At 44.6% G+C, this 72,089-nt stretch overlaps 1 long non-coding RNA gene across 1 annotated transcript; it reads right to left on the minus strand.

The window, feature by feature from the left end:
- Positions 1-21,797: 21,797 nt before the first annotated feature.
- On the minus strand, positions 21,798-57,329 carry LOC123368661. The gene is made up of 3 exons (XR_006578855.1): positions 57,205-57,329; positions 54,340-54,419; positions 21,798-21,903 (listed from the first exon to the last, which is right to left on the minus strand). It is a non-coding gene; the product is annotated as an uncharacterized LOC123368661 (long non-coding RNA).
- Positions 57,330-72,089: the final 14,760 nt, after the last annotated feature.

The following is a 72,089-nucleotide window of genomic DNA, read 5'->3' on the forward strand; positions in this document are numbered from 1 at the left end:
CACCATACCTGTAGGAAATGCTCCAACTGGAGGAGGAGGAGTTAAAAAGTAGTGGAACAGCTCATTTCGTGGCAGACTAGGGAAGAGAGCAGACCAGAGTGACCAGACGTCCCGATTTTATAGGGACAGTCCCGATTTTGGGGTCTTTTTCTTATATAGGCTCCTATTACTCCCTACCCCCATCCTGATTTTTCACGTTTGCTGTCTGGTCACCCTAGAGCAGACCTGTGACCTGCAGCTCCAGCAGAGGAGGGCAGAATTGCCCAAAGGTCCCTCCTTGAGAAAAGGGAGGACCTGCCATAGAGTCAGCCTGAGAGGGAAACGTTCCCCTCTCCCCCCATATGAACTCTAGACGTTGGTAATTCCCTTTATTTTTTGGTTTGGACTACCCCAGCAGGGGAAGGCCCTTGGACCGAACTGGCCAAACCATGGGAGGAAGCAGTTGCCCTGGAGGAAGAGAGCTACTATGTTGCATGCCGCCACCAGAAGGTGCCTTGTGGTGAGCAGGTATCCTTCACGCTGCCTTAACCCAGACGGTGGCCTAGGGACAATCACGGGGTGGGAGATAGGAAGTGGCCCTGCGAGGGCAGCCGCAGCTGTCAGAGCACTCATAGCCCTCAAAGGGCCCTGGATCAGAGACCGGTGGAATAAGAGGACCCAGGCTCCCATCCCAACAACCCCCCTACGGGTCACAGGTCTTAGCCCTGACCACTTGAGCAGGGGGTTGGACTAGATGACCTCCTGAGCTCTCTTCCAACCCTAATAGTCTATGATTCTAGGCAATACTACCGACCAAGCAACGCTGAGTGAGGACCGTCACAGGCTATGAATATCATCATCTATTTGTACACTAGTTGCACCTGTGCACGCCAATCAGTGAGAAGGCCCCTGTTGTATGAGGTACCGTACAAAGACATAACAAAAAGACAGCCCCTGCCCCTAGGAATTTACAATCTGTCTAAATACAAGGATCTGCCTATATGAATAGCCAATAATGAGCCAGTCACACAACAGTAGCAATGTCTTTCAATCCCTGTTGACCTGGGGGCAACTGGAGGTGAAAGGTGGAGGAGACCTCTGTGACACCGGCAGGGCAGGTAGGCCCAAGAAGGTGGGGTTCAGATGATTTGCATTTCCCTAGGTCCAAATATTCCTATGGACCAGACCTGAGGCATCTGGGGGCTGGGTTGTGGTGGGGAACCTTACACTGCCAGTTCTTATATTCAGCTTGTTCTGTGGCTAAACAGAGGGCTCTTCAGAACTGTCAGTCCTTTAACAAATGCAAAATTCTTTCTTGTATAAAGAAAAAAACAAACCAAAAATGAATGCTGAATGCTAATTAGGCTGCTGTTATGCAACTCATACATAAAAGCCAAGGCAGATGATACTACCAGCAAGGCAAGCAGCCAGCACACTGTTATTTTATATTACCTCAGAAGTGTATTGTGGGGAGAACAAGACTCACACAACTCTGTGGTTTTTCTTGCTTGGGTCAGCTTGACTTGCTTACAGTACATGTCATTTTCAGAGGAATAAATGTACATTTTGGGCAACACTGGGTCTGTCAAGTAAACTCTAATGGCTCCATTCTTTAGACAAGTTTACTCTTCTCACACATATGACACTGCTTGTACTGATAAGATGAAATGAGGGGAAGCGACATTGGGGGGAGTAGAGTCAGCACTTAACTAACAAAGATCTCCCTGTGCTAGTCATGTTTCTGTACCATGTTCATCTCTGAGTGACAGAGGGAGCTATGCGAAATTCAAGCCTTTAGTATTATGGAACTGCACATGCCCAGGTCTGCTGTCTTGTTTCAGGTGATTGCAGCGCCACCCTTTTGTGCGCAAACATTCAATGCACAATGCTATTGAAAAGCTCATTCTTGGATAGGATGCTGATCGGGATATATAACTACTCAGATACAGGGTTTTGCTACACAAGCTTCTAGCAGGATGGCTATTTGATCAGATAGGAGACAGCGCAGCAGAACTCAGCAATAGGCTGTTTATATTTGAACTGGGATGCTTTTCTCTAGAGAGCAAGGATAAGCTGGAGGTGCTGGATTGTGACTCAGGATACATGAGTTCAATTCCTGCCTATGCCAGAGACCTTGGGCCAATCAGTTAATTTCTGTGCCTCAGTTCCTTGCCTGTAAATGAGGACAGTACCTGCTTTTGGTCTGTCTTATCCGTAGGGCCCTACCAATTTCACGGCCGTGAAATAAGCCCTTCCCCGTAAATCTGATCTCGCTTTTACTGCTGGGAGTGCCCCAGTCACGAGGCTTCTAGCTGCAAGTCCCGGCTGGGCTGGGGAGGGAGAGGACTTGTCCTTCCTCTGCATGGCCGTTCTCGCTCTCGGATAGATCAGACCTACCTCAGAGTGCCTCCCCCTGCTGCAGGAAGCTCCAGCACCAGAGGTTCCTGCAGCTGGAGGAGACTTGTGGAGGTGGGTCCGATCTTCCCCTGCTCCTGGAAGTGCCCGAGCCACGGAGCTCCTAGCGGAGAGTCCCTGCTGGGCTGGAGAGGGACAGGACTTGTCCTTCCCTTACATGGCAGCTCTGGGGGGCAGGGGAGGAGGGAAGTGGGGAGATCAGATCCATTTCCGGGTACCTTTTGGATTGGGACCCCCACGGTTGCAACACCATGAAATTTCAGATGTAAACAGCTGAAAATGTGGAATTGACCAGTTTTTAAACCCTCTTGCCGTGAAATTGATCAAAATGGACCATGAATTTGGTAGGCTCCTACTTAACCACTTAGGTTGTAAACACTTTGTAGCAGGGCCTGTCTCTTACTATGTTGTTTGTACAGTACCTAGCACAACAGGAAACTGATTTGGCTAAGGCCTCTAGTTGCTATCATGGTACAAGTAACACTTTCACCAAGATAGCTTATATCAAATATTGCCTGTGTGAAGCTTTTGCCCTCCTGACAACAACAGTCATCACCTTGGATTGATTTCATTTAAAAAATGAGCACTGTTAGAGGGGTAAGTCAGCTCTTCATTTAAAATCTATTTCCTATTAATGATAAACACAACTTTTAGAGAATTGCAATATTTTCAAATGCATATAGGGCTGAGTTTTTGTTTTGGCTTTTCCCTGACATGTCGCTTTCATTGGAGCTAATAGACGGGGTAGTTCTTGTTTAGTGAAAATCTATTCCAATCTGTTGAGCTGATGCAAAATACTTTATGCCACTTTAAAGCAGGATGGATAAGTGCTGTATGGGGGAAACTATTGGCTGAGAATTGATTTGTCTCAGTCGGGCATCATGACCTGACCCATTGGTTTAGAGGACTGAACCAACTTCCATCCTGATAATTTTCTATATGTGAGATTAGTGCTTGGGAAAGGTGTCTGTCAGGCCTCTATTTATTTGTCTATCCATCCATAGGATAAATGTGCAGCATTAGCAGTGCAATATTTCTCCTCACTGGCTATACCGATGTGCCTCAATCCTGACGCTGAGGGGCCACCTCTAGGGGTCCATCACAGGGTGACAGGCCCCTTTAAGAGTGAGTGGGGTCTTGTCCACCTGTGACTTGTCAGCTGTCTCCTAATTGGGTTTTAAGAGAGAGCACCTGGGCCATATAAAAGGGAGAACCTGAGAACAAAGTGGGTCAGTCAGGAGATTAGCAGGTACTCAGGAGACTGGAGGAGGTTGCTGAGGAAAGATGCAGAGAGCAGAAAGCTCTCTGAAGGCCCTCCTGGGGAATAGGGAGAAATTGTCAGAAAGCCATTGGAGGGGCTGGCCTGCTGACCTTCCTGAGGCAGAGAACCATGGCTGGAGAGGGCTGAAGGCTAAGAGCAGCACATGTCTGTTGGCTCTTTGGGCCAGAGAGCTGATGCTAGAGAGCCACCTGAGGTCTGAAGGCTGGGGCTGAGGCATGGTGAGAAACACTGGGGCTGTACTTGGTGGACTTTTGGGACTTGAAGATTGACTGTGCTGAGGAATTCTGGATTATGGCCGTGGGACTTTCATTATGGTTTATGTGCACAGGGTTTTCTCAGGCTATAAATTTAACCCTGCAAGGGCAATATCTATACACTTGTTAAGACTTCGTGGAGTCTTTCTGGGAATTGCTGAAGGGGAAATTGAGGCAGGCACATCTGTCATGCTGTGGCCTGCTGCAGGAGGGTCCTTCGGGTGGGGGCAGTCTTCTCACAGGTTCTTTCTGTGCCCATTTGGTCCTGGCCTCTCTGCTGAGATTGTTGACACACTTGATAGATTATTCTGGTTTTTGAGTTATGTGGGTATAATTTTTAAGCAGATAAAAATAATTCTAAATCATCCCAGGCAGGGCATTGTTCTGTGTTTGCACAATACCTAGCACAATGGAGTTCTGGTTCATGACTGGCATTCCTAGTTGCTACTGCAATACAAATATAAATATTAATAATCCAGAGAGATACAGGCAAAGAATTACCTTTACTAGTGATACATTTGGCATCTAAAAATACTAGATCACTAACAGCTGGTTGGGAAATTACTTGATTTCTTCAAAATCAAACATTCAGATTGACAGAACTAGGAAGGACATCTGCAACCATGCCACCTAGTGACAACAAGTGACATTACAATCTGTTGCTAGGATGTGATGACAGATATCTGGAACTGCTTGAAATAGAATCTGCAGCAAAAGCATAAACTTTTCCTTGGTGGTGTTTTGAACATTTTGAACTATTATTTTATCTGCAAACTAAATAACACTCTAATTTAACCTACTTCTGAGTTTTGTTTAGGTGATGTTGAAAGCACTCATATACTACAATGGCAACTGGCCTTATAAAAACCTAGATTGTTGAGGATTTTTTGAATAGTTTTTATGGACAAGTTTTCCACCAAGGCATCTTAATTAAAAAGCTTCTGCTCTACACCCTTTTGTAGGAAGTGTATGTATTCAGAACCTCTCAGGATCAGGGCCATAGCCAAACAATTGATCTTACTTTGATATTTGTGTGCTCTCAAAGGACCAAGTCCTCCCATTGAAGTCAATAGGGGTCTTGCCATTGACTTCAGTGGAAACAGAACTGGGACCGTAAGAACATAGGAATGGCCATACTGGGTCAGACCAAGGGTCCATCTAGCCCAGTATCCTGTCTTTTGACAGTGGCAGGTGCCAGAGGCTTCAAAGGAAATGAACAGAACAGGGCATTTATCGAGTTATCCATCCCCAGTCATCCACTCCCAGTTCTAGCAGTCTGAGGTTTCGGAACACACAGCCCAAGGGGTTTTGTCTCTGACCGTCTTGGCTAATAGCCATTAATGGACCTATCCTCCAAGTAATTCTTTCTTGAACCCAGTTATGCTTTTGGCCTTCACAACATCCCCTGGAAAGGAGTTGAAAAGGGAGAATGTGCACTGTATGAAGAAGTACTTCCTCATGGTATGTTTTAAAGCTGCTGCTTATTCATTTCATTGGGTGACCCTTGGTTCTTGTGCTATGTGAAGGGGTAAATAACACTTCCTTATTCACTTTTTCCACACCAGTCATGATTTTATAGACCTTTATCATATCCCCACTTAGTCATCTATTTTCTAAGCTAAACAGTCCCAGTCTTTTTAATCTCTCCTCATATGGAAGCAGTTCTGTACCTCTCATCATTTTTTGGTTCCCCTCGCTGTACTTTTTCCAACTAATATATCTTTATTGAGATGGAGCAACTAGAACTGCACACAGTATTCAAGGTGTGGGTGTACAATGGATTCAGGGCCGCCCAGAGGATTCCGGGGGCCCGGGGTCTTTGGCGGCGGGGGGGCCCTTCCGTTCTGGGACCCGCTGCCAAAGTGCCCCGAAGACCCGCGGCGGGAGCCCCCCGCCGCCGAATTACCGCCAAAGCGGGACCGCCGCTGAAGCGCAGCCCGGTCTTCGGCGGTAATTCGGTGGCGGGGGGGGTCCCCGCCGCAGGCCTTCCGGGCACTTAGGCGGCGGGTCCCGGAACAGAAGGGGCCCCCCGCCGCCGAAGACCGGGCTGCGCTTCGGTGGCGGCGGCGGCGGGTCCCGCTTCCCCCCCGCGCCCCGGCCCCGCCCCTGGCGGGTCCCGCTCCCCCCCCCCGCCCCCGGACCCACCCCCGGCCCCGACGGGTCCCGCTCCTCCCCCCCGCCCCCAGTCCCGCCCCCGCCCCGGTCCCGGCCCCAGCCTCTTACCGAGCACGTCTCTGGCGGGGCCTGAGCTCCGTCCCTCTCAGAGCCGCGTGGTGAGGGAGCGGGGCTGTGAGCTCCACGCCGAGCGGAGGCAGCTGCCCCGCCCCCTCCCCACGCCGCTCTGAGCGGGGCGGGGCTCAGGCCCCGTTGGAGCTCCCAGCCCCGCCCCGCTCACCACGCGTCTCTGAGCGGGACGGAGCTCAGGCCCCACCGGAGACGTGCTCGGTAAGAGGCTGGGGCCGGGGCGGGGGCGGGACCGTCTCTGAGCGGGGCGGGGCTCAGGGGGCCCCGCCGGAGACGCTGAGGCTCCAGGAGAGGGGCGGAGGCAGGATCCTCCACTCTTCTCTTGGGGGCCCCTGCGGAGCCCGGGCCCCGGGGCAAATTGCCCCCTTTGCCCCCCCCTCTGGGCGGCCCTGAATGGATTAATATAGTGGCATTATGAAATGTACTGCCTTATTATCTATCCCTTTCTTAATGGATCTTAAATATCTGGTTTTTTGACTGCTGCTGCTGCAGATTGAGTGGATGTTTTCAGAGAACTATCCACAATGACTCCGAGAGCTCTTTCTCAAGTGGTAACAAGCTAATTTAGACCCCATCATTTTGTATGTATAGTTGGGAATATATTTTCACATGTTCATTATTTTGCATTTATCAACATTGAATTTCATCTGCCATTTTCTTGCTCAGTCACCCAGTTTTGTGAGATCCCTTTGTAACTCTTTGCTTTGAACTTAACTATAGTGAGTCATTTTGTATCATCTGCAAACTTTGCCACCTCACTGTTTTACCCCCTTTCCCGATCATTTATAAATATGCTGAACAGCACTGGTCCCAGTACTTATCTTTGGGGGACTGTGCTATTTACCACTCTTCACTTTGAAAACTGGCCATTTATTCCTACCCTTTGTTTCCTATCTTTTAACCTAGTTAAAAGATTCATGAGAGAACTTTTCTCTTACCCTAGGACTGCTTACTTTGCTTAAGAGCCTTTGATGTGCGACCTTGTCAAAGACTTTCCAATTTAATATTTCAGATTTAGGACGTTTATTCCCTTCTAGAGTTTCTTTCATTTGTTTCACTTTTCAGGTCCTTGATAATAAAGGCTGCAGCTATTTGTGATGTGCTAAGGTCTCTGACCAATTTCATCCTAGGAAACTGTTCCTTGGATCACTGCCTTCTGTTGCTCAGCAGATATTCTCTGTGACTGTGACAGGAGAGGGGAGATGAGGATAGTTGCATGAGGACTCACATTAAAAATCCCTGATTTGAAACAGTAGCCTGTGGAACCTCATGTTCCCTCCTCACCCTTAAAGAGAAATGTATCACACTTCAGTAATGGAGAAACAAAGGAGAAGGAAATTGGACTCCAGTGAGGAGGGAGGATGAGGGAGAGATTTACAGATTTGTGTTTTTAAAAGGCAGTTTTTATTGCTGGCTGTTTGCTTTTTAAACTGAAATGAGAATGAGAGAGGAGGCCGCAATCTTTCAGCAGGGGAGGAGTTTATACTCCTCTGAGTGATCAGCATGCAGCTTGTTGTACAGCTTCCAGAGAGGAAAGATGGTATTGTGGTAGAACTGGGTGATTTATTTATTTTTTATAAAAAGGCACATTCAGTAACACTGAAACACTTGGAGAATTAATGTGGGGTTTGCCAAATTGTTTCAGTCCAAAAAAAATTCCTAAAAAATCAAAATGTTTTGTTTTGACATTTTGAAAGGAAACATTTTGATTATTTGGTGGTCAAAACAGCTTATCACTCCAAAATTTCCTTTAATTTTATTTTTTTAAACAAATGTTTTAAAGTGGTTGAAATCGAAACAACTCATTTCAGTTTTGTCAAAACAAAACATTCAGCTCAACTCCCAATTTTTTATTTTATTTTATTTTATTTTATTTTTTGAGTTAAACAAAAACAAACAAAAATGGGGTTCCAATTCAACCCCATTACCCCCCCCCCCTTTTAATTTAAATTGGCAGTGAACTGGAATAATCTGTCATTCATACAGCTCAATCTTGTGGTTCAGCCATTTGCCAGGAGCTCCCGAGATTCATAGATTTTAGGGCCAGAAGGGAGAGCTGTGATCAGCTGATCTTCTGCATAACAAAGGGCATAGGATTTCCACCTGTAATTTCTGCCTCAGGCTCATAAATTCTGTTTGACTTGCAGCATATCTTTTAGAAAGACCTTCACTCTTCATTTAAACAGAGATCGGAGTTCAGTTCCTGCTTCTGCCACAAATTCTGTCAAGTCATTTAATCTCTCTGTGCCTAAATTCCCCATCTGTAAAATGGGGATAATAATACTGAATTTCCACCACCCTGCATCTATCTTGTTTATTTCAACTGTAATCTCTTTGGGGTGTAGCCTGCCTCTAACTATGTGTTTGTACAGCTGAGGAATCTTGATGCCACTGTATTACTACTAGCTTGATTCTGAACAATTAGTCCAACATCTGGATTTCTCCCAATCTGATACTAAACAATGCTGGTGGGGTATTAAGAAACCTTTGATGTGAATTATTCCTAAAGAAGGACACACCTGAGGGGGAGGAAGCAGTTATGCCTTGGGGTAAGATTTTAAAGTTGTATACAACAGGTATGTGAAAACCAAAGCTTCTTGCCTAGAGATGTTTGCTATGTTCTTTTGTTCCTCTCTTGTGATACTTTAGTAGTGTCAAGCCATCATATTCTGTACATGGGGAAAAGAGAGATGTATATATGCAGATAATTAATAGAGTGAGATTTGCTGGCACATAAGAGTATGTAGTATTGTTCAGAAGTGAGTAGGTTCAATAAAGTTGTTGTTACACATTGCAAATGGCTTCCTGTATTCAGCTATTAACATTCTGTACAGTGACTTAGCATATGTAATGAGGGCTTTGCATTTGGGTCAGAAAGATTCTCCAGCACAAATACTGTGAAGTCCTAGTGGTTTCCCAGCAATCCTAGAGAAGAACTGAAGTAACTTGTAGGCATCAGTGTGACATGCAAGTTATTGTAAATTTCTCCTCACATGAGACATTTACCAGCACTTTGCTCATGCTACTGCAAACTCGCATCTCTTACTGACAAATTCCCTTTCCTCTGTGCCATGGGGCTTAATCTTGGTCTCTGTACTTCCTTGCTGCATTTAATCAGGCTAGGCATGTTAACTACAACATTCTTGTAAGGATTTTAAACACTTGGGTCTCTCATTTGCAACTTAACCAAGTTTTTCGCTTGTAAAGCCACTGAGAGGTATGAATATTTGTTCCGTTCCCCAGTCAATATGGCACTGAAATAAGTGGGGTGTGTTTCCCAGGCTTATTGTGTATCTCTATCTATTTAAATGTCCCCGCATTGCTTTAGTATGTGAGCATCGTACAGAGAACTAATGAATTGATCCTTACAATTCTCCTTTGAGGTAGAGAAGTATTAATAACTTCACTTTACAGAAGGGGAATCGAGGCACAGGGAGATTAAGTGACCGGTCCAAAGTGACACAAGAGATCTGTGGCAGAGCTAGGAATTGAATGCAGATCTTCCCAGTCTCACTGTAGTGTCTTATTTACAAGAGCATGATTATAGAAAATCTCCTTCACTGCTGGAGTGCCCATCACTTCTTATCATGATGGGCATTGCTTTCTTAGGCACTGGGTTGATATTCTCTTTGTTTTCTGGTGGCCTCTCCTTTACCACAAATGAAACGTATATCTGTAATCATGGGGACACGTTTTCAAAAGAGGGTGCAATGGGTGCACTCGCAAAAATGCAAGAGCACCCACATTTGCTCATGCAAGTGAGTAACAAGGTGAATAACTGCCTCATTTGCACAAACAATTGCATCAGGTATAAATACCTGGCCCAGGTATTTTAAAACCTAGCCCAGAATATACACATATGTACATTTAAACTACACATTTGAAAATCCATAGTGGCCTAAATTTTCAAAGTGATTAGTTACTTGGACACCCCAATATTGTGATGCCCTAACTTGAGAATCTTGAAAGGGCCCTGTCTACAGAGAACAATTGCTCAGTGATTTCTGAAAGCCTGACTGCATTAAGATATCTCAATTGGGGGGATGGGGAGTTTTATGGCCTCTGTTATACAGCAAATCAGACAAGACGATCACAGTGGTTCCTTCTGGCCTTGGAAGCTATGAATCTCAGCTGGCAGGGGCGGCTCTATGGTTTTTGCCACCTCAAGCATGGCAGTCAGGTGGCTTTCGGCGGCTTGCCTGTGGGCTGTCCCCTGGTCACGCAGATTCGGCGGCATGCCCGCGGGAGGTCCAACGGTGTCTCGCCACCAAATTACCGCCGAAGCCGCGGGACCGGCGGACCTCCCACAGGCATGCCACCAAAGGCAGCCTGACTGCTGCCTTCACAGTGACTGGCTTGCCACCCCCCGCAGCTTGCCGCTGCAGGCACTCGCTGCGCTGGTGCCTGGAGCCGCCCCTGTCAATTGGGCACCCAAAATCACTGTCCATTTTTGAAGATGTAGCTCATTCTCGTATACTGACCCACCAATACCTAATTTCAGGACTCCCTGGCTGCAGATGGTTACACTGATAATACCTAAAACAAAAGATTGGCTAAATTGTCCCATCTAGGCACAGCCCTGCATTGGGAGCTGTGCAGAGCCACTCCAACCTCAAAGGGAGCTTGGGGAAAAATTGTGCATCAGACGAGCACAATCTCTCCATAAATTCCCTGGGCCGGGGGTGGAGGGGGAGTTGCACAGTTTTGTCCCGTCCTTTATGATGGGTACTTCAGTCTATCAGAGAACAGCTGATCCATAACAACACAACTCCCTGTCATTGTTGTGTATATATATAAACTGACTAAAATGGTTTCATGGAGTCAGAAGACTTTAAACAAGGATTAATCTGCCAGGAATCAGACTGGCTGCTGCAGCAACTGGCTCATATATTCCCAAGAGTATTGTAGGCTGTTGGACCAAAAAAAGTTGCTAATTTCCATACTGGGTCTGCAGCAATATGTAGGTTACTGAACATGCTTATCTACAGATCTACATTGACTCCGGTTTGTTTTCTTGGTATGTTGCTTTTAAAAAAATATATTTATGCATTTGCATTAAACTTTGGTTTTTGGGAGGGCGAGTGGTAATCATAGGCTAAACGTGTCTCTGTGATGGACATTCACGTTATTATCATTGAAGTTTTGTCTCTTTAAATTAAGAAGCAATAAATAACTTGTTTAGCACCATGGGCTGATTAAAATCATTTTGACACTGGTTCATAAAAAGCACTCCATCTTAGGCACTTTGGCAAAGCAGTTGAAACCCATCAGTGGTTCTGTTTTGTGAGAGCTGTCTCAGGGAGGATGGGAATAAACTGCTTTACGCTCTCTGAGAATACCGTCTGCTATCAGGCTGAAGCCGCAAAGGCAATGTTATCCCAATTATTTTATATATTTCATATCTTTATAACAGTAGTTTCATTTGTCCATATCAGAAAATATTTGTTGTTGCTAACCAGAGTTCTGAGGAGAAGAACCAGGGCTTAGTAGTAAAGGCATGGTCTTAGGAGCCAGGAGATCAGGGCATTTCTAATCCCAGCTCTGCTGCACATTTGTTATGTGATGGTGTTCAAATGTCTTTATCCCTGCCTCAGTTTCCCCCTTTGTAAAATGTGAATAATACAGTTTCCTCCACTAGGGCACTGAGGGGCTTAATTCTTTAGCGTAGATACAATTTTGAGCCCATCAGGTAGAAGGTACTGCAGAAGAGCCTGAGGTCTTTGGAGCATTAACTATGTTTGCCTGTGTTTGCGCAGTGCCTAGTCCTAAATGATACACTGTAACAGCAGGAGTGGATTTCCAGGGCACAAGGAACCCCTGGCCAAGCTCCCTTTTTCCTCTTGTCACCCCCTGCATGAGCCACTGGGCTGGAGCTGCTATACTGTCTTTGTGTTAGTGGATGATACCCCTTCAATGTGGTACTCCCTGTGTGGCCAGCTATTAGGGTCACTTCCTGCCAGCAGAGAGGCAAAAACCAGCACAGACATAGAGGGAGAAACTAGGCCATTGTTCCTGGTGAAAGCTCCACCGGAGTATCACACAAGGGTAGGGAATGAGGAAGCAATGAACAACAGAAAACTTGGGCAGGCTAGAAAGGCACGGAGCTCTTTCTTTTGAATGTGTCATCTCAGGGGGATCGTTCCTTCTTCTGTACATCCAGGGTCTGGACTCTGTCCTGTAAGGTGCTGAGCACTCTGGCACATGACTCATAAGCATGCGCTGAAGTACTTTGCTGGATCAGGGCCAGAGTGTCCAGCGCCATAAAGGATGGATCCCTCTGAAAGCATCCCTGCGGTTGAGGGCAAACAGATCCCAGTTCAGGGAAGCATCTCTGTTCAGAACAGCGCTTATAGCACACGCTATGGGGTTGGCCTTAATGCACATAGTTCCGTGCTGTCCTGAATTGGAGCATTCTCAATCAGGAGCCAGAGAGAAGATCCAAGAGGGACGGGCAGTTCTGAGGTTGATGTAGAAACTCCAAGGAAATGAGGAGAAATCAAAGGCTGGTTATGTGTTGGAGCACGGTCTGGGGAGGAAGGGAGGCCAGTGTTAGCTCTGAAGGTCCTGGGGTCCTGTGAGCCTGACATGACATGACAGAGCTGTATACAGATACAACGGGGCGTTACATGCATGGCAGACAGAGGTATATTCTTTCCTGATAAGCTGCCTGCCAGGATGAGAGCTGTGAATGGGGTTTGGGGTTTTTTTTAGTTCAGCGCTTGTGGATATAATTATGACAATCTTCATAAAAACCAAGGCCCTGTTATGATTTAATGCAGCTTGGCGTACGGATTCTGCCGTGATTAGCATGTCAGAGAGGTGCAGTCAGATCTGTAGCTGGAACTCTAATTACAAACTGAGAGGACGTGTAGGACACCAGCCATTTAGCTGAAGGGCTGCTTGTAGGATGGTATAGGCAGCCCAGCACTTTCGGTCCCCGCATGCCTAAAGTTAGGCTCTTAAATCCGCCTTTAGGCACCTAGGTAAAAGTGGGCTAGTTTTCAGTGTTTGAGCTCCAAGCTCCCATTCAGGTCTCAGCCTCTCTGAAAATCTGGCTATCTACTTAGGTGCCCACATGGGAGCTGCTAAGTGCTTTTGAAAATCTGGCCATAAATGTAAATTTAGGAGCCTAAGCAGGCTTGGAAATGTTAGCGTTAGAGCTTTTATTATACTTGTATCCAAGGTGACCATAAAAGCTCCTTATCTGCCAAGATAGGCATTCAGTTTTCTGTAAATCTCCTCTCCATGGCAAGTATCACTAAGTGGTGAACCACAAATGGAGTCTGATCCTGTGAGATCACTGACTGCAGTAGGCACTGAAGACATTCAGCATCTCTCAGGATCAACCCTTCTGTTAGGAGTAACTATATGACTGAGCCCAAATTTTCCTGCTCCTTTAGGATTGAGAAACTAGGCTTGAAGTCTAACAAGAATCGACCTTTGCAAAAGCTGTCAAGCCTTCCCTAGATTCCAGGAGGTTAGAAACTTCTTGCAAATTGTTTTTGTTAACAGATTTCAGCTTTTCTCCAACTGGTAGAAAACAGGCAGTGTCAGAGGGCTGGAATGCTGGTTCATTTCCGTTTGGAATGAAAGTTCATGGTCCAGGGTTCTATTATCCAAAGTCGATCACAATCACAACCATAATATACAACACAGAGTTCTGTATTTTAATCAGACTGTAATTGACATAGTGGGTGCTCAACACCTCTGGGGGGGGGGGGAAACAGAGCACTTTTATTTAGATGCCTAAACATGAAATTAAGGGTCCAACTCTCAGCACCCAACTTTGAAAATATTGGGCTATATTCCTGGCAACACACTGTCATGCTAATGCATAATTCAGTGAGCCCATCTCTCACGTAACATGCACAGCCCTACCGCCCACACAAAGTTCTACAGGGAAATTATGTAACTCCTTTCTTTGTCATTGAAATAGTGCCTTAGGTCTGGAAAGTGTTGTATGCGGTACCAAACTTTTTCTTGCCTAAAAAGATCTTGCTTTGATAATATATAAATTGAGTTTCCTGAATAAATCAGTGCTTTTTTTCCCAAAGCCGTATTGTAGCAGCACCACTCAAAAATTGTAGCATTCATATTTGTAAATCTTCCGGAACTAGTCATGAAGAACCAAACTTTCTGTTGTCAGGTCACATTAATTCCAGAGTTCCTTACAGGCAAATTATATCTTGAATACTCTGCACAATTCACCAAAAAAGGGGCCTTTTATTCTATGTAAAGCATCAGCTCCCATTAAGCAGGAGAAACAAGTCACCACATGCAAAAGATAGAAGCATCCAGATAGGCTGAGCAAGCTTAGAAAAATAAGTTCAGACCGTGGCGAGCAATTACAATTCACTCAAATTAGCACCACAGTCCATCCAAAACCAAGGTAAACAGTCTTCCCTCAGCATTTGGGAAAAGGGGAGAGATCACAGCTCACAGTTGAGTGGTAGGTTAGACGAGTGCTCCTGAGTTCTGGTTTAAACATTAGTCATTTCACCTGGCTCCTGACATCTAGATACCGTCAGAAACATTCGAGCACAGCCAGGAAGATAGACCAGATCAGTACTTCTCAGCCTTCTTATAGCTAGCCCCAAAAGGATGGCTGTGGTTTCTTGCCATAACCCCAAATCCCACAATCCCTTGCAGCTACAAAACTGCAGTTTCAAAGGAGAAGGGGTGCACAACATAAAACTGCAGCTGGGTTTTGGGTACTGGGTGGGGGAGTGATAGATGGGGGTTGCTGAGTATAGCACTACTTCCTCTTCCTCTCATCAATGCCACACAACATTCTGAGGGAAGTGCCTGTCTATCATCCCACTGTACAGTGCTGTATTTTGAAGTGGTGCTTCCCCCCAGTGAACCAAGCCTGGTGCAGACAAGAAGGGGAGAGGAGCAGCAAGTGGTGACAGAGCAGCAGTAGCAGCAAGAAACTGGGTGTTTCCAGTGATTAATTTGTGCCAGGGTTGAGCCCTGGCATCTCTAGGCTTGGCGGTTCATAACCCTGGCACCTCTCGGCTTACTGCATCAGTTGTGAAAGTAAAAAAATTGCTTGAGCCCTGGCACTTCTTTCATTACAAATTAAGCACTGGGTGTTTCTCTTTCTGTCCCTCCTTCAATCCCACTGGGTCTGAACATACACCAAATAACTGTTGTTTGTGTTGTGATCCATGGACTGTGACCCTGTGGTCACCTCTTTACAAGTGAGGGATGCAAAACAATCTAAGAGACACTGGGCTACGGGAGCACCCAGGTCTTATTGTCTCTGGTCTCTGGGATTCTATGAGGAAATTTTCATAAAATCACAGAAGAGAAGGTGACTCATCCTATGCAGTGAGGTTCTTCAAGATAATTTTCCCTTTGGGTGCTTCACTTTAAAGTTGTTGGGATGTCGAAGGCTGGGACGGGGGCTGTTGTCGTCTTGTGGGTCTCTGTTTCCATCTTTACGGGTCCTTTTGTCTCTGAGGTTGTGTATAAGGCACAGACCGGAATCTTTGCACTGAGTAGTACTTGCCCTGTTTTTTCTTATTTGTAGGCATGTATATGCCTAAGGAATTCAGCGTCGGTCTGGATCCTCGACCATTGATTGTACCTCTTTGGGAAACCCAGAGAGATGGAACAAGGGCACATGTCACATGACTACAGACGTGTCGCCATGTCTGAGTTCAGTGAGGGTTGCAAGGCTCTTTGAGTGAGAAGATGGCCCTCCGAGGTGGTCGTCCTGAACTATTCCTTCTTTCCTTCAGGCAGAACCTCAAAAAAATCTGATAATTTTGAGTAGTTTGTATAATTGTACTTAGCCATTAACACCTCATAGTTGGTGATCCTAAATTGTAGGGTTGACAATGAGTAGGCCTTACAACCATAAAGGTCTAGTTTCTTCCAGTCCCTGTCACACGGGGTAGTTCTTGAATGGTGGTGTCTACTCCATTCATTCACTGCTTCCACCACCAGGGAGTTTGATTGTGGGGATGTGAAAAAAGGAATTCTATTCCCTTAAAGGTCACACAATACTTTTCATCTACCCTTTTGCAGGTGGATGGGACTGTTGCTGGGGTTTTGGCTGTGTCCAAGAGGGCATCATTGGTTGGTAGGGCAATTTTGGAGGAAGTTGATGTGTTGACTCAAGCACTTCCTCTAGTGGAATGTCCAAGGAATCTGCCACTCTCTTAAAGAGTTCCTGAAACTGTTTCAAATCATCCCCCATGGTGGGAGGTAGGGGCATGATGGCTTCATCCAGGGAAGAGGAGGAGAAGTTGGCTGCTGGTGCAGCTTCCTGGTCTGAAGCCTCCTCCAGTTCCTTGACCACCTCTTCTGGGGGAGGGTCCTGGTACCGAGGGTGAAGGGGAATGTCTTGACCTCATCCTGCTCTAACTTTTTTGCCAACCCAAGCAAACAAAAAGAGCCCCCGTCCCCCCCCGAGCACGCCGTGCAAGCCCCTGCCCCACCGATCGGGCTGCACCGCCCGAAGCCCCCGCCCCCCTCCGAGCACCACCCGGCCGAAACAAACAAACAAACAAAAAAAAACCCTCCAGCGCTGCCCTGCTGAACCAAAAAAAAACAAAAAAACCCGAGCGCCGCCCCGCCCCAAGGTGCCGCCCCAAGCACGTGCTTGGTGGGCTGGTGCCTGGAGCCGGCCCTGCATCCTGGCTGGACTGGGAGACTTGTGGTGTTGTGCTTGGTACGCTGCCCATGGGTCCCAGTAAGGCCAGTGTAGTGGGAAAGGCATGGGTGATGGCATCCAGGGGTGTCCTTACCAGCTCTGAGTTTGAGATCCCGGGTGATAATCCCTTTTTTGTGATGGACCTGGTCTGGCAGATGTGTCTGGGGAGGCAAAGAGTGATGGGAGGATTAGATTTCCCCATCATCCTCAGGGTCAAATACAATAGATAATAAAAATGCTGCTAAGGAAGTGTCCTACACTAAGTGAATTTGATTCAATGGCAAATACAGCTAACTTTCTCCATGTGGTCAAACTACATAGAATTGTTGCTTGCGTTACGTTCTCCCTTTCTATCAGATGTGTTTTCATGTCCATTCCTTGGATAGATAAGTGTGTGAGCAAACGATCCCTTTCTGTATCACAAAAATGTGAGGAAAGGCAATTACACTATGAATTGTAAAAATCCTCCTTTGGACTTTTTTAATGGTAGATCACAGCAAACTGTAATGGAGCTAAAACATAAGATATTATAAATATCTTTATTATGGGAGTCTTGGATTTATGAGATCAGTTTATCTGGGTAGTTTTAGTGACAAATGCGAAGTGGTAATTTCTTTTGTACTCTACATAAACTGTTAGATTAAAATCTGATGTAAAGTTGTTACCTCTTCCTGCTTGTCAAATGCAAATAGATGATATTGCACAGAGCATGTTGTTAGTAAACACTGCTGTCATTTCCTTGTTAGCCAAGATAGCCCCAGATCCAATCCCAATGGATTTATCTGGCTTTAAATGACCGCAGAATTATTTAAATCCCCAAACACCAGCTGAATTGGAAGTCAGTGAGCCCATTAATGTTTCGTGGAACTAAAATACTGGAAGAATGGGGATTGCACTCTACAGAGGCATAGGGAAACTAATGTACATTGTACTGGTAGCTGCCATCCCAGGATCCACATACAATGAACTCCTAGTCTCATTGAAGTAAATGGCAAAACTCCCATTGGCTTCAGGTTGGCCAGGATTTCACCCAAAGGTCCTGCCAGACCGAGTGAGGGTGCATTCTGTTCCTCTGCTGCTCGGCCCACCTGACGCTGACTTAACAAGCAGTGGGACTGAACACGGGTACTTTTTAAGCCCTAATCCAGACCTGCACAACTCGTAAAGCAGCGAGGGCCATATTACTCCAAAGAAAACAGTTGAGGGCCGAACCCTGCCCCGGCTCTGCCGAACCCCCCTCCCACCCCAGCGCCGCCACCCCCCCCCCGAAACACTCCCCCCCCGAGCACTGCCCGTCCCGCGGAAACAAACCCTCCTTCCCCAGCGCTGCCCCACCGAAACAGCGGTATTGAACCTCGCTAATATGTTATAGCGGGCCCCTAAGGTAGTATAATTAAGGTAAAAGAGAAATGTCTTTTTCCTAGAAGTAGAATAAGATCTCCCCCCTGCCACTTTGTAATCAATTGCCCTAGAATCATAGAATCATAGAATCTCAGGGTTGGAAGGGACCTCAGGAGGTCATCTAGTCCAACCCCCTGCTCAAAGCAGGACCAAACCCAACTAAATCATCCCAGCCAGGGCTTTGTCAAGCCTGACCTTAAAAGCCTCTAAGGAAGGAGATTCCACTACCTCCCTAGGTAACCCATTCCAGTTCTTCACCACCCTACTAGTGAAAAAGTTTTTCCTAATATCCAACCTAAACCTCCCCCTCTGCAACTTGAGACCATTACTCCTTGTTCTGTCATCTTCTACCACTGAGAACAGTCTAGATCCATCCTCTTTGGAACCCCCTTTCAGGTAGTTGAAAGCAGCTATCAAATCCCCCCTCATTCTTCTCTTCTGCAGACTAAACAATCCCAGTTCCCTCAGCCTCTCCTCATAAGTCATGTGCTCCAGCCCCCTAATCATTTTTGTTGCCCTCCGCTGGACTCTCTCCAATTTATCCACATCCTTCTTGTAGTGTGGGGCCCAAAACTGGACACAGTACTCCAAATGAGGCCTCACCAGTGCTGAGTAGAGGGGGATGATCACATCCCTTGATCTGCTGGAAATGCCCCTACTTATACAACCCAAAATGCCATTAGCCTTCTTGGCAACAAGGGCACACTGTTGACTCATATTCAGCTTTTCGTCCACCGTAACCCCTAGGTCCTTTTCTGCAGAACTGCTGCCCAGCCATTCGGTCCCTAGTCTGTAGCAGTGCATGGGATTCTTCCGTCCTAAGTGCAGGACTCTGCACTTGTCCTTGTTGAACCTCATCAGATTTCTTTTATGTTGAATGAATGAGGTGTGACGGAGGAAGGCGTGGAAGGCAGCACCTCCAGACAGCTGCAACTCGTGGAGAGGGGATGGGAGCCAGACCAGATCAGTAGAACAGGTCAGCCACCGACTCCCTCGGCTCACCTACTCACCCCCCACCACTGCTCGCCCACTCGCCTCCTCAGCCCCCCACACCCCTGGCTCGCCTACTCAGTCTCAGCCACTGCCAGCCCGCTCGCTCGCCGCCACTGCCCCCTGGCTCGCCTCCTCAGCCCCCCACCCCCCAGCTCGCCTTCTCACCCCCCGCCACTGCCCGCCCGCCTCTTCAGCCCCCCTCCCTCACCCGCCGCTTGCCTACTCATCCCCCACGGGCCGCACAGTGAGCCCACCTACTCATCCCCCGCGGGCCGCATGCAGCCCCCGGGCCGCATGCTGTGCAGGCCTGCCCTAATCCAAAGACAAAGGCTCCCCTTGACTTCAATGGGATTTGAATTGCGTCCTTACCTGGTTTATATTTCTGATCACCAAAATACAGCCACATGCCAGACCAGGCTAGCTGTACCTTACCCTTTGAGCTCATCAAATCTATTGCTGATTTAGGGACATAGCAAAGAAGTCAAGTACCCTGTACTCATTTACTTTTGTAAGACATCATAGTTGAACACTTAGTTCCTTCCTGACTCCATAGACTGAATTTATCTCTGACATTCGTAGCCTTGCATCAGGGATGTGTCTGATCCCCTAAATCTGTAACCCTGGTTATGCATGCACTATCTGACACCTATATTTCAGGGTGTGGGATGATTATCTCTTGCCTGTATGTAGACAAGACAACTTGTGTTCTCATTGTGATGGACCACCTAATGATTAAGTCTCAAAAAGTTGGGCAGTATCAGTTATACTTGTAACACTGTCACACAGAATGCTTGTCAGGTTGGATGTAAATATTTTATTGGCTTGAACGTGTTCCAGGCATGGTCTTATGACTTCGGATGTAATAAGCTAAGAAGGACAATACACCTTCTGGTTGCTATTAATCCAAGAAGAGAAAAAGATGGTTTAATGTATAAAAGCGCGTTGGGCTAGATGCACAAGGGGACTTAGATGCCTAAATCTGACATTTAGGTGCCACTGGTGTTCCCAGAATCCCCACTCAGCCACCAGATATCCCTGTAGGTGCCTACAGTCCCTAGGTCTCCAAGTTTCTGTCATTCATGTCCCAAAGGTGCCTGACCCTGCCTAGCACCTTACCCAACCCTAAGTCCCAGCAGGTTTCACAAACTAATCATTCCCCTGCCTATTTTGCCTTCGGGGCCCAATACAGTAGGTGTGCTTACCGGGCTATAGCGTATTCTGGGGCAAGTCTGTCTCACTCTATCCTGAAACTGTTCCATTGTGTATAAATACTTCAATAGTCATGGGACCAGAGAGTGAGTGAGAATGAATCGCTAGGCAGGTGATTAAGGGCACTCATTTGTGAGGAAGACCCACATTCAAATGTCTGCTCCACATCAGGCAGAGGGGGGAAGTGAACCCAGGTCTTCCACATCTTGGGTGAGAGGCTAAAACCACTGGGCTAAAAGTCACAAGGAGGGTGGTATCACTGCCACCTTTTTGGCTGACCTAACTTAAGCACCAAACTTCAGAAGTGGGTTCAGAGCTGTGACTCATGAGTGGAACTTCATCCGAGGGGGTAGGACTTAGAACACACTCTTCTCCTTGCATTTCCTATTGGTTAGCTTATGCCATTCCCCACTCAGTCTGCTGGCATTTGTGAATCCTTTTCTTAGGTACCTAACGCTCCCCAAGTGTTGCATAGGAAGACTTGGCACCCAATTTAGGGCTGTGAATTCCATCTGGTGGCAGGGCACTGAGCGTGGTAGTACCAATGTTCTGTTTGTGAATCTATCCCTTAGTTTCTGTCTGAGAACAAATAAATCTTGACAGTGCCAGTGATCCACTATATGTAGCCATAAACTTCTCATTCCACTCCCAGGGAAACCAATGTTGGCATCAAAATTCAGTGCCAGGCAATTCCTTTAAACCATTTCAATGAACTTTAATGTACTTCCAAAAAGAAGCATTCTCCTGGCATGATGGGTAGATGTTGTGTGTTGTAATGAATAAGGCCAGGAACAGGGACACGCAGAGGAACAAATCAGCAATGGTGCATGACAGAAATTAGTGACGCAGCAGTTTAAAGATGTTCCACAGGCTTCCTGAAGAATATAAATGCACATTCTCCATGAACCAGAGCTGGATGACTAATTCACAACATAATTTATTCAACAAATTTTGCCTCTTTTAAGGGTGAGCAAATTTCCCACGAACAGACACATTCTTCTTGAACTTCTCCCCATCCTCAATTATTTGCTGAATTAGGCCCAATCCTGCAAACATTTACACACATGCTTACCTTTACTATCCTGATTTTAATGGGAATACTCACGGTAGTAAAGTTAAGCTTGTGTGTAAGTGATTGCAGGATTGGGGCCTTAGTTTAGAAATAATTATTTGGGCTGTAGATTGTTGAGGAGCAGCTTGTTGTGGGTATTCACTTTTTGTGCTGTTTTGATTAGACCCAGAGCGTAAGGAATGCCAGGAAGCTGTGGTTGGAAAGGAATTTTTAAAATAATTCAAAAAGACAATCTTTAAAATGTATCAGAATCTTCAGGTTATCTGCAGGTTGCTAACCTAAGTAACAATTTCTTCCCTCCTCTTGTTACACTTGTGTTGCATCCTACCGTATATTAGATGGTAAGTTCTTGGGGACAGGGATGGTGCCTTCTTGTGTGTCGTTACAGCATCTAGTACAAAGAAGCCACACTTCGTATTATCACAAGAGTACTGTAATTACAGTGTAGTTACATTGCAATCACATTTGTAATTACACTTTTTGATTCTTATAGTTACTACTAGTTTATATAAACCAGGAAGTTTACTACATGACTGAGAATAATTATAGTGTAAATACAATGTAGTTAACAATATATGTAGTAAGAACAACACCAAAGGGGAGATAATGTTAATACTGCAGTTAATCTTCAAGTTATAAGAATGCTAATTACATGTTGGAAAGCAAAAACACAGCATGATTGCATTGTTATTGTGAGGCTCTTATTATAAAATATGACCTGATTCAGGTTGGGTCCTCAGTACAAAATTAATAATAAAGTAAATAATAATAATATACTCTGTGCTTTCTGGTGAGTATGTTAGGAATGTCCATACAGCAGGTCTGGAAGAAGAATCAGAGCCTGAGCTCCTTTGCTCTTGGGCTCAGTTTCAGCACTGTGGGATACACTGACTTTTTATTCTACTTACAGAGAAGCTAAAGCACCGACTACGGATAACAAATATATCATGTTGTCTTCTAACGATCTCAGAAGCACAAAATTAAAGTGAACTTCAACACGTTCTAGCATGAGAGAGGCAACACCGTACTGTAATATACTCTGCTGTCAGTAGGAATGGGGGAAGAGGGGATTCCCACAGAGCAGTTATAATACTAACTTGCTTCCAGATCTGAAACAATAAAACTCAGGCCTTTTCCATGTGTGAACTCTGCAACCCAGGAGAACATATCTTACAGATAAACAATTTCATTATCTTGCAAAAAGTACTTGCGGTCTGTGTTATAAGCCAATCCAGGGAGAAGTTATTGGGCTCCCAAATTTAATTTGAGCAGCAATCAGTCAGTGAATACATTGAAATTAACACGGATTTTGTACATCCACATTGTTTTTACATCCTGTAATAAATGTGCTGTAGAGGAGCAATGCAAGTCAGTACTGACAGCAAATACTCCATAATATAGAGCCCCAGCTGGTATAGGAAGAAAAAACACACCCATAAATCAGTGTCTCATGGGTATCAAGATTATTTTCTGCCCACGCCAGTGCCATGTATCAAACAAAAAGATAATAAATATTGTAATACTAATAGCAATGCATCAGGATATGTGGAGTTATGTTGGTTTTTTTCCTGGTTTGTAGTATCACCATAACACAAATTTAGCCCACTGCAGATGCAGCATCTGACTTTTTCAGTGACATCCTTTACCTAACTTTTTAGTTGCTCATCTGTCTGTCATTCAAACAGAATTCTGTGACTCCCAGTGGCTCATGCTTACCAGAGATTGGTAGAACCTGCGGTTAAATTGAACCAGCTTCACAAGTTGGTATAATTTTATGAGAAAGTTTCTGTAGCACAAGATGACAAAGCTTTCGTTTTTAAAAGCGTTTGTAGCCTTCATGGTTGGGAAGATAAACTCTGTTCACAACATGGAGGTTAACTGATAAAGCGATATCTAGCTGAATCAGAAGACAGCCTGAAACATCTGAAATGTCTTAACTGGCCCCATCACCTCAATCAGATGTTGACTCTGAAGCCTAATAATGATGGCATGAATGCCAACATGAACCATTTCAGTGCTGGTCAAATCGCACAAGAAAAACAAGGGAAGATCACATTAGGAGAATCTGCTGTAACTGGTGTCTCATTTGGCCATCTCCTTTTGGATACTCAAGCGGGTGGGACTGGGTTTGTGGGTAAAGCTTCCATTACCATTTTTTCTTTCAGTTTTGGCCCCTAGATATTCCTGTTCAAGGCTGCTAATATTGTGGCTTCATTACAGATTTAATTAGAAATTATAAAATATAACTGCTCCCCAACTTGCACCCCCCCCAAAAAAAACTCTACACAACAGGACATAGTAAGTGATGGATCTGTGATATTTTTCTCCCCATCTCTGCTCAGAAAGATTAAAATGAAACATTTAATTTCTCTGTAATGCCAAATATAAACTCTGGATACAATGAATTAATTTCAACATGTTTCACATTTTATATTCCAGGTGCTTATATAAGGCCACCTCAGTTACCTCCATGGACTAAAATTGGGTCCCTGGAACATTTACATTCCTTCACACCTATGGTACCTGCAATGACAATGCTCATCCATCTTTTGAAATATCTAGCTGCATTTTTGATATTTATAACTGTAATATTTCTCTAACCTTATGCACATTGGACCAGAATATCATGGGGCTTGACCATTCTCTAGGCAGGAAAAAATATATAGGGAGTTGGAAATGCAGTGATTTCCCATGAGTGGAATTTCCATCGAATTCTCCCATTACAGAGTTGGGAATTTGACCTATATAGAATGAGCAAAAACATTTCTGCCCTGAAATCTGCAGATCCCATCAAGATCTCTAGAGAGCAGAGCCTAAATTCTGGATCTCTTCCCCTCCATGGCAATGCAGCTCCCCCAAGGAGCTGGGAAGAGAGGAAGGAGTGGATTTTTTTTTCCAGGTGAGAGGTCGCTGAAAATGGTGTCAGTCTCTAGGAGTGAATTTCACTCTTTCTGCAGTGATACAGAATCATATTTTGCAGTTTGGGGACTTAGATGATTGCACAGAATAGATCTAAACAGTTCATTCCTTGTCACCAGTTAAATATTCTATCAGGGTTGCCAGGGGAGAATATTCAATTGCTTTTTAATCTGGAAGCTGAATAACAAGCAGTTCTTCCTGGAAGCAACCTAAGTTACGATTTTGTTTTGTAGAAGACAGCATTCTTTATTCTGCTTTTTGCATTGCTGAACTTCTCTGCTGGCTCCTCTAAATTTAAACATGACAAAAGGAAGAGCAAATGATTTGAACTTTCCCCTACTTAATTTCAAAGCAAACAGAGTGAATCTGCGTATAAAAATGGGTATTTAAAAAATGTAACAAGGAAACTGATTCAGTGCAGTGGCTCATTTTGAGTGTATCCTTGCAATTAACTGAGAGAGAAGCCAGTGATCACCATACTTATTTTGAATAGATGTATCCTTCAGAGTGTGGCTGCTATTTATAGTCAAAATGAGTCTAAACATCCCTGGTGTAAGCCTCAGTTACCCCAGTAGTGACTTTGGCCCAGTGTTCTATGACGATCACAAGTCTCATCAAGGATCTAAAAGGAATCAATGGTGTAGTGGTTTAAAAAAAAAGTGAGTGAATTAACCTGAATTAAATTCCATATTCCTCAAAGGAGAAGTCGGTAAACTCAGTCAGATGGGTTTATCCTTGACTAAACTGCTGAAAAAGAATGATGATTCTGTATAAGCAAGCTGTGATGGAATGAATAGAAAGGATGCTTTATGGAGTTTAGCACAGTTGTTGGGTACCCAGTTTGGAAAACATTGAGAAACAGTGTCCTCTACTTTGAGCTCACAGGAACACGGACTATCTTTGTTTAACTCATTTGGACAATGCCTAGTTTTGTGGGGCCTGGATTTGGGCCTGCTGGTGCTACCACAATATAAATAGGTAAATAAATACATCGTTGGTCCAATCTCTTTGAATTAGAACTGAGCTGAAATGTGGTATCTGTATTGGATTTGGACAAAATTTCAGATTCAAGAAAACATTTGTATATCTTTAAAAAAAATGTTTTTGTTCAACTTTGTGTAACTGGGCTCCATTTAAGACAGGCAGGGTCTTATTCTGCTCTCACACCAGTTTTACACTACTGTGAGTCCATGTTTTTCACTTGAGCTACTTCTGATTTATGCTGGTGTAACTGAGATCAGAATCAGGCTCAAAGTTCAGACATATTTGAAATGTGACTATGCCCAAAATAAGACCAAGAAAACTTGTGTGAGAGAAATACAAGAGAAATGAGTAATATGGGTGACTTGAAACAAAGTTCTTCCCTCTTACTCAATGTAATGTAAATCCCAAGAGTTCTCCCTTCCTTGTACAAGTTTGGCCCAGCTGAACAGTCATCCTCCATGTCATAGGGACACTCTGGGGCTCTCTATGCAATATAAATTGCACTGGGTAACTCTGGGACCTTTTTTTTTACTACTGCAGAAGTCCTTTCTTCTGGCAGGATCTCTCTGCAACATTTGATACTGCTGACCAGAGAATCCTGCTCTCCCACATTAGAGACAGGCATAGCAGGGGTTAGAGGGACTGCACTGTTCCTGTCCGACCTCACCCAGGGAGTCATGATGGGCATGTGCTCCTTCCTAACCCTAACCTCTAGAATGCTCACCTGAGGTATGCCTCAGGGATGCATCTTGTTTAACTTCCATTTGCAGCTTCTGGGGAGATTGGACTGTCAGAAAGCCTTTGACAAGGTCCCTCGCTAAAGGCTCTTAAGCAAACTAAGCAGTAATGGGCTAAGAGGGAAGGTCCTCTCGTGGATCAGTGACTGGTTAAAAGGCAGGAAACAAGGGGTAGGACAGTTTTGACTGGTAAATAGCAGTGTTCCCCCAGGGGTCTGTACTGGGACCAGTGTTGTTCAACATTCATACATGGTCTGGAAAAAGGGGTAAAGAGTGAGGTGGTAACGTTTGCAGATGATACAAAATGACTCACGATAGTTAAGTCCAAAGCAGAGTGTGACGAGTTAAAAAGGGGTCTCACAAAGCTGGGTGACTGGGCAATAAAATGGCAGATGAAATGTGTATTGGAAAACATAATCCCAAAAATACATACAAAATGTTGGGTCTAAATTAGCTGTTACTACTCAAGAAAGATATTGAAGTCATTGGGGCTAGTTCTCTGAAACATCCACTCAGTATGGCCATTCTTGTCTTCTTCTTATGTGTCAAGTCTGCTCAAAGTAAAGGTCTCTTGCTTTGAACATGGCTTATCCCAGAGTTTGTTAAAATTCCAACAGGCCCCAGGTCTCTGCTCACCTCACAGCAATTCTGTAAAGGAGAGGGGAGTCAGACGACAGAGGGGATCACAGAGCAGGCGAGGTTGTTGCAGTGGGGTCAGAGCATGGAAAGTGGAGCGTGAATAAGAAGGGGCTCCTTAAACAAAGGTTTAGCTTGGTTTGGATTCAGTTCTGCTTAGGAGCTGAGGGAAGGTTTGAGAGGGTTCTTATTTCTCCAAAATCAGGTCACTAGTTTATGATGACATGGTTCTGCCCCTGCTACTGTTTGTGGGACAAATGTTCCATGGTGCAATAGCGGATAGGTTACTATTCACTTGTTCTCCAAGGCTTAGTGGACCACAGAGGTCAGTTCATGAGCACCAGTGTTGGCCAGAAAAGGTTCATGATGCCAGTGTGCGCAAGAGGCTGGGTTGTACTTGAAAGAGGAAGAATGGACTTTATGGTGTTTCTGTGTTGTTATTTTGGGGAACCCCCACATATCTACTCCTAATATGGCTCATGAAGCTGTACCCCAATATTGCCAAGCCAAGAGAAAGGGAATTCAACTACAGGCTCAGTAGCTGGGGCTTGGTGGTGAGTGCACCTTTGGGTAGCTCAAAGCTCACTGGAAAGGTCTGCGGACCCATGTGGATGGCAGTGTGGCCAACAGGGTTTGTGTAATTATGGCGTGCTGTGCTTTGCACAAAATATCGGAGTCTAAAGAGGACTACTTCAGGAGTGAGTGGGCACTGGACAAATCTGGTTTGTCAACCCTATACAGCCAGCTGGGTCCCACCCCATGTTCACACTGCTCCTTGTTCCTCGTGGGCAAGGGAAATTTGTGATGCTATGTGCTTGCACATCATGGAACAGTGGGGAGCCAGAAGGTGAAGGACACTATGTGCTACTATGGTGCTTCTCGAAAAGCTCAACAGACCATTGCTACACAGTTGTGTTGCACCATATCTGCATGGGTTTCGATCCCTGGCAGCTGACACGAATGTTCTAACTGAAAGCAGACAGTTGTGTGAGGGCCCCTCCACAAGGCTCACACGTTGGGCTGTGGTTTTGTGATGCAGAGGGGTATATGCAATTTCATGCAAGCATTGAGCAAAGTTTATATATATGAACAGCTCTGTGTAAGGATGCTTTAGGGAGATCACTTCAGTCATTGTTAAAGTACTTTTGAAAAACAGTTCAGTAAAGTTTTGGGAGGGGTTTCACATAATCCTTCTTCAGTCTTTTCTGGCCATGGTCCTGCTCCCTCTGGGCATACTCCCATTCCCTGTGGCATGACTGCATTTCAAGGAGCCGGTTCATGAGTGCCTCATCCTGCCTAAGGAGCCCAATCCTCCCTTGTTCTAAGGAACTTGAACTGCTCCTTGAGCAGGTCCTCCAGGGTCCTTTTCCCTCTGCCTCTGCTGTCCCTGGGGTGCTGCTCCTACCCTTCTGCAGAATAGTTTCCCTGTCAGCCACACAATGTCCTGCTGAGACAAAGAAAAAGGAGCCATATTTCATTTCTCCTTTGAAGGAACCCAACCAAACCTCCATGTAACATAACTGCTGACAAAGGCCACAATATCGATACTTTTTTTCAGCATCTCAAGAATGCAACTGTTAGTTTCCTTCCTTCTCAGACAACTTTTGCAGCCCACAAGGAAAGAGCTGGGTAATAAGGGTAAGATCTGCAGTCCTGTTGTTAAAATGTTGTAATGTTTACAGTGCATAAAGGGGTTGGTTGGGGTGGGGTTTGGTTCCTTTCAGGGGCAATGTTACCAGTTACCCGTTTGTTCTTTAAAGGCTGGCTATCATCTGGGCAACATAACAGGAAGAGAGCAGTATCGTTCCAGTCCTGTGGGGAGGAGATCTGCCCTCCCATGCCAAAGAGATGTTTCTGCTAATGGTCACCACTCTTCCCATGACTGAGTGGAGGAGTTAGGTGAGTTACACAGGTGGACCAAGCACATTTGCCTAGCCATTAAACCAGAACAACCAGCTTAATGCCAAAACTATGCTGAGTCCTGCTTACAGGACTGGGAGGCAATCTGAGAGGAAATTGACTGAATTCTAAGCCAGCAGACCGAGTTCCTGGGGAAGAGAACAGAGACTCACAATGAACATTCACCCAGCTCCTAAAACCCCTCTGTATGGCCAGCAGGTCCAGCGTACAGCATTGAAAGGAGCAGGGAAACAGACCGTCTGACTGCAAGTGGATTTTCTTCCCTGAACTATTAACACTGCAAGCCTGTCACTTTCCACTGATAAGGCACATCACATGGAGTTGTATTTGCAACCACCAGAGTGGATCCTTCACCCATCCCCGCTTCTCCTGGCTTCTGCAGTGCAGGGAGAGTCCAGACACCAGGGAGTGGGATGGGAGAATGGACTGCTCTGACACTCCTCAGACAACTAAATTGTTCCTTCCTTCCTGGGCCTAAGCAGGCCCTCACTCAAGCCAGCAACCACCCTCTTCTGTATGACATGCATTTCTAAGAAGGAAAGACAGAGTGGGGAGGGTGGGGGGAAGGGTGATTTGAGATTTTTGAACAACCATTAGGGTGACCGGGTGTCCTGATTTTATAGGGACAGTCCTGATATTTGGGGCTTTTTTATATATAGGCTCCTATTACCACCCCCCACCCCCTGTCCCAATTTTTCACACTTGATATCTGGTCACCCTAACAACCATAAATGTCATGAAACAGTTCTTTCCCTACCTGGCCCTTTTCCAAATCTGCCCCCTTCCTCCTTGGTCCATGCAGCCCAGGGGCTATTGCTACCAAAGTGCTGGCAGAGAAATGCACAGACACAGAGGCACAGTGATTGCTCATTAGTGATTTTGTTACAGCTTCCACTACGTGCATTACAATAGTTCAATGGATTTTAATACAATCACCGATTTACAGCTGTGTGTTGCTCAGGGGTCATGGAAGGGTGGTGGGGAGGGGGGGCGCCGGCGGGGCGGGAGGCAGGCTGAGGTAACACTTAACAGCCTCAGATTCTGGTTCCTGCAGGGGCTCTGGGTCCTCCTCAGACTTCTTGTTGTGGGGCTTCCTCAACCGAATCCACTGGGTAGCAGAGGTGCGTACATACTCCCACCCCCTCATGCGTGCTAGTTTCTTTATTGTGCACTGTCCTTCAGTGGTGTGCTTCAGATGTGGGGTCCTCGCACAACAACGCACATGTAACTACATATAGGCACCCGTGTACATGTAGCCAGAGATGACTGGACCGCTTCACACCTTTCAGAGCCTTCTATGCTACAGGTAGGTGTGGAGAGGAGCCCTTTCCTTCCATCATCCCTCCTGGTTAAAGGATCCCGTTTTTCAGTGCTCTAAAATCCACATGCTATGATGGATATTCTTTAAATTTGCTATGTGTCATGGGAGGGCAGGGTAGGGTTAGTGACCCAAATTAGGGGTCATTTTGAGCCAGGGTTTGTAGAGTTATGTCCCCCACCCTCCAAAAAGAACCCCAGTCATTTTTCAAAAAAAGTTTCTGTGTGTGTGTATGTTTCACCCACAGAGCTAGGATCAAACTATTGGTGTGATGTGAGTCAAAGTGGTCTCAGTCGGCCAAGTTTTACCCAAGAGAGTGCCTGCCACCTACTAAGTATTTGGCAGACTCAAATTGTGAATGGTATTTAAGAACATGTTCACTTCTTTGCTTGAGTAGATGTGACGTCTGGGAGGATTACAGTGTGCATGCACCAAGAAAGAAAAAAAACGTGAGAGGGTTTCTATTCAGCCATGGGTAGTTTGAGCAGATGTGCTGATGCCATTGCCCGTGGTGAACTCCCCCCCAGCCCCCTGACATTTCTAGTCCAAACCTTTGTACACCTGCACAATACAGATTCTAAGGCCAGAAGGTACCATTTTGATCATCTAGTCTGATCTCCTGTGTATAACACAGACCATAGAACTTCTCCAAAATAATTCCTAGAGCAGATCTTTTAGAAAAACCTCTTGATTTAAAAATTGTCAGTGATGGAGAATCCACCATCACTCTTAGTAAATTGTTCCAAGGTTACTGTTAAAAATTTACACCTTGTTTCCAGTCTCAGTTTGTTTAGCTTCAACTTCCAGCCATTGGATTGTGTTGTACCTTTCTCTGCTAGATTGAAGAGTCTATTATTAAATATTTGTTCCCCATGTAGGTACATATGGACTGTAATCAAGGTCCCCTCCTTAACCTTCTCTTAAGCTACATAAATTGAACTCCTTGAGTCTATCACTATAAAGCATGTTTTCCAATCCTTTAATTATTCTCATGACTCTCCTCTGACCCCTCTCCTATTTATCAACATCTGTTTTGAATTGTGGACATCAGAACTGGCCACAGTATTCCAACCGCTAGTTGCACCAGTGTCAGATACAGAGCTGCTGTTTTGCAGGTGTTAAGTCCGTGTCTTCCTGATAGCCTATCAGATGGCGATTCTAGCTGAGGTGGTGGGAAATGTCACTCTTTTCCAAGCTGGGTATAATAACAGCACCTCTCAGTCTTTGTGTGAATCATGACTTGCTGATTTGGGTTGAATTTTTATTCTTAGACAGGTTGTGTACTTCTGATGGATTTGACTGAAATAATCAGCACATGCTCTATACCGCTGATCCTAATGCTAGCAACAGATGCTCATATGCTCACAATTTCCTGGCAGATGGATCCCATCCACCATCTTTCACTTATCCAATTTCAGGCTCAAAGCCACAAGCGAACAAAGTGAACATGCTGGAAAAGCATAAAATAACAAACAAACAAAAAAAACCCCACTTTCAGTCTAAATTCTTTAATCCCATTCACACCAATTGAATAATAAATGGTACCTGATGTGTTATCAGACCCAAAGTCTTGAGACTAATAAAAGAATAAATTGGATCTGTTTTGACAAGGCAAATAAACCTTTTTAGCATATATTAATTACACTAGTCAATGCCATTGATAATGACAAGCTCAGATGCGTTATTTTAGGGAAAGGGACACAGAAATGCACACACATCGCCAGCATGGCTTCTAGTGAATAACGAAACAGAGTTCTTATCCAGTCTGTTTTTTTACCTTTTCTTTGGCAAGAGAATATGGGACAAACAGATAGCATTTGAGTCTAGGTAAGGTTTATTAGTAGTAGTTTTATCGTAGCACCTAAGAAGCCTAATCAGGGACCAGTGCTAGGTACTGAATAAAGTGGTCACTGCTCCCAACAGCTTATGGGCAAAGTATAAAACAAGAAATAGCAGACACAAATAGGGGGAAAATACAAGGGAACAATGAGGCAATACTGGGCAACATGATAGGCAGTGGTCTTAGCACATCAGCAGCCTAACCACTGTGAAGGTGACAAGTTTGGCCAAAAGCCCATCCTGGTTCAGTGGTGAAGTGAAAACAGCTATTAAAAATATTAAAGCAATATATAAAAATGGAGAAAGCAGGAAATAGGTAGCAATCAATATAAACGAAACATTATGAAGTGCAGAAAATGGATAAGGGAAGCTAAAGACATCAGGGAAAATTCTGCAGTGGTCAGGGCTAAGGATACTAAGAAGGAGCTTTTTAAGTATATGAGGAACAAAAGAAATCCTAGCCCTGTGATAAGCCCATTCCTAGGTAGAGATATTAAAATTGTTGAAAAGGCAGATGTGTTAAATAAATATTTCTGTTTTATATTTTGGAAAGAAGCAGGATTATGTACTTGTACCACAAAAAGCTGCTGAAGTACTTTCTAGTGTTTTAATAACTGAAAAGATATTAAACATCATGTTACTATTTATAAACATTCTTAAATGGGGAGGCCCAGATAACTTGCACCAAAGCGACATAAAAGAGCTGGTTGAGATCTCTGGCTCCCTGATGTTTGTTTTTTAATAAATCTTGGAATGCCAGGAAAGTTCCAGAAAAATGGAAGAATGCTAATGCTGTGCCAATCTTAAAAAGGAGCAAGCAGGATGATCTGGGTAACTATATGCCAGTTAGCCTGATATCAGTCCTGGGCCTAGTAATGGAAAATCTGATATTGGATTCAGTTGGTGAAGGAATTAAAGGATAGGAATATAATTCTGATCACCATGATTTTCTGGAAAATAGGTGTCCTCAAACAAAACTGAGTCCATTCTTTGAGATTACAAGTTTGTTTGATAAAGTTAATAGACTTAGACCTTTGAAAGGCGTACTGCACAACATTCTGATTAAAAGATTAGCACTACACAATATCAGCAGAGCAGGTGTCAAATGTATTAAGAATGAGCTAACTGGCAGGTCTCAAAAATATTTGTCAATTGGGAATTATCACAGAATGGGGGGTGTTCCTAGTGGGATTCTGCAGGGATCAATGCTAGGTCCATTGCTATTCAACATATTCATCAATGGTCTGGAGGTAAATACAAAAATCACTGCTGATAAAATTTGCAAATGACACAAAGACTGGCAGAGTGGTAAATAAGGAGTACAGGACAGTTGTACAGGGCAATCTGGATTGCCTGCTTAGCTGGGCCCGTTCAAATAAAATGAGTTTTAATACAGCTAAATGCAAAGTTATATATCTAGGATCAAGGAATGCTGGCCCTATCTACAGAATGGAAAATGTATCCTGGAAAGCAGTGTCTGGAAAGGAATTGGGGTCATGGTGGACGTATGACTCTGAACATGAGCTCCCAGTGCAATGCTGTAGTCAAAAAGGCTCATGCGATTCCTGGATGTATAAGCAGGGGAGTAGCTAGTAGGAATAGGGAGATGATGTTCCCTCTGTATATGACACCGGAATACTGCATACAGTTCTGGTGTCTACGTTTTTAAAAGGCTGTTGAAAAATTGGAGAGGGTGCAGAAAAGAGCCACAAAAATGATCTAAGGGGTGGAGAAAATGCTGAACAGAGAGAGAGAGAAACTTAAAGAGCTCGGTCTGTTTAGCTTATCAAAAAGAGTGAGAATTGAATTGATTGCAGGGGAGAAAATACCAGGTACTAAAGAGCTCTTCAATCTATTGGAGAAAGGCATAACAAGAACTAATGCCTCAAAGCTGCAGTCAGGCAAATTCAAACTGGAAGTAAGGACAATTTTTTACAATTTATATTTAATTGATTCCCCCCACCCCGCAAAAAAAATTAAGAGAAAACAATAATAAAAAAAAAGACAGTCCCCCCTCCCCCACAACAAAAGGAAAGGGAGAGAAAGGAAGGGGGCAGAGAAGGGTAAGTAGAATGACAGCTTGGTTTCCATCCATTAGGGATTAACGGAAGATTTCTACAGACTGCCTCCAAGATGTAAATTATTAGAGTGATTCTTCCCTAGAACAACCTGTGACCCGGTATGCCTAGCAGCCCGCACTGGAAATGCCAGAGCAGATACTCCCAAGACTGGTGGGTAACACTGAAATTAAACTCCCCAACCGGTCACAAACTGTGCTCCTGATCCCCCACCCTGGTTATCGAGAAGCTGAAAAAGGAAATCACAGAGCCCCCTTTATTGCATTCCAGTTCTTTGGCTCCCAACGAGCACCTAGGTCCAGTACAGTGAGAAGTTATTTTAAAAACTCTGCTCACTATACAAAATGTTCTTTAAAACCCCAAAGGGCCAGTCACATTGCCAGGTCAGTATTAGGTTGGCTCTTACCCAAAGTACCACGCTGCCAGCCAATCCTTTAGTGTCTAAAACTAAAAGGTTATTATAAAGAAAAAAGAAAGAACAAGATGAGAGTTGTTAAATGATAAAGCACTCAGATATATACAGAGACTTCAAAGTCCATATATCAGGTTCTTAGCAGTAGTGAATTTGCTGGCTTGAAAGTACCTCTGGAAAACATCCACAGCTTGGATGGGTCATTCAGTCCTTTGTTCAGAGCTTCAGTTTGTAGAAAAATTACTCCAGAGGTAAGAAGCAGGAATGAAGACAAAATGGAGATGATGCCACTGCCCTTCATATTCCTTTTGCCATGTGGCTTGCACTTCATGTGTCCCAAACACAAGCTTCACAGCATATGGCATCGAAAAATCTTAGAGGTCTGTCCACAGCGATGTCCCTATATGTCTTGCTGAGTCAGAAGGTGTACCCCTGGTTCCTTTCAGTGAGTTCATTGCATGGTTGACCCTTGATGGGCCATCCATCAGGCTAGGCAGTGCTGATGCCAATCTGTCTGGGGGTGTCACCCAGAAACAGTACAAGTTTGGAAATATCATACATTATCTATAACTTCCAATACAAAGGTGATACAAACATATAAACAAGATTACCATACTTAGCAAATTATAACATTTTGACAGATACCCCATATGGCATATCTGGTCAGATTCCTTGCAATTTTATAATATTGGTATCAACACTATCATAAAGTGTCCCATATGTTCCATACAGTGTCACACCCACTATGCAAAATTTATGCAGAAAGAGGTGTCCCTAGACACTGCTGAATGCATCAGAATAATTCCCAGTCCTGGACAATACAACCAGTCTTGGGAGTATCTGCTCTCCTTTTTGCAGCCTGTCCTGACCTTGGCATTTCCAGTGAGGGCTGCCCTAGGCACATTTCTTGATGTCTTCAGCTCAAGACTGGGTGCCTTTCTGGGCAATATGCTGTAATCACGGGTTCTCAAATTGGAGGTCACGACCCCTGAGGGGGTCACAAGGTTCTTACATGAGGGGTCGCAAGTACATACCGCCCAGCTAGCTAAGTTTGCTGTGACGTATAAATATTACTTTAAATAGGGTTAAATATAAAAAAAGTATTTTTAATTTATAAGGGTGGGTCACACTGAGAGGCTTGCTGTGTAACAGGGGTCAGTACAAAAAGCTTGAGAACCACTGCATGTAGCCAAACACAAGTTATGCTTTAGTCAACTGCAAACTATTGGGGCCAATACAGGGATAACGGTGAAATTTAATGGCCTATGGTATGCAGTTCAGACTACATCTAATAGTCTCTTCTGGCCTAAGCCACTATGAATATATGAAGTTTTTTTGCAGGCATTTTGGAAAAGTAGGATTTTGAAGGAAGAGAATGAGGCAGCTTTGCAGAGAGCTTCTCCCAACTATGAGGGGCACCTTGGGAGAAAGCAGGAAGGTTCTTGTTTGAGAATTTAACCAGTGGGGGGAGGAGGCAGGCATCATCAGCCAATTGAAGGTGGGAGTCGACAGTTCAGTGGTGAATGAGGGCAGAGGTAGACTGAGAGGATCCTTGAAAGTACAGACAAGTAGCTAATGTTTGATGCCATAGAGACAAGGGAGTGAGGGAGGGGATGTAAAGAGGGGTGACATGATCACAGCAATGGGCTATGAAAACGATCTTTGCAGCAGCATTTTGAATGGTTAAGAACAGGGCAATATTCATTTGTCAAGAGAGGAAGGTGTTGCACTATTCGAGGTGTGAGATGAGAGCCTGGATGGAAATTTTAGTTGTGTGGATGATAGCCTTGTCTAAGAGATGTTATGCAGAAAGAAACAGCCAGGCTTAGACATGGGAAGACCTAGAGAGAGGCCCAAGGTGACATCCAGGTGACAGGCCTGAGTGATGGGCAAGATGGTGGAGTGGTCCACAGAGACCAAGAACGGAGGTAGCGGGGAAGTTGGGGAGAAGGGGAGATAAAGAATTCCATTTTTGTCATGTTGATCTTAAACTGACAGCTAGGCATCCAAGGAGATGTCAGAGCGACAGGCCACCATTTTAGTTTGGACAAAAGGAGACAAGAAGAAGATGATTAAGGTGAGGGTTCAGCATTCAGAGAGTTGGTCAAGATATTCTGAGCATCCAGCCTCTGAAAACCAAGCACCTTTAAGGTCAAGTATCAAATTGGGTACCCAAAAAATGAAGGCATTTTAAAATCACTACATATGAAATCTTGGCCTTAGAGCAAACTCACTTGAGCCGCTCACAATCTTACCATTACCATAGTATCTGAGCCCCTCTCAATCTTTATTTTATTTATCCTCATAACAGCCGTGTGAGGTAGAGCAGTGCTATTTCACAGATGGGGAACTTGGGAGCAGAGTCACAAAGCCCCAGATTTTCAAAGGTATTTAAGTGTCAAGTGGACTTAGGCACTTAGGACCCCAAGTCACTTTTGAAAATAGAACTTAGCCATCTAAGTCATAGAGACACCTAAATGCTTTACAAATCTGGCACTAAGGGATTTGCCCAAGATCACAGAGGAAGCCTGTGGTGGAGCAGGCATTTGAACCCAGATCTCTTCAATCCTAAACAAGTGTGTTAACCAATGGACGATACATCCTCTAAATTAGAGCCACTGTGAGAAAGAAATTTATCAAGATCAGCTGCTCTCATGAGTTCTGTATCTGAATCAGAGCAAGAGAATAGCTCCCTATTGGTCTTTGGAGAACTGGTTGACAGACATTTTTTTCCCAGCAAAAGATTTCAAAGAAAATTAAAATGATTCTTTCATTTTCTTCAACCATATTTTTTGTTTTTGTTGAAAAAACTGAAATTCCACAAATTTTTGATTTTCATTTATTAAAAGAAAATTTTTAAAATTGGTGAAAATAGAAAGATTTGTGTGAAAATTTCCATTACATTGAAATGACATTTTTTCATTAAAAAAAAAAAAGGTTTCAATGAACATTTTTTGACTAGTTCTGTTTTTTGGATCCATTCCAGAACCAAATCAGAAAGAGGGTGAGCTCTGCGCCAATCATTTGAAGCTATATTTCCTGAAACTGAAACAAATACAAGGTTCATCTCTAATTAAAAGGAAGATTTGCTTTCCTTGTTTCTAATGCTGAGGGTACATCTACACTACGGGACTATTCCGAATTTGCATAAACCGGTTTTGTAAAACAGATTTTATAAAATCGAGTGCGCGCGGCCACACTAAGCACATTAATTCGGTGGTGTGCGTCCGCGGTCCGAGGCTAGCGTCGGTTTCTGGAGCGTTGCACTGTGGGTAGCTATTCCCTAGCTATCCCATAGTTCCCGCAGCCTCCCCCGCCCCTTGGAACTTCCGGGTTCTGTCTGGAGAATTTTTAAAAATGATTCTGAATTTCATCTTCTATAACGGAGCGCTGATAGAACGGATTTGCCTGCCCTTACAGCGATCACGTCCGCATGGTCCATGCTGGAGCTCTTTTTTTATTTTGATTTCGGACTGCATCGCCACCCGTGCTGATCGGAGCTCCACGCTAGGCAAACAGGAAATATTCAAAAGTTCGCGGGGCTTTTCCTGTCTACCTGACCACTGCATCCGAGTTCAGATTGCAGTCCAGAGCGGTCAGTGGTGCACTGTGGGATAGCTCCCGGAGGCCAATACCGTCGATCAGCGGCCACACTAACCCTAATCCGATATGTTAATACCGATATTGGCGCTACTCCTCTCGTTAGGGAGGAGTACAGAAACCGGTTTAAAGAGCCCTTTATATCGATATTAAGGGCCTCTTGGTGTGGACGGGTTGGGCGTTAAATCGGTTTTACGCTCCTAAAACCGATTTAAACGCCTAGTGTAGACCAGGCTTTTGACTCCCCAAATGTCCTTGAGCAAGCCACATCTGTGGAGAGCTCCTCTAGAAGCATGTTCCAGCTGTGACTGACACATGCTAATCCCAGAGTCATTGAGTAAATATCCTTGAAGAATTATGGAGGAAAAGATTTTTAAAAAAATACGAGATTACTCAGCAGCACAGGAATGAAAGCCTAGAGAGAGGAGATGGACTAGAAACGACTAAAATGTGAGTAGCAAACACCCACTTCAGATGTGTTCACAGGCACTCAGTCAGTTTTAAAAAGGCTAAATAAACTGCTTTGCTCCTGAAATCTTAATGTGGTCTGAAAAAATAAACAGGAGAAGTCAGAGGAGTACATTACTTTTCATTTTTAAAAGGTTTTAAAAGACTGTTTTCTCCCAGGAAAGTGCTGCAAAGTGCTCCCACCCTTATTTATCACCCCTTAAATTACAGCTATCTTGCAGTAAAGATCTGAGGTGAAATCCCGGCTCCATTGCAGACAATGGCAAAACACCCATTATTTTCAATGAAGCTTAGACTCAAACACCCACACCTCCCCCCTCACATGGATGTACAGCCCTACCCAGTGCTGGGTGAAATAGCTGTGCTAACAGTGAAATAAAGTTCATACAGGGTCACCCAGAGGGATAGGCAAGTGAGGCAATTTGCCCCGGCCCTGCAGGGGCCCTGCAAGCCCTGGCCTGGCAGCAGTCTGGGTCTTCGGCAGCATTTTGGTGGCAGGGGGCCCTTCAGTGCTGCCGAAGATGTGGAGCAACCGAAGGGCCCCCCGCCACCGAAAAGCCCCGCGATTCCTGGCCTGGCAGCAGTCTAGGTCTTCGGTGGCATTTCGGCGGTGGGGGGGCCCTTCAGTGCTGCCGATGATGAGGAGTGACTGAACAGCCCCCCGCCATCGAAATGCCGCCGAAGACCCGGACCGCCGCCAGGTGCGTACAAGCGCCGCAGCTCCCCTGCTTTGCCCCAGGTCCCCTGAATCCTCTGGGCGGGCCTCAGTTCATGTTGCATGATACTGCTTGGAGCTAGGATGGGATTTGAGGCACTTCCAGGAGATGGTTAATTGCCTGATAGTTCACTTTAACTTAAAAGCCTCAATCAATTCACATATCACCAATTTTACTAAAATTTCAGGTCTCAGCAAGGGATGGCTTTGTGTGCTCTCCGTTTTGTCTTTAGGGGTTATTTCCCTGCTCAGCTCTCAGGTAAACTTTACTTAATGGCAAAGCTGATGCAGGAGTCCACAAAAAATGTGAAGCACAGCAAACATCATAGAGTCTGTACAACTGCTGCTTTATTGCATGAAAAGAGGAATGCTGGCTCAGAGGAAAAATGACAGCGGATAAACATTTTCAGGGCCCAGGAACGGAAAACATTTAGGGATCAGAGCACCAAAAAGTGAATTCCACAGATAGGTACATCTAGGGGTAGGGGTTTGGGCCTAAAGCAGTAACAGATGAAATGACACATGTGAACATAGCTAGTAAAGTGGTCAGGAACATTCGGACAATACTACAGGCCAGGAACTTGCTGCTTTATTCCTCTACAGAACACAGTGGGGGAAACACCCACGAAGCAAACACGAAGTAACGGGCAGTAGCGGTAGAGCATGGCTCCAACCCATAATACTCTGAGTAATCCAGTTAACCCCTTGATATCCACTTTACTATAGTACAATTATCTGTGGCCCTGCGCCTTGTGTAATCACTGGGTTGGTCTACGGTACACTGCCAGCTGGGGTGTGACTGCAGCACGTGGAGCCATACCTGAGCTAGATTAGATCTGGCTAGTTTAAATAATGATAACAGTGGAGTCACAGCAGCATGGGCTAGCCACTCAAATACATTCCCAGGCAGAGAACATAGAGGCCTCCCTTGTTGCTGCCGGTTCACTGCTATTGTAATTTATTCAAGCTAGCTAAATCAAGGTAGGGGTACATTTGCTGCAGTCACACCTCTGATTGCAGTGTAAAATGCTCCATCATCAGAACTTTACATCCACTTTGCACTGGTATAAGCATTGCCAACCTCCAGGAATGTCCTGGAGTCTCCAGGAATTAAAGATTAATCTTTTACTTAAAGATTATATCATTGGATGAAACCTCCCGGAATACATCCAACCCAAACTGGTGTAAGTAGAGTCTGAATGAGCTCGCCCCTAACATCTAGTGGTGCACTGTGGAAAAAGACTTCAGGAGCTGATCTCATTTGCCTGGAAACACCCACCCTGCTTAGGTGCTCAGCATGATGGGATTGCTTGCCCAAATGATCACTTGTGGCTGGTGTTGGATCCCCAGTCTCCTTGTTATTGGAACAGGAGTAATAAAGTGTTGTTATCCTTGTTTCGTGAACCGAGGGCAGCAGAACTGTACGTGGCATAACCTGATGGAGGGACTTGCCCTCAACTGAACGTCACTCGCTAGACAGGGGACATGGGTTCCAAAGCCCAATGAGTTGAGAGAGAGTGGGGATAGGGACTTGTATCTGATGTTGTGGGCCCTGTTTAAGGGCTTGAGACACTTAGATCTTTTCTCTCTCTGTGCTATAATAAAAATGTTAATTTAGACTTAATTGAGAGTCTTATCACTGATACCTATCTCTAAGTATTAGATCTACTTTAGGACAGTGTCTGTTTTGCAAAAAAGAAGACTAAGGGGGGACATGATAGAGGTATATAAAATCATGAGTGATGTTGAGAAAGTGGATAAGGAAAAGTTATTTACTTATTCCCATAATACAAGAACTAGGGGTCATCAAATGGAATTAATAGGCAGCAGGTTTAAAACAAATAAAAGGAAGTTCTTCTTCATGCAGCGCACAGTCAACTTGTGGAACTCCTTACCTGAGGAGGTTGTGAAGGCTAGGACTATAACAATATTTAAAAGGGGACTGGATAAATTCATGGTGGCTAAGTCCATAAATGGCTATTAGCCAGAATGGGTAAGAATGGTGTCCCTAGCCTCGTTTGTCAGAGGATGGAGATGGATGGCAGGAGAGAGATCACTTGATCATTGCCTGTTAGATTCACTCCCTCTGGGGCACCTGGCATTGGCCACTGTCGGTAGACAGATACTGGGCTAGATGGACCTTTGGTCTGACCCGGTACAGCCTTTCTTATGTTCTTATGTTCTTATGCAAGAGACTGCCCAGTGTACACCTGCAGTGAGGTGCCCCCCACTAACAGCTGAAATCACTGAGAGCTGTGTTAAGTGGAGGGTCCTGAAGACATCTTGGTGAGTGACCAGCAGGGTGGCTGGTGGAGAGGCATGGCCAGCAGGGTGGCTAGTGGAGAGATGTGGCCAGCAGGGCAACTGGTGGAGAGATGCAGCAAGCGGCCAGCAGGGTGGCTGGTGGAGAGGGCCAGAGCAGAGCCCAGCAGAGAGGTATGGCAATTGGCCATTGGGGCAACAAGCAAATGCCCGAACAGCAAAGCATGTAAGGTGCCTTCTTACCCCCCACCCCACTTCCACACAGGGTGGGAGGTTAACTCTGCAGATGAACCTCTGAACTCTGGGGCTGCACTGGCTAAAGACAGCAACTGTGAGTGGAGTGCAGAGAAGGGACAGGCACATTAAAGGGACTTTTGGGTTGCTGGACTTAAGAACCTGAGGGAAAAGGACACTGCCCAGCTTATCTGGGGGTGGGTCTTTTGCTCATGGTTTATGTTTATGAACCCTAGCTGCGGTGTTTTCCCAAATTAATGCTGAGGTACTTCCCTCCTTTTATTAAAAGGTTTTTTGCTACACTCAGACTCTGTGCTTGCGAGAGGGGATGTATTACCTCTTGAGGCGCCCGGGGGTGATGTGTAATTGTCACAGGTCACTGAGTTGGGGCTCAGGCTGGTTTGTGTTGTATTGTTGAAAAGGAACCCCTAGGTACTGAACCCAGCCCTTGTTGCTGCTGGCTGCACCTGGCAGAAGGGTTACATTGGCAATCCTAACGAGGGCAAAAACCAGTACAACTAACTAAGTCCCATCAAGGATTGCTGACAGAACAACTTATAAACGGTGTGCCTGGGACACAGTATGATGGAGATTGAACGGTGACATTCTCAAGCAGCAATGTTGAGCTGATGAAGGATGCCACAATGGGTCAAGGTGGCAGGCAGAAGTGGCAGCAGCCACTCCCTGCTAACACAGGCCTCAGCAAAACTAGGTCTGACAGACGGCAGAGATTGCAAGGCAGCATTGCTTCACATTAGCTACGTGTGTTGCAAACTTGCTCTCAGTTACATGGAAGTTCCTGTTTCACTGCCACGTGGCTGCTATTCTGACTTTAAGGCAGTTGATAAGCAGAGAGGATTCATTTATCCTCTGGAAAACAAAGGTGGGTGACTAAAGAAGGTGCTATGATGATACCTTTGGCATATAAGCAAATGCGCAACTGCTTAATCAGTGTTCAGCTATGCCTGGCTCGCCAACAGAATTCAAAGTCTGTTTCCAATAATTATGTTCTATATGAAGTTAATAGTTAGCCTTCCTCGGGTCCTTTTCAGGCCTGGGGTAATACCTTTTAGATGTGTGTTCATCACTTTCAGGAATGGGTTAGAATATAACAGCATGTTTGTCTTTTAGGAAATACCACAGGCTTCTCCTGGGACAACATTGCATGTGTTATAACACTTAATGGCAAAATCAATATGTTTTTTTTTCTTGCATTCTATTGATATATGCCCTCTTTCCAAAGAATCCAAGCACAGAGAAAACTGTTTCTCCTCCATTGAGGAAGCTTGCACTTTCTCTCAGCTAAGTCTCCACATCCACTTCTTTCCTTCTGTATCCACCACCTCTATTTTCATGGACTTGTGTCTATGAGCCAATTAAAACAAGGAGGTCTCAGCTTTACTGAGTACAGGCATCTCAGTTCCACAATCTGTCTTCCATTAAGAGCACAAGTACTCATCATACCTGGAACTCTTGCATGACTGCAGGACACAACACCCTGCACAGTAAAGTCAAGAAACCCTTAATAACTGGTAAATGTTCTTGTATGTGAGCTGAAGGTGGAGATAGCTAGAGGTGTTCTGATTCAGTTAACAACTAACTAACTAACTAAATAAAATACAGTTAAAGTTTTTAGAGAATACTAAGGATAAAACAAGTGAAACCTCAGTTAAGTGCATCATAAGTTGCTTGAAGAATCAGAGATGCTGCTCTGTTCTCTAGCAGACCACAGAGGCTCTCAAAATAAATATTTTGTCCTGCATATTTCTTTTGCAGGGACTCAGCTGTGTACCATTATCCTATCTCCTGCTCGCTATTAAGAAGCCTTTTGATATTAGAGCTGGTCAACATTTTCTGAATTTTGTGTTTATGACAACATTTTTCATCAAAATTTTGACTTTCATCAACACTTGTTTTCTTTCCTCACATAGCCACCCTCGTATCACACAATGTAAAGATGTTTTTCCTGAGAAAAACTGTTAGCTATGATACAGCATTAAAACCTCTGACTGATTAAAGGTGTCAAAGTAATACAAAGTATTAAAAAGCAATCCCCAGGTTTGTTAATTTACAATATAATTAAGGTTTTAAATTATAGACTCATGATGTTGCAAAACAATTTTTAACATGAATAAATAGAAAAATCCCATTGCTTCCTGTTCATAAAAGTAAAGACAATCATTGACATGGAGCGCCATAACCTAAGCTAATATTTGATCATACAGCAGTTTTCTTTTTTTAGGAGTAAATTTGAAATGATGTGTGTTTGATGAGTGGTAGAAACAAATCTTTGTGGATTTCGCCCGCTGTAGCTTTTGAACCGTAGCTCTGTCATTCACTATCCATATTTCTTTTACATTTCTAGAGCACTTTCCATGTGAGGAACTCTTTCCATACAATAATTAAGCCTCACAATAACTCTGTGAAGTAGCAAAGTAACGTTACCGTGATGTTACAGACAGGGGGCTGGATCGTCAGCTAGTGTAAATTGGCATCACTCCACTGACTTCAATGGAGCTACGCTGATTTACACCAGCTGAAGATCTGGCTCTCGTTCTGCATTGAACTCCATAGCAAAACCACCAGACTTGGAACACTGAATTTAGGGAAGTTTGCATTTACCTGAAGTATCCATATATCTAGTACATATATGATGCAGGAAAATCTAAAGCTATAGATCTGTTATTTCTTTGTATTAGGTCAGATCATGTCCAGACATTTTGGAGAAGCACCGATAAGCTGAGTCGCTCATGCTGAGAATCGGTACCTTTCTTACCTACCCTCCTTACTTGTTTCTTAAGACGTGTCTACTCGGAGCTGCAATGTGCACTAGGGGGGTGATTTCTAAAGCACGCTGTGCACAGATTGTTCTATGAAGACTTGCTGGTGCTTCCTGAAAGTTCCCTGATGTGCTTTAGAAATCAGCCTCCCCACCCCCACTCCCCCACGTACAGGATGCACCACTGCTCCGTTAGACCAGCGGTTCTCAACCCATGACCCGATTAGCACACAGCTCACCTGTATGCTAAAGGCTGGCTGGAGTGCTGGGGACTGGAGGGGTCCAGGCTGCCCTGCCAACCAGCGCAGTGCGGGTGGGGTCCGGGGCAGCCGGCTGGCCCACCCTGTGAGCTCTGGGGTCCATGAGCTCCAAGGTCCAGGGCAGCCGGCCAGCCCGCCTCACATGGCGCGTGTCCGAGACAGCTGCCCGGCCACGTGAACCCCGGAGTCTGGGGCAGCCAGGTGGCCCTTGTCCAGGGCAGCCACACGGTGGGCGTTTGGGGCAGGCAGCCGGGATGCCCCATGGGGCCCAGGGCGGGCAGCCCTGTGCGGCAGGGGTCCAGGTCAGGGTCTGGGCTGCCGCTGCCCTGCCATCCAGCCCCTGCGGCCCAGGTAACACATTGTGGGCTACATGTGCGGCCCACAATGTGTAATAAGCTGAGAAACACTGGTGTAGACAAACCTGTAGCCTAATACACTCAGATAGGATCCATTTCCTGCACTCTGCTTCCTCGCAGTCTAAACCTTGATGCTAGCAGTAGAGCCCTCTTACTCTCCACTCCACACCTGCTATCCTTCTCTGAAGCCTGACCTCTCATTAAACCCACCCACGCTGTAGCATTCTAGGGCTGACACACAGCACAGACACACTTCCCCTCAGAAGCCATGATCTCATCTCGGCAGTGATTTCAGTTCCAATTACACTTGCACACCAGATCACACAGAGACTCTGTAGGAACTCAGATGATACAGTTTTGTGGGCTAGTTACACTCCTTGAGTTGAATCAATAAACGTAGCCTGGGGTAATAAAATAAGAAGCTTCTCTCTTTGTACTGTGGCAGAAAATAGCGAACAGACAGTGAGTAATTCCCTTTGCCCTGCTTCTTGGATGTATCAGTTTAAATCACAGCAATTCTGGGTTAGAGGTGGAGCATTGTGTGTACTGGCTACAGGTGACGCGATCTGGAAGCACTTATATTGGGTCACTCCTTAAGCAACCAAGATCTTGAAGTAGAGTTACCAGAATGTCCATCTCCCTGAGGACAGTATTTATGACACAAAAATGGAAAGCCCACCACCGGGGATAAACCAGATTAGCTTCACAAAGAGCCCAAACTGAGAGCTATCTAATGGTTAGACCCCATTTCTCGGGTAGGCGCTAAACAGTAATGGAAGAAGAGATGCTATTTTACATGACGTGGCCTTAAAGGAGATTCCCAGGGTCCCATTAAAATAATCCATCAACTGATAATTAAGTGGGAATAATGCCAGATAGGTGTTTTAAAGACACCATTTGTGTGTGTGTGCATGCAGAAGTGAAGAGAGATTCAGGTAATGATACTGGTATGAGAATGCTGCTGCAGTCCATTAGATGGAGGTGTTATATTAATATACAGCTATAATCCAGTAAGCACATAAGCTTCTGTGGATTTAAAATAGAATATCTTCAGGGTTTTCATAATAAATTTAATACTTCAAAGAGACATTGCCTAATGGCATTCAGATATTATAGGGCTCGTGCTTCCCTACAGGAAATCAATTAAAGTTGAAGCTTATTGATTTTAACCCATTTCTTCATAGTTAAACCCTGACTTTGAACTCCCTTTAGAAAAAAACCCTGATCTATTCTCTTACATGACTGAGGTAGAAATAATTTCTAAATCAGATCAGCTAAAGAAAGGAAATGTTAATTTAGTGGTTTTTCTCAATTTTAAAAATCAATATTCCATGTAACTTCCTGTAGGTGAGGAACTATTAGAAAGACTGAAAAGCTGGGGATGTATATCATTTTGTACATGTATAACTTATAGGGCTTAAAAGGGACTTTGGTGGTGCATAGCCCCGGTGTTGGTCCTCTGAACAATGATGACTTAATCATGGTCTACAAGTACCTACATGGGGAGAAGATATCTGACAGCAGTGGGTTCCTTAATCTAGCAGACAAAGGTATAAACAAGACCCCGTGACTGGAAGCAGAAGCTAGATACATTCAGACTAGAGCGAAGGCAGACATTTTAAACAGTGGGGGTGATTAACCATTAACTTACCTGTGGTGGATATGGTGAATTCACAATCACTTGAAGGCTTTAAATCAAGACTAAATATTTTTAAAAATGGTTTAGCTCAACTACAAGATATGGGCTTGATGTAGGAATCATTGGTAAAATTCTTTGGCCTGTGTTACACAGAAAGTCAGACTAGCTGATCATAATTGTCACATCTGGCCTTAAAAGCTATGAATCTGTACTTTCCAATCCACATAAAGTAAAAACTATGGAATTTGCATGACGATATTGAAACAAATCTCATATTTAACTGATTTGATTTATAATAACTTTGTAGTGTATAGACTTTGTGAAATAACCATTTCAGACTAGTAATATCCAGTATGCCATACTGATGAGTGCTTAGTATAGAAGGACAAAAATATTAATATATTATTTTTGGTAAACATTTGGTCATAACACAACTCCAGTAAATAGTATCAGTGGCCAGGGATGATTAATTTACCTGTGAGGAAGCAAGTATAACATAATATTGTTTAAATGATCAGTGTAATAAAAAAGGTATCAAAAGTAAATGTATAATTTATGCTGACAGAAAGCTATAGGATGTGCCATGACAGGGGGCACTATAGAAATTAGAATAATAAGAGCAACAGCACTAAGCCCAGGTCCTTTCGTCCTGTGCGGAGCATAATGCAGGTGGTAGGTAGAGATGCAGTGTAAAGATGATTTAAAACCACCCTTCTACTCTCCTGTCCTTGGGCAGGTGTGGGATGTTCTCTCCCCAGCATAATTTACAGCAGCTTCAGGGCTGCTCTAATTTACATCAATAGATATGGTTCACTAAGAGCTGTTCTACCAGCTGTGCTTCAGATACACCCCATTTCACCTCCAACATACCTCCTTTAGGGGGCAGACTGGGGATAGAGGAGAGATTTTTTTGCACTGTGGAGCAGGGACTGAGAATCTGTGCCAATAATCCTCCAACTCTGGAAACAAAATCAGCACTGGAAATAAATCCCAGGAGTCATTACTCTGTCTTGCTTCTGATACGAAAAGATAAAATAGAGCTCTGTTTAAAAAATACACATACAAAATAGACACGGTATGTTTTCATTTTCAAAATTATGAAAAGAATAAAACATGAATTCTCTTCTGTAAACCTGACAAAATATTATTTTTCTTGTGAAGATTAGTATGTAATATAATATCACCAGTAAACGTCAGAGTAAGTGTAATTAGATGTAATTGTAATGTTCCATAGCTATGAAAAATGTTCCAAATACACATTAGTAATGAGAAAAACTAAAGCTTCAAGAATATTTTTTCCCAGTGATGAAGTTATTTAATCCTTATAGCACAAACATGCTATAGATCAGTGTAAAGGAAATGTATGCATTGAGTAGTGTTGTAATGTACATTATGTTCAATGTAGATACACTATATTTTGTACTTGCAGTGAGTCTTTCATTCAGGGACCCCAAAACATTTTGCAAAGAGGAATTAAGCATTCTGGTATTCCTGAGAGATAGGGACTGGATTGGTGCCTAAAGTTAGATCTCTACGTCCTTATTATGGCATAATGTAATAATAATTAGGGCCCTACCAAATTCATGGTCCGTTTTGGTCAATTTGATGGACATAGGATTTTAAAAATTGTAAATGTCACGAGTTCAGCTATTTAAATCTGAAATTTCACGGAGTTGTAATTTTAGGGGTCCTGACCCAAAAAGGAGTTGTGAGGGGGTTGCGAGATTATTGTAGGCGGCGGTTGTGGTACTGCCACCCTTACTTCTGTGCTGCTGCACAGGAACCCAGCTGGAGAGCGACAGCTGCTGGCCAGGAACCCAGCTGGCCAGAGCCTCCGCCAGTTGCGGGGGGGGGGGTCGCAAGGTTATTTTAGGGGGGTCCTGGTATTGACACCTTTACTTGTGTACTGCTGCCTACAGAGCTGGGCCCTCAGTCAGGAGGGGCGTATAATACGTACGGGGTTGAGTATAATACATACAAAATGAGTTTGTTGAATTGGCCCAGCTTTGTAAGTTAGTTTTTGGATTTGATCATTTTAATTGGGCATAAGGAGTAGGGGATTAGTAAGAGTAAGGGAGCAGGAAAAGACAGGGGAAGGACTATCACAGCTTACTGCCTATGTAGTTGCTATCACCAGCCAGGTAAGCCCTAGAGAGGATAAAGTGCAGGTGGATTTCTTTAAGGTAGGGGAGACCAGGACATGACGTGTTCTGATTTTCAGAGAGAACTTCAGTAGGAGTTTTGGATGCTTGGCATCCTGTATATGGAAATTCATATTTGACCATTTGGGCCTGTGGCCAATTGAGTGCGTGGAAGTGCACAGAAATTACAAGATTTGCCCATGGACACAAAGTGACTCAGTGGCAGAGCTGGAGTAGAACCCTGAAGTCCTACCTGCCACTCAGCTACTCTAGCCGCTGTCCCACACAAACGTCATGTTCAAGGATTTTTTTGCATAAAAGGAGAGCATAAACTCCACCTTATTTCTTTGTTTGTTTAGAAAGACTCATTTCCTCCAGGAATCCAAGCTTTTATGGCTGATTTCTAAGGCTGCAATTTGATGATGATTTTTTTTTTGATCCATCATAAACTCCCCTGTAGTTTCACTGCATCAGATCTCTGGAGGTGCCTGAAGAAAAAGTTAACAGAAAATGATGACATCATGAGAGGGTTACTGTTTGCCTCCTTCAGAATGGCTGGGAAAGCAGCAGGAAATACAAGCAGAAGCACAGCATTCTTGGTAGAAACAACAATTCAGAGGACATGAAGAGGAGCCACTGGGTTCTCCATTGCTCCTGGATGCTCTGCAAAGGACTGTGACAGATGCAGCTGCCCCCAAACAGCCAGGGAGGCTTTTGTCTCATCGTTTTGTGAGCAGACACTCATGTGTTTGCAGGTTGCAGTCTATGATAACCTACCCTAGAATCTTTGCAGGTGTGTACGATACTCAGAAGCAAGGCTGCCCTAATTTGCTGCTTCTTTGGATCTTTGTTCTGCCATGCTTTGTCTTTAGCAATACTGCCCCCAAAAAGCAGCCCTGCAGTGAAGTGATCCTGTTGTTTTTACTGCCTGAGGTGCATTCAGAGACCAGCTGCCTGGAAAAGACAGGAACCTGTCTACATACCTGCCTACAATGGGAAATTGAAATGCCTGAGATTTTCCTCTTGACTGCTCTCCTCCCCCTCTTGCGCCCCGCCCCCCCCCCCCCCCCCCCCCCCCAGGATTCAGTCTGCCATATGGAGCAAACTTTTTAAAGGGAGGAAATAATACACCCATGTGCCGATCTGAATATATTTTCCCAGTTAAAATATGTGCTATTTATTTACATACACATATAGCAATGCATACAGATTCATGGATTCATAAGATCAGAAGGGACCATTATGATCATCTTGTCGCCCTTTCTGCATAACACAGGCCACAGACTTTAACCCTCTGACTCCCGTATTTAATTTAGATGAATCTAGACAAAAGCAAATTCAGAATCAAGGACGGAAGAAAGAGCCTCGAAGTGGCTTACCAAGGCCGGCCCCATATCTCCCTCTTTCTGGGTTCACCATCACTTCCCCCTGCATCACCCCTGGCTGAATGTCATGAGATGAGTGTGTCTCGGAGAGAGTATTGTGTGCCCCACATGCCTGAATCTCTGTTCAAATGGCCAAGGTTAGGGGAGGACAGACATATGTCTGGATAATGAGATGAAAAGCAAACTGCAGTCATACAAATCATTTAATAGAAAGGAAGGATCTTTTCATAATTTATTAAGGGAAACATTAATCGCAGTTTTCTTTTTTAAAAAAATTGTTTCAATTCTTTATCGATGCAAAGACAAGTTTGAAAATGAGGCCTAAGCATATCTGAGGTCTGTGTGAGTCTGCAGAGAGCCGGAAACAATAACTCCAAGAGACGTGAACTTCCTCATTGATCATAATTACAGCTGTTCTAAGGAGAAGCAGGGCCATGGTGTGGGGCTGGGACCATGGCACTGGGATGTGCCGAGATGCTGCCAGTGCCTTATGTAGACCTGCATGTAATTATCAACTTCCCCTTTCAGACTCATTAAACCATGTTCCCCAACAAACACAAGAACATTATTTTTCTTATCCTGACTAAAATAGTTTGGGTCCACACTGAAAACCCAGGGCCCAAATACTCCTGAACTTTAAAAAAATTCATAGTTCAGGTCCGTCTTCAGCCTGAGGGTACCAGGACTGAAATGTCAGGACTCCTGAGACAAAAGTAGGCAGGAAACTGTCAGACACAAAGGAGGGCATAAAATCTGTACAGCTAAGGCTGTTCTAGGGTGTTTTCATACAAAGGCCATGAAAGTAGAGAACAAGTGCCCCAAGGAGCTCGCCTCTGCTGGCTCCTCCGAAAGTGGCAGTGAGATGAACACCGTTGCTGATAAGATCCAGCATATACTGGTACATGTTTGAGCTGCTGTATGTACCTAAATGCTCATCCTCTTGCCGGTCAAATTGCTATCTGGGAGAGAAGGTTTCGGAATAAACAGGTAAATTTTATTTAGGGGGAAGAAAGCTGTTGGATTCTAAAGGCCAGACTTCTTCTAAACTCATGAAAACCGATTAATGTGATTTGTGGTTTGACCATGATTCCTTCTACATTGATCAGAAGCCAGGTGCGGTGCCAACTTGTTCTTATAAACAAGAAGGCTGGAGGATTTATTACTTGCTATACAAACCTCTTCAAGCAGCTGAACAGTTAACGATTATTCACGCTGCCTTTTTTTTCTGCTCTTCAAATTCCTCATTCATAATGTATGAGTGATGTCATTAAAAAGCAACATCACAGCTGCTAACTAAACTCTAACACTTCGTAGCAAGGAATAACGTTACTTTTCAGTTACATATGTGCTCAGAAAGGGAGCGAAACAGCCTTGTAGAGGTGAGGAGTAAAGTGGAAGATGTTTAACGTCATGGAAAAGGCTTCGTACGATTGGCGATTTGAGATTCACTAGGAGAGTTCTGAGAATGAATAAAAAAAGTAATCCCCTGTGGCTATCTACCCTTTCCCCCTTTCTCTATCACAATAAGGCAGAGTATCCCCCGCCTCCCAAATCAATATCACATTAACTTCCCTTAATAAAAAAGATTAGCCCATGCAATGAACAGGAAACTTCATCTCCCTCTGCAGAATTTTAAACTCTCCAGTCCCTGACTGTTTAGAAACATAATTATGATTATTTTAAGCCAAGATGGAAAGCCTTGGTCTTATCAAATAGAAAGGAAGATTGTCTTAAGGCTTCCAGACTTAAGCTCCTAGGTTTGGTGTTTTCATTGCTTAACTATACTGGGGCTGATCTGGTTAAACAGATTAAATGAATGTGCATTTAACCTGACAAAAAAGAAACTCTTTCAGATGAAAAAGGCACTTTCCATTTTTCATGGGTTGCCTGAATCTTTACAAGCTTTGCTCCTACATTTTTCTTTTACGTTTAGCGATAGACAAATGAAAGGAGCCTGTAGCATAAAGCTGGCTTTTAATTTCAAAATATCTTATTTCTTATCCTAGGCTAAGATAGCTGCTTATTCTTTAGAAGTCATCTCACACAGCTTTGTTCCATTGCATGACTTTGTTTCGGGAGGGAGTGGGGGGAGGAATGGCTGAGTCCAAACTGATATGAAAAATAAATCACCTCTCTATGAAACAGAGGGCATTCCCTCTGGGCATGTAGCAATAACTCCTCCTGCAGCCATCTAAGCCCAAGCCGGCTTGCCTGTTTAACCATGACGAACCCAAACTTGCAAAGATAGGTACCACTAAGAAATGAGGGCCTGATTTATCTTCCCTCTTTCATTGGCTTTGCACCACTGGGACCCCATTGCTGTCAGTAGAAGTGTTTCTGGTTTATGCTGGTATGAAAGGAGAACAGGGCCCCGAGGGTTCATTATTCTTAAACTTTGAATCAAGTAGCTAAGATGGGATGAAAGGATCCCTTTATGTTAGAAATTCATAGTTTATTTTCAGTTTCATACATGAAACAAAGCAGTAACATGGTCTTCTTCAAAAATCTTGTTTTAAGGGTTTAATTGTGTCTCAGAGGAATAAAGAAGGTTCTCCTCCCCTCCCCCCAGTAACAGCTTGATTTGCATTGGCATCACTCATGGCCTTTTTTATAGTTCAGTGTTGATACGTGCAAAGTAATGCACACTGGAAAAAATAATCCCAACTATACATACATTAGATGGGGTCTAATTTAGCCATTACCACTCAAGAAAGAGATCTTGGAGTCATTGTGCATCAGCAGTCCAAAAAAGTGAACAGAATGTTAGGAACCATTAGGAAAGGGACAGATAATAAGTCAGAAAATATTATAATGCCACTATATAAAACCACGATATGTCCACACCTTAAATACTAAGTTCTCATCACCCCGTCTCAAAAAAGATACATTAGAATTGGAAAAGGTACAGAGAAGGGCAACAAAAATGATTAGGGGTATGGAACCAATTCCAGGATTCTCTGCATGTGGCTGGAAGGCTTTCCTGCTGAATCACCCTGACATGCAGTGCCTGAATGCTGTCAGAATCAGGGCCTGCAACACAGTGACTCTCTGGGCAACCCACTGAGTGCAGGTGGCCTGTAGGGGGCTGCCTGATTGGCTACATTGCCTGATTGGTTGGAAGAGTCAGGAGACTGACTGGCTCTTAAACCCAGCAGCAGCTCTGATGGTGCTAGGGTGACCAGATGTCCCGATATTATAGGGACAGTCCCGATATTTGGGGCTTTTTCTCATATAGGTGCCTATTACCCCCCCCCCAACCCCCGTCCTGATTTTTCACCCTTGCTATCTGGTCACCCTAGATGGTGCCTATGTCTGCTTGTTCCCAGCCCTACCTCACTCCAGGTCACCAGGTCCTGCTCCTCGACTCTGATTCCTATCTTTTAACTTTGGCTCTGCTCTTTGGTTTTGACACCTACCCTCTGACCCTGATTCTAGGCTCTAACCATGAGGCCTGACCACCTATGTTCTGGTCACTGACAAACTGCTCTGAGGTTAGATGAGGTGTATTTGGTTAGCTTGAAATTAGGTGTAACAAGGGCCAATTTTTCAAAAGTGCTTAGGACCTGGCATTTCTGGGCCCAGTATGCCGAGGTCTTTTGAAACTCAGGCCCCAGAGGGTACATGTATGCATTTTGTACATTCTTTGGAGTAGGTAAGAACTCTGCCTGCTTCCTCCATATCTGTATTGCAGGGGGAGCTCATAGGAGCACAAGTCCCACTGACTTTGTTACCTTTTGATGCTTTTGAAAAATCTCATCCTTAATCTCTAACTTCTTTAAAAGAATGTAAAAGAGTTTCGCATTCTATAATGTGCACTAACACCCCCAACAATTTCACTTTGAAAACACTGTTTTGGAATGCTTATTAAGAATAATGCACAGGGAATGATCATGTGGATTTAGCTTTTTAAAGTAAAAAGCATTAGAAACCCCTACACTTTCTTGCACTCATGTTTTTAAAAAAATGAACGAATGCACTCAAAAGACAAACATAGTGCTCTTGTGCTGTGCCTTTTGAATACCAAATTTTCATCTGGAGTGAATCTTTTCCAGCCAAATTCTAAATCCCCTGAAACCTGGAAATTCTGACGTGTCTTCTCTATAGTTTAGCTGTACCAATGGATGCCACTGTGAAAATATTGTTACCTTTAGTCACTGTGAGTCCTGCCCTCTCCTTTCTTACATTCAGGTCAGCATAAGAAGAGCTTGAAATGTAAAACACATTCCTGTGTGACAATGAAAGAAAAATCACTTAGAAATTGAAGTTACTCACTCAAACAAGTCAGACTGACAAATTGCCTCTGCTGTTTCAATTCATCCACATAATGGATCCTCCATTCCCTGGTCAGTTATAGAAGAATAATTATCTCTTCCAGATCGACTGCCTTGGCTTCATCATAAATCAATTCCTTCCTGTCCCTCCCTCCCCATTTTTATCAATGTAGCATTCCCATAAAACTTTCTATGTCCAGATTTTTAATTGACTATGAATCTGATGACAAAAGTGAAACCCAAAGACCTTCATGAACCTCAGTGCCGATTCATTGTTCAACCAAATGCCTTAATTTCATGATATACCTGACCAAGTTAGCATGCGTAGTCCTCGCTCACAAGTTCACAGAGCTTGGAACAGAAAAAGCTGGACATTGTACTTAAGAGAATCTATCCAATAAGCAAGGCTGCTAAAGCTCAGATCTGCAGCAAGAAGTTCCAGCCCTTTGAAAATCTCATACATCTAGCAAAACACTTAAGCATGTGAATAGTCCCACTAACATCCTGCAAGAGTCCCAGTGGAATTACTTATGTTCTTAAAAGGAAGCACGAGTTGAATTCTTTGCTGGATTGAGCCCTTATATTGGGCATTGTGTACAGCCAGGTTTTAGAAGCTATTGCCCCAAATGTGCCTGTTCCAAAGCCCATTGAAGTCAGCGGAAACACACCTATTGACTTTAGCTCAGGCTCAATATAGTTACCTGAGGAATTGGAAGACACTCACAACAATCGGGGGAAAAAAAAAACCAACCCAAACCTGTGAGGTCACCTTGTCCATGCCCTCCACGGTCAATGCAACATTGTGCCTCATGCTATGTTCTTCAGTGTGTTGTGTAGCTTAAGGGTATGGCTACACTGTTGCGTAAGTCAAATCTACATAAGTTAAGTCACTCGGGGGTGTGAATTAGCCGTCCCACTGAGCAACATAACTTCTGCCAATTTAAGCACTGGTGTGCACAGCGCTATGGCAGAGGGAGAGCGTCTCCTGCCAACACAGCTACTGCCACTTGCGGGGGCTGGAGTAATTAAGCTGATGGGAGAGCTCTCTCCTAGGGCCAAAGCCTCAGTCTGGGAGAGGTACCACTGAGCTCCATTGGGATTTGGACTCGAGGAGCGCCTTGTTTGCACTGCACAGTATTTTAGTTAATGGTAAAACGCTGTTACTTTCTGGTCTGACTGGCAGAATCGAAAAAGCCTTTAAGCAGGAAGGCAAGGGAATAGAGAGAGGAGTCAAAAGGAGAATGAAAGGTGACTCCAGCTCCATTTACCGTGTCTTGGATTGGTCATTTTTGACCCAGCACTAGCTATTTCCAGAGGGTGTGGCCAGCGGGTCCAATGGGACGGCGTTCTTTAATTTCCTTCGAGAGTGTTCAGAATGAGTGTGGGCTCTGGGGGATATTCAAAGGATGCTGAAAATAGGCAGATAGAAAACAGCACACTGAGTCTGCACACTATATTACAGCTGCCTACAGCAGCGTGATGATGAATTTAGTGACGTTATTTGCAAGTTTTTGTGATACATTCCTCTGTTTGTCAAGCTTCTGAAATACATATTTTGTGCTTGCTTTTTCTCTCCTCCTGCCTTGTTTAATTAGCTGTCTGCTGCGAGAAAAGCAGATAAATTAATTATGCTTGCAGCAAAGGCACAGGTAGGTATGCTGTTATTTTTCTTTGGCTCCCAGACAGTTATTCTAACCTCTGAGTGGTGCAATAAGAATAAATCACTAAGGTGTGGAACCCATCCATGCTCCTTCCCTTGATTGTATTTGCTTGCTTGTACACAGAAGAGAACAAACAGTTTAGCTTTAGGCTTGATCAGTCAAAGTGCTCAAGCTGCAGAGTAGCAATAGTGATTATGATATTTTGCTATGTTCTTGAACCTTCCGAAGCATCAGAACTGTCTGTATTTTCACCTTCTATTTTGGTTACCTGGCCACATTCCCTGCCCCTTCCATTGCATGTTGACCTTTTGGCCGGTATGTATAGGATGGATCCCTCCTGAAGCTTCCCTGCCAGAGCAGTTGAATTGATTTCTTGTCAAGGTCTTCTTCCCCAGACATTTGTAACTGCCCACCACCACTGACCACTAAGATCCCAGCATAGTCCTCTTTTCTCCTCGCTAGCACACTTGAATTACAGCACACGCTCTTGGCAGAGCTGCCTTGTTTCAATCTAATTTTCACATGGTTGGCCTGAGTGTTTCTACTGCAGCACCATAGTCTCTGTCCTGTCTCATCTTTGCTAACTAGTTAGGGTCTAATCCTGCCATCCTCTCTCAAGCAAATCTCCCACGAAAGCTGTGGGGGTTTTGCCTGGGTAAGAATGGCAGGATTTGGCCCTACACAGAGCTGGGATCTGGATTTGAGAGGATCAGATGCAGAGTGTTTATCACTATTCCCGTCTCTACAACAGGCCAGAGTCAAGGTCTGACCCTTCCCAAGCTGTCTAGGTCTGGGATTTGTTCAGGCCTGTTCCTAGCTCCAGGACATTTGTGTTTAAACAGAAGTTCTCATTTTTTACCCTTCTCTTGGGACCCGAGTCATGTGGTCAGCTAGCCGAGGCCCTTACAGTCATTAATGCTGTTATGTTCACAATGCCGCTGTAAGTAGGGAAGTGCTGTTCTCAGCATTTTACACTTAGCGCAGAGAGGCTAGGGCCCAGACCCTCCACGGTGTTTAGGCACCTCCCTCCCATTGACTGCAGCCAGTTGCATTGACGAGGAGTTGAGTCCTTACACACCTTTGAGGATCTGGCCACGAGGTACTTGTTGACAAGCTCACAGCACATGTGTGGTAGGGCAAGGAAGTGAACTCAGATCTCCTGGGTCTCAGGCTAGCAGCTTAACCACCATCCTTCCCCTCTGTTCGCAAAGCTAGTGTTTGTGACATCACAAACCTGTTCACAGTGATGGATTGTGATGTCACAAAGCGGATTGATTAGGCAAGAGGGACAAAGCCAATTGTAAAGGAGGCAACTTGATGTATCCACACAGCATGGCAAGGAAGTAAAGGGAAAAAATAAATGCCAGGATTGCCTCTGGAACTATCCTCTAGTCATCTGGTACAGAGGCTGCTTTAGGTGAAAGGTTACATACCACACTTAGTAGTTCTGCAGTTTTGTATCTGAGTTCCTTCAGAACTCTTGGGTGAATACCATCTGGGTCTGATGATTTCTTATTGCTTAACTTACCCATTTGTTCCAAAACCTTCTGCTGACACATCAATCTGGGGCAGTTCCTCAGATTTGTTACCTAAAAACTTGTGAGGGAGATTCCTACAGCAGAGACATTGGGGGCAAGAGCCTCTCCCTAGGAGCCGGACCTGCTGCTGGCCACTTCCAGGGTGCAGCGTGGTCGGCAGTGTCAGGACAGGCAGGGAGCCTGCCTTAGCAGCCCCGCTGCTCTGCTGATCGGGAGCCGCTGGAGGTAAGCCCAGGCCCCAACTCTGGGCCCCAATCCCCTGCTCCAGCTCTGAGACCCCCCTAAACCAGGACCCCCCCTCCTGTACTCTGAATCCTTCATCCCTGGCCCTATCCCAGAGCCCGCACCCCCATCCCAGAGCCCTCACCTCCCTGCCCCAGCCCAGAGCCCCCTCTCACTCCCTGAACCCTCATTGCTGGACCCACCCCAGAGCCCACACCCCCAGTTAGAGCCCTCGCCCCCTCCAACACCCCAGTCCCCTGCCTCAGCCCAGTAAAAGTGAGGAGAGTGGGGGAAAGCGAGCCATGGAGGGAGGGGAGGCGCCTTGTGGAAGGGGAGAGGCTAGAGTGTTCGGTTTTGTGCAATTAGAAAGTTGGCAACCCTACTTCTCTGGAGAAGGTGTAAGTGGCCACGCAGCTCTGTTTGCTCCTGCATGCCCAGCCCAGGTCCACACAGTGCACATAAGGATGTGAATGGTGGGGAGGAGGCTCTCACTCCTTTGTGCAGTCACACAGTCCAACTCACACCCTCACTTCAAGTGCTGAGCTTCGCCTTTTCCAAAACAGCTCTGCCATCCAAAAGAACTGGGCAGACTTATGGGAAACGTGTGTCCTGTTCTCCTGGATCCTGTTCTATTATGAGCTTACATTTCTAGAAACAACAGGGTGTGACAGACCCAGACCAGTGGGGAACAGGAGTCTGGTAGAGGGCAAATATATTGGTCACTGGATGAGTAGTTTTCTGTTCCCTGAGTGACCAGAGCAGGGGCTGCACTAGAGTAATCAGGAGCCTGCTAGAACCAATTCAGGCAGACAGGCTGATTAGATCACCTGCAGCCAATCAAGGCAGGCTAATCAGGGCACCTGGGGTTAAAAAGGAGCTCACTTCAGTTTGTGGTGTGCGTGTGAGGAGCTGGGAGCAAGAGGCGCAAGGAGCTGAGAGTGAGAGGGTGTAGCTGCTGGAGGACACCAGGAGGAAGGCCCTGTGCTGAGGATAAAGAAGGTGTTTGGAGGAGGCCATGGGGAAGTAGCCCAGGGAGTTGTAGCTGTCATGCAGCTGTTACAGGAGGCACTATAGACAGCTGCAATCCACAGGGCCCTGGGCTGGAACCCGGAGTAGAGGGCAGGCCCGGGTTCCCCTCAAACCTCCCAACTCCTGATCAGACACAGGAGGAGTTGACCAAGACTGTGGGTTCCATCAGAGGGGAAGATCACTGAGGGGAGCAAATCCGCCAATAAACGCAGGACCCACCAAGGTGGAGGAGGAACTTTGTCACATGGGATAGAGGAAAATGGAAAAAAATATCAAGCTCTCTGCAAAGGCTTGCCCTTTACATTCCAGGAATTGCCTTAAGTGTCCTCATCATTTTCATCTTGCTGCTCAGAAATACCTTTATCAATATATGAAGCATTTCAAAAGAAACAAAGCCCCAAATCCCTGGCTAGCATTATGCCACAGTTTTCATACTTGAGCAAAAGACCCCTTGCCCTTTTGCCTGGGGAAAGACTGCAGCATTGGACTCTCAGGCCATTTAATTATATCCATGGAGCAATTGCTAAAACCAGCCCACCCTCCCAACTCTGGCAGGGGTGCCCCATGACCACTCTTGAGCACGCCATTTTCATATTTTATTTAACTGAAAAGTCCATAAAAGCCCTTTAAATAGAAACAAATATCTGAATAATTTATCCAGGTGTAATTTCACTTTCTAGGCTGTTGGAATCGATTTAGTTGCTGGCTTCTGGACATTGGCAGAGGCTTATGGATTGCAGCATTCTAGGAAGAAACAAGAACAAACACACACAAATCCTTTTGCCGGGCTCCTTTGTAGAGTCTGACTTCTCTTGCTCTTGTTCAAGAGCTTTTATTGACCTTAAAAACAAGTCAAACATCAACAAAGGGAATAAGCCTCATGATTCTTGAGGTTTGCAGAAGGGATTCAGACATATGACTCTGAGAAACAGCACAGCACTTGCTAGTGGTGAGGGCAAGAACTCCACTCTCTTTTTTTCCACATTCATTTCATCAGTGGGAAGGCCTCGCTTCTTAAACCGAGCATTGTAGGTAACCCATTAAAGGAACAAACTTGCAGGGAAGTTGCCATTTTGTGTGACAGGTAGACACTTTCTCTTATTTCATTCCCTGCTTTCCTGTCCACAGCCCCATCTTCCTGGGACGTAATGACCCACAATTCTCCTTTTCCCACTTAACATCAGACAAGCCTCAATAAGCATCTCCTATTCAGAAAGCTGGGGCACTAATGCGATGTCTACACTACAATGAAATATTTGCGCTGGCCCCAGTCAGCCAGCTTGGGCTCGCAGAGCTCAGACTATGGGGTTGTAAAATTGCAGTACAGATGTTTGGGCTGGACCCTGACCTTTAGGACCCAGAGTGTGGACTCCAGCCTGAGCCATACAATGAGCCTGAGGCAGATGACACCGGCCAGACATGGGTGTTTAATTGTAGTGTTGACATACCTCAAGGTGGCTTGCAATCTCCATCTCTAGTAGGAAAACAAGCCATGGCTCTGGAAGTGGTTTGCAGGAAGAGATGGCAACTGCTTACATGCCACTTTGCCCATGTAGTTAGACTTCATGTAAACCTCATTGCCCCCATTTTATGGATAGAAGCACTGAATAATTTGCCCGGTGAAAACTGTGAACTAGCCATGGCACTAATTGGGTAGTGTTCCTTTAAATAGTTTGTGTCCCCTCTAGAGGCCCTTACTGTCTGCTACATTTCAGAAGCCACCAGAACCCCCCCAGAGGAGCAGTGTGTACATATCGCTAGGCCTGGCCTAGCACAGTGCTATGGACCCCTCTGTGCCCGTGTGGTTCCTTCATAATATGAATGTTATGTAAAGAGCAAAAGACACAACACACTGGGGGTCGCTTCAGGTAAATTTTAATCCTGGTTTTTACACTGGCTCCTTTTGTGACCTTGAACAAGTCCCTTACAACCCAGTTCGACATACTGAATAGTATTCATACAAGCAGTCCCATTGTACTACTTGGTGTGGGTAAGGTTTGCAGAATCAGGTCCCCAGACTTTCTGATCCTCTGTTTTGCCCTATGTGAAATAGGAACAATATTATTTACCTACATAACAGTACTGGTGTACAGTAACTCCTCACTTAACGTTGTAGTTATGTTCCTGAAAAAGGCGACCTTAAGTGAAATGATGTTAAGTGAACCCAATTTCCCCATAAGAATTAATGCAAATGAGGGGGTTAGGTTCCAGGGAATTTTTTTTCACCAAACAAAAGACTAATATATATATATATATATACACACACACACACACACACACACAGAGTATAAGTTTTAAACAAACAGTTTAATACTGGTACACAGTGATTAATATTGTGAAGCTTGATTGAGGTGGAGGAGTCAGAGGGTGGGATATTTCCCTTACTGCTAAATGATGAACTAGCAATTGGCTGAGCCCTCAAGGGTTAACTCTCTCACTCTAGGAGGCAGCAGGAATGGCGGGAGGGGGGTATGTGTGAGAGAGAAATATGCACATTTCCCCTTTAAGTACACTGCCTTGTTAATTAGATCAGCTTGCTGAGACCAGCTGCTGCAAGCTCCCTGGGTCTTGAGCCCTAGTGTGTCCCCCCTGCCCTATGGAAGATGGGGTAAGCAGGGTGCAGGAGGACATCCTGACATTAGCCCCCCTCTTCCTTCCCTCCCCCCCACACAGCAAGCAGGAGTCTCGGGGAGCAGCTCCAAGGCAGTTGGCAGGAGCAGCACATGGCAGTGGGGGGAGGGACAGCTGCAATTGATAGCCTGCTGGGTGGCTGCAGCACAGGGAACTTAGGGGAGCGGGGAGCTGATATGGGGGCCTGCTGGTCCGCCCTGGTTCCAAGCCCCCACCAGCTAGCTGCAATGGGCTGCTCTTCCTGCAAGCAGTAGACAAAGCAAGAGGCTGCCAAACAATGTTAGAAGGGAGCATTGCACAACTTTAAATGAGCATGTTGCCTAATTAATCAGCAACGGTAACAACAAAACAACGTTAGCCAGGACGACTTTAAGTGAGGAGTTCCTGTACAGCCAACTCAGCTGACGGCTGGGAATTTTATAAAAGTGCAAAGTCATATTATGATGAGCTATTGGATAAAGTGAAAACCTATGGGTTCTCCCAGTCCTGAGTGTGTTATTCTATATGATGCTTCTTCTGTGTCTTTTTTTTAATCGTACAAAGCCAGCTTGATTATAAAGCATCCATTGCATCCCATGTAGCAAGAAGATTTAGTAAGTGCCAGTTTTTATTGCTGTGTCATACTTTGAGACAGAATTCCCATATTGCCTCTTGCACTTCCAAAGAGTCTCTAGCCAGGTATTATCCATGATCAGCTGAAAAATATAAATATCCTTTCAGCAATTGGTTCCACCTACAGAATCCTTCTGCACTGACTGAACACAGTCTAATTTTCAGGTATCATGTGAAGTAACTATTAAAAAGAGAACTGGATTTTTTTTTTTACTTAAGGTTAAAAAGTATACTTTTCACTGTCTCATAATTTATCTTGCTAAAGGCCAAAAATCTGTAGCTTGGCAAAATCTTGAAGCACTATGCATAATCCAGAATGCTCTGAGGAATATGTGTATAAAATTGCTTCTGTCCCATTTGTGATCTTGAATAGACAGTCTCTTGTTTTTGCATTTCTTCTGACTGAAAAGTCAATGAAAGGGCATATTTTTCTGCTAATTAGACTCCTAGAGACTTTCTTAGCTTTTCAAGGAGGACCATTGGCCTATTTTCAGCACCCTTCTAAGTTCAGTAACAGAGTGACGGCTCTTTCATCTCATGTTTTCCTTTTCCTGCAGCTAAGAGACGTGATTACTGAGAAATCTAACTAATTTGTTTCTCTGCGAGCTTAAAAACCTTTTATTAGATTCTGATAAACAGACTTATAAATTAAATAACCCAAATGACATCCATCCTGGATGGGAAGGAGTTTTCTCAAATGCTTCAACAATTGTGCAAAGCAAAATATTTGTTGTTTGTACTTTAAGGAATTTTCAACATCCTGCACCAAAGACTGAACATTTTATTTTAAATGCTGTTGAGCTAGAGTTAGATGATGGAAAAATGTGGGCGCGGAAACCTCCAATTTTAATATTCAAGTTAATTCTTTATTTGCTTTGCAGTAGCCCACAAGAGCGATCAGGTCCCTTTGTGCCAGGCACTAGAAAACATGTCACTAGAGAGCTTACTCAAAATAGATGCAACAAAGATTGGAGGGGGAAACAGGTACAGCGAGGCTAAGAGTGCCTTCCCCATACAGTTTGCTCAAGGGTTACCCCTAACTCAACTCCTACCCTCCCCCCAAATCTTCAGTTAAGTGGGGCTCTAAGCTTGAGCCATCTGGCCTCTGTGGGGGGGGGGGGTGTATTTTTTTGGCCCGAGGGGGGAGGGGTTGTTGAAGTGTGCGGCTGATGCTTGAGCTAGTAATGCTGTGGGGGATGCAACAACTCGAGTGACAATAACTCATCACAGCTAATGCAGTCCCTCTGTGCTGCTCATCCAATCCCTCTGCATAACTCCCGAGTCATGGGCAGCGTGGCTGCTCTCAGGCAAGCAGGGTTAACTCGAGTTCAGTCACTCCCGTGTGCTGACTTGCCGTGAAGACAAGGCCTCACTGATTTGCCCAAGATCACACAACAAGACAGGGAATAAAACTCAAACTCCCCGTCCGGTGCCTTTTCCACTCAGACCTGCAGCTTCTTGTCAAAGCAAAGCAGGTTTGGTACTCAAAGCAAAGCAGGTTTGGTACGGATATTCAGACTCAGTGGATCAGTGGTTCTCAAACTTTTGTACTGGTGACCCCTTTCACATGGCAAGCCACTGAGTGTGGCTCCCCTTATAAATTAAAAACATGTTTTTATATATTTAACACCATTATAAATGCTGGAGGCAAAGCGGAGTTTGGGGTGGAGGTTGACAGCTTGTGACTCCCCCCCATAATCACCTCGCGACCCCCTGAGGGGTCCGGAACCCCAGTTTGAGGACCGCTGCAGTGGATGAAATCGAGTTATGTAGATCTCTAAAAACTGCTGGTAAAATATTGACCTACTCTCCAGAATGGCGCGCGTGTCCCTATTCATCTATTTGTATTTCTTTCTGCCTGTCCTTGTACATCACATTGAAGAATGAATCACAAAAACCATCACAGTAAAAATGACTGGGCAGTCTGGCCAAGCAAAGAAGTGGAGGAAACGTTTCAGTGTGTCTGAAGGGAGGGAAGAGCCACTGCTAGCTTCAAGCCTGAGAGGATTTGTCAAGAAATAACTTAAAAATAAGGAAATAGAATAGAAACCAGATAAGCCAGGCCTCCGTTGTTCCTCATGGTAGACTGGTATTGAATAGAAATCCTATGGCACCCTGAAGGAATTACCATAAGGCAATATGGATACCTCCTCACCTACAAAGAGCAGTGCATTAATGTAGCTTGCAGCTGATTGTCTGGCATGGGTGCTGAAGCTAGAGGTGCTGGGGGTGCTGCCGCACCCCCTGGCTTGAAGAGGTTTCCATCATATTCAGGGTTTACAGCTTGGTTCAGTGGCCCTGAGCACCCTCACTGTACAAATTGTTTCAGTGCCCCTGTTGTCTAGATGAAATTCACCCTGGGCAGATGGCCAGTAGAAGGCCCATGCACTGCTTGCTTAAGTGAAACCTAATAAGTGCTTAGACCTTGCACGGGGTTCGCTCTGGCTGCTTACATGCTGTGGAGTAGAATGTCAAAAGCACTGCGGAGACTTCCCCCTCCCCATCCCTTTTGTTCCTAGTCTGGGTGTAAAGAAAACGGCTGCTTCCTCCCAGTCAGGAACATCAGGGCTGCTCTTTTGTTTATTTTTTGCCACAGGATTCCAGTTTAGAGGCTGCCATTTCACTAAATTGTAGCCTCTCCTCTGGAGCTGACGCTGCACACAAAGCGTTGCGAGATGCTCCACGAGCATCTAAAACAGCCGCAGCCTCCTGAGCAAGGCAAATCTTTGTTTACCTTTCAGCATGTCAATCATCCCTCAGTCTCTCTCTCTGTGCTGACCTGTTTACTCTCAAAATAAATCGATACGAACAAAACATAGTTGATGCGTTGTTTAGTTCTGCAGTCAATAATCTCTTCCCTCGCTTTCCACTGGAAAGCCTGATTGATAAACCACTGTGAATTTCAGAGCAAGGGGCTTATGCATCAGAACCTGAATCTGGGGCAGTCCTTGGCTCTCAGCCAAATATAAAAAGGAAAGAAAATGAAGCCGCAGATTTATAATCATTTCCTTTGTCACTTACACATTATGAGCGGGATGCCCAGTGGGTGCAAACTGGTGTAGCTTCATTAAAGTCAGTGGATCTATTCCAGCTTACACGAGCTGAGGATCTGGCCCTATAGTCACTTGTCGTGAGATGATGGAAACAGCGGTGTGCCATTTTTGAATATGTTTATTGCATTCTTTACTTGCATTGGGTTTAGGCTGTCACTATGCCTAATAAAACATGACTAAATTATGGTTAGTGGTAATAGTGCAAATTTTGGGGAATGGCTTTTATTTTGATCAATATTTCAATTAAGTTACTAACAGCTGGAGGGAATGCAGATCATGCAGATCCTTGAGACTGATATAGGTGAAGAAAGGAACCTAGCCACTTGCCGATTGATGTTTTATAGGACTGTAATACAAGAAGTTTTTCTTCTGAGACAGAAATGTTGGATCTGTCTCTTAGGGATTTATTTTGCTAGAACCAATGGGAAACAGCTGGGCTGGTTGCCTGGAGAAATAGAGAAAGCAAGCTCGTCAGGATGTTCATGGTGATTTAAGGTGGATGCTGATTAGTGATTAACATTTGTCTGAATAATAAAAAAAACAGGCTGGGATCAGTTGCTTCTCTATTTCTCTGTTGCATCTTTATAAAAAGAGCTGCAATATATAACCTAATGCTGGGAATTTTCCCATAGAGATTGGTTTATTTCATTGCAGAGGAGAAAGCAGTACCCAGGAGAGGCAAAGATGTGCAGCATGGTATTGCAAATGTTAGAAATTCTGCACTGGGGAAATCTGTGTCAGTGAATTGCTGAGAGACAAAACTCCATCTTTGAAATATACGTGAGAAAGGCTGTCGTAACCCTGGCGGTGTAGGTGTGACTTGCTAGTCTTGGAGTGAGATTCAGCCTACACCATTGCTCCTTGTCTGGACCAAAATATGAGTGACTTTCCATAGTCCTCTTCCTCAAATTCAGTTTGAGAGAGTCTGCCATGCCTTACATGAAGGGATGGCTTCCTGCTGCTAATTAATCAATCGTGTGTTAACAAATAAATGCCTAGATAGTTTGCATGATCAAGGATGTATGAACTCCAAAGAAACATTGTTTATTGGACTTTGTGGTAAATCAGATGAAATTATATATTTGTTTTCCTTTACTGCTGTGAATATAAGTTCCATGTTTTGAAACCTTTACTCTGAATTTCCTGACTTCTTAATAGTTGGGATTTTTTTTTTTGGCCAACTACAACATCCTTCCAAGGGTTAGACAACCCTTAGTGATACAGTCTCCACACCTTAACTTCCCTGTAACAAAGTTTTCTTCAAGGAAATAGTATTAGTGGTAGACTCTGATGGTTTCATAACTGACTATGTAAAGAATGGATGCAAGGAATAAAATGCTAAAGTTGTTCTTGAAGATCCCTAACTTGGTATAAGGAAAGTTTGTTTCTGAAGCAGAATCAGAGGAGAACTCTTTAAGTTGTGCATATATTGCTGATGAGTTTGCAGACTGACTGGTCTCTGGAATAAGGATCTATCTGATATTTGTATGGCGGGATTGGTGACTTTAGAATGGAAGTTCCACCAACAGAGAATCTGATGATGTCAAGCCTTCTTTCTGTGTCTAAGCCAGACACTAATCTGTTTAGGACAGAAATTGACAAGTTCACTGAACATTTAGAGTGCCAAGGGTTAAGGTGAAAAATACCCATGACATCGCCCAACCCAAGGCTCTGCCTCCTGAAATTTAAAGAAATAAAACTACTCTGCACTAGATTTGACTGCCACATATTGTCAGCCAACTCTAATAGCAGAACTGACTATATCCCTTGTGCTTTTTTCATACCTTCTTTCTTTCCTGGCTTATTCTACTATAGCCTCTCTGTCCTTTCCAACAATTGAACACGATGTATCTTTTCCTGCATTATTTTCTATATTTGTTTCTTCTTTTCTTTCTCTCCTGCTGCAGCCCCTTATGTCTGCTCTTTCTTTCTCTCCCTAAATTGTGTTCTCTACCTTCATCCCTGCCTTCTGCACTTCTCCCCCAAATCAGTCAGTTACTGGGGAGTGGCCCTGATTTACACACTGTGTTTAGCGCATGGCCATGGCAGATGCCCTTGGTCTGTGTAGTGTTAAATCGCCATGGAAAACAGTTACAGGATGCTGGCCATAGTCACACAGCACCTAAAATAGAAAAGAGTGTCACTTTGGTAGGGTTAAGTTCAGATATTTGCTTGATACCATGCTATAAAGACTCAGCTTTGTATCCCGAATACACAAGAGATCTAATAGAGATGGTGGTAGCTTTATATAGCATTCATACACTAGCTTTCCATAAGGCAATCCAGTACTGCAATGATGGGGTTCATAAAGAGAGAGATCCATCCGGGGTAAAAGTCGTCTTCTCAGAAAGGGATGCAATAGAGAATCCACCCAAATAGTCTTCAATAATAGGAGGAAATGGAGGGCCAGATTGTCATCTGGTTAAATTGATACAGCTCCATTGATGTACGCAGTATAATTGTACCTGTGTCAGTCTCAGACTATTAGAGGACAAGGTAAGTGAGGAAATAGCTTTTATTGGACCAGCTTCTGTTGGTGAGAGAGACGAGCTTTGGAGGCACACAGAGATTTTATTCAGGTCTGGAAGGTAACAAACCTGCACAACACTTTCAAAAGATGGTCCTGGAAGCTGAAATTCATACCGTAACTCTGCTAGACACTAAAAAACATGGAGTGAACAGAGACACTGCATTTATGGCTTATTACAACAATCTATAATCCACCAACCCCCTTCTTTGTCCTATGACTGCACTGGTGTTAACCGGCCACTCTACTTTGAATGGTCCCTTACAAGATGTTCTAACTACTTATGCTAAACAATCTGTTCCACTTTGCATTTAGTTGTGATGCTCGGAGTACCTTTCCCAGACCTGAGGAGGAGCTCGGTTGCTTGAAAGGTTGTCTCTCTCTGGTCTGGTCGACATTACAGACCTATATCAGTATAACTAAGTCACTATGGGGTATGAGAAATCCACATCCCTGAGCGATGTAGCTATACTGACCTCAGCCCCGTGTAGACAGCACTATGTCGGGAGGAGAAATTCTCCCGCCAACATAGCTACCACCTCTCAGGTAGGTGGATTAACTACACCAACAGGAAAGCTCTCTCCTATTGGCATAGAACATCTTCAATAAAGCGCTACAGTGGTGCAGCTGTATCAGTGCAGCTGTGCCAATGCAGCATTTTAAATGTAGATGTGACCTCACCCACTGAAGTTGGTTCAATCAAAGATATTACCTCAGCCATCTTGTCTCTCGGTAGCTCCACTGACTCTAAAAGAGCTATACTCATTTAAACCAGCTGAGGTTCTCGCCTGAGGTTTCAAAATCTAGTGAAGCTCCCTGCCTATTGTTGCAGATCAGGGTTCTCAAACTTTTTCAGCACATGAACCAAATTTTAGTAGGTAGACTTTGTGGACACCTCCCTCTTATTCAAGACTATGTGGGCTGCCCTGCCTTCCATGTAACATCCTTCTGGAAATTTGAACAATTCCTTACATGGATGAGTAACCCTAGGACAGGATTTAATGTATTTTGAGCTGTCTTTTAATGAGATTTAGCATATGGAAACAAGATTATGGACCAACACCATGTGACCCACCAGCAAGTGGATCACCAGTGTCTGCAGACCACAGTGTGAGACCTACTATTACAGATGATGAGCCTTACAGAGAAGTAGAAATGAAGTTTAGAGATAGAGGCAGAGCAGACTTTCCTTTGGATTGGAGAAATCTCTCATTTTAAATGTTTTATATCAATGTCAATTAGGTGAATGACCACACAAAAGTCAGATAGGTCACCTTCATTATAGACTGGTGGAAACTCCTCTGACTCACAGTATGATTCAAACAGTTCAGAACTGGCCTGTTCTCAAATTTTTACGAATTCCCATAATTAGAACAGCAGAGCCCAGGTAAACAGCAATTCCAAATGATCGCATTGTTTATGTGTCAATAGAATAAAGGGCTATGGTAGGGCTCAGTACACAGAAGTCTGGTGGAAGGGGAAGATAGTAAAGAGGGGAGATTAGGATAATGCCATGAAAAGGATCCCATCTTTTAGTAGCTGGATTGCCAGAGTAGGGCTGAGGTGAATCTGCAGAGATCAGATTTTTTTCGTATTTGACTTTTTTCTTCTGATTGGGTTCCTCCTTGTTTTGTTCTGTAGGGGCCTGGTGTTTGCTTGGAACTCCCTCAGGTCCAGCTGGCTGGGAGTGGGAGGGTTTTGATAACCTGTACATCACTAGTGTGAAGAATACAGTGGCAGGACTACTGCACTCCTGTAATCCAGAAGCAAAGACTGCTCCGACAGTGACAAGCTGCAAGCAGGAGGCCGATTGACAAGATGATTCCCCACTACTACAGCATCAGTGTCAATATGAAAATGCTCCAGGAGCAAATGTTTGAATTAGAGGTCAAGTGTTGAAAGGCACCAGTCACAGTGGCCCAGAGGGTTTGTACATCTGAGCATCTCATAGGACGCTTCCTAGATTTAAAAAAAAAAAAAAAAAAAAAATCAGAACCGTAGGCTTGTCACATTCAATGAAGCCAATTGACAGCGACAGTGTCTCTCTTTGTCTCTCCCCATTGTGCTAGGCACTCTAGAAACACAGAACCCAAAGATGTCTCCTGCCCCAAACAGCTCACAACCTAAGTATAGAGACAACAGCCGGGGGGCCGCAAGGAAACAGCAAGAAAATACATTCAGTCAGCATGATAAGCAATGATCACTGCACAGATGATGCTAAAGAAGGAATAAAATCCAGCTCCCTTTTCTATAGCTCTCTTGGTTCTGTAGGGTGAGCAGGAGTAAAGAGCAGTAAAACATCCCCATAGCAATGAGATCTGACTCTGAACCCTGAGGGTGCGGCTCTGGAGAGAAAGGAGGTGCCGGTTTCCATAGTCGCTTGCCTTGTGCAGCATACATAGGGCAGAATAGTACTGCACTCTAAATATTGTTCAGACTGGGATTAATACTGAATTTTTCTTTCCATCCCTTTTTGTGTCCACATTACAGGCACTAGAATCAAGTTTATAGCCATTGGTGGCAGCCTTAGCAGAGAGGCAGAGGCTTGAATTAGCACAGCAGAGATGGCCCTTCCAGCTCCGGCTAGCAGCGGAGCGAGGGGAAGCTTACATTGCTGTTGTCCATGCCCTACATGTTTGGTGGCGAGACAGGTCTCTATTTCCATTGCTGTGCGTCTAGCAACGTCCACAAGCATTACATGCTCTCTGGCACTCGAACCCACGCAGCTAATTAAAACGGGGCCATTAATTTGGGTCAGACAAAACAAGTATCGCAAAATAGAATTTAATTTAGACTTGAGAAGACAGTTACTTAAATACTAGCTAGCCCAGCAAATGTTTAGTCCTCTCAAAAGTTGCAGGATTGATAACTGTGGATGCCCTGGTCCTCTATCCACACAATGAATTGCAATGAATCTTGAACAATGAGTTGTTTGTTTTTTTCAAGATTTTGATCATTGAACGTTTTCAGCCAGTTCTGTAGCTGTTCCCCTCCCCCCCATTGAAAATCAAATTTTGAGAGAGAATTAACTTCCAACTTAAGGAATTGCAATCCCTAATTATTTAAGATGGCATTGCACCAGGCTGTATTTCCTTTACTGCTGTAAGTCCATAGCCAAGGTGACACAGTAAGGAATTTTTCTACAAGATGCTTCAGCACAACAGTTTGATATACAACAACCCATTAAAAGGCCCATTATTTATGGGGGAAAGTTTGCAGTGCAATTTCTCATGTTACTTCCTGTAACGGGTCGGACTCACCCCAGCGGCGCCTCCTACTGGTTGCTCTGGGAATTAGCTCTGTTCCAGCACTGGAGCACCCTCTGCAGGCCGGTGATCCACCTGTCTTCAGGCCCCCGTGTCCCTCCCTGGACCCGGTGCCCTTTTACATGGGGTGCTGCCCCCTAGCAGTAACCCCTTTTTCTCTGGGTCTCCCCTTCTGTCTCAGGGAACCCCCACCCTCTATCCCCACCTTGCCTCAGTATTTGGCTACTGCCAGTCATTGTCTAGCCCCACAGTCTGGGGCAGACTGCAGTATCAGCCTACTCATCACTGGCAAGGAGGGTTTGGATCTGCTGCCTTGACCTACCCCTGGGCTGCCCTCTGCAACCCCCAGTACCTGTTGGCCCTTCGCTAGGCCGCAGCCTGGGGCTTTCTAGGCTGGAGCTCCCCAGCTCCTCAGCCTTCCCCAGCCTTGCTTCACTCAGGTACCCAGTCTCAAGCTCCTAAGCAGCCAGGCCCATCTCTCTCTGAAGGCAGAGAGAGACTGTCTCCTTCTGACTTCCCTGGCCTTTTTATAAGGCCTGTGGCTCAGTTTGGGGCGTGGCCTCACCTGCAGCCACTTCCCCAATCAGCCCAGGCTAAAGGCTGTCTTCTCAAGCCCTGCCAGACCACTTTTTAAACCCCTCCGGGCCGGAGCGGGGTCCACCCCGCTACACTTCCGTATAAATTATATCTGTTTGCAGTTCCTCAGGCCCCTCGTTCCCATGTGTATAAGCAGGCTTCTGATGTACAGTGTGCACCAAAGCATGCACTCCAAACAGAAGGAGTAAGCTGAAACACAGGTGACCAGTAATGTAGACAGTGACATTCTGCAGATGTTTTACGCAATCCTGTAGTTTGTCACTCAATAGCGCGCACTACAGCAAGTGGCAAATCTCCTGGGGGTGGCAGAATGTCACCGCTTAGATGCTGACTCTATTAAAATGACTTGCAAACTGTTATTCCATGCAATGCAAACACATGTATTTTGGGTGTAGGATGGGAAAATGTACAGATATACTTGCTCCTTAAGGACACTCTGGAACTCACCTGTGATACTTTGCACACTGTTTCATCTTTATTTTCTTACA

The sequence above is a fragment of the Mauremys mutica genome, chromosome 4, assembly GCF_020497125.1.
Source record: "Mauremys mutica isolate MM-2020 ecotype Southern chromosome 4, ASM2049712v1, whole genome shotgun sequence".
Lineage (NCBI taxonomy): Eukaryota > Metazoa > Chordata > Testudines > Geoemydidae > Mauremys > Mauremys mutica.